The sequence below is a fragment of the Ostrinia nubilalis genome, chromosome 9, assembly GCF_963855985.1.
Source record: "Ostrinia nubilalis chromosome 9, ilOstNubi1.1, whole genome shotgun sequence".
NCBI classification, from domain to species: domain Eukaryota; kingdom Metazoa; phylum Arthropoda; class Insecta; order Lepidoptera; family Crambidae; genus Ostrinia; species Ostrinia nubilalis.
Window position 1 is genome coordinate 16,790,844 of NC_087096.1, and position 62,652 is coordinate 16,853,495.

General features: G+C 37.7%; 2 protein-coding genes and 1 long non-coding RNA gene across 3 annotated transcripts; 2 read left to right on the top strand and 1 right to left on the bottom strand.

Moving 5' to 3' along the window:
* The first annotated feature begins 48,395 nt into the window (after positions 1-48,395).
* On the top strand, positions 48,396-49,409 carry LOC135075060 (15-hydroxyprostaglandin dehydrogenase [NAD(+)]-like). The gene has a single exon (XM_063969425.1). It carries the CDS (start codon positions 48,599-48,601, stop codon positions 49,352-49,354), a length of 756 nt encoding a protein of 251 aa, XP_063825495.1. The 5' UTR covers positions 48,396-48,598; the 3' UTR covers positions 49,355-49,409.
* A 2,734-nt stretch (positions 49,410-52,143) lies between these two features.
* On the bottom strand, positions 52,144-52,528 carry LOC135075061 (uncharacterized). Its single transcript, XR_010257958.1, has 2 exons — positions 52,438-52,528; positions 52,144-52,283 (listed from the first exon to the last, which is right to left on the bottom strand). It is a non-coding gene; the product is annotated as an uncharacterized LOC135075061 (long non-coding RNA).
* Positions 52,529-58,764: 6,236 nt separating this feature from the next.
* LOC135075062 (15-hydroxyprostaglandin dehydrogenase [NAD(+)]-like) lies at positions 58,765-59,724 on the top strand. Its single transcript, XM_063969426.1, has one exon. The coding sequence runs from the start codon at positions 58,778-58,780 to the stop codon at positions 59,576-59,578; it is 801 nt and encodes a 266-aa protein (XP_063825496.1). The 5' UTR covers positions 58,765-58,777; the 3' UTR covers positions 59,579-59,724.
* The last annotated feature ends 2,928 nt before the right edge of the window (positions 59,725-62,652 follow it).

The window sequence follows — 62,652 nt, forward strand, 5'->3', positions numbered from 1 at the left end:
TCAGCTTATCTATCTCTCTCACACGCGTGAATTACTATCACGAGCGAGAGTGACATACAGACAGAAATTACGAGTACATAGGCCCACGGAGCAATGCGTATATTATGTACTTACATTACAGTCAGCAGCAAATCGTGCTACACATTTCTGTAGAAAAATCGCACCTATTAGTAGGTACTTAAGATGCTACAGCGTTACGCTTGATGTGTTCTCGTTTGTACTTCGCTTGTAACCATTAAGGTCAGTATGCGCGCTTATCGGGCAATAAAAAAGACACACAGCCGTTATCATCAAGTAGCCCTACATTTACGAGTTTGTATACCTACTAAAATAGGGATATGAATTGAGAGTATCACATATTATGGCCACCCAACCCGTCTGTCCAGCAGCGTGGGGGGACCCGTAGGCCAAATCCTTCGTTTGCCTTTGGTGTATTATATATAATACATGCTCATGGCATGCCCCGATTAATGCTGAGCGGGCCCCTATTTGACAGCAGGGCACAATGTTTATCTTCTTTATGTAATTTATGTAAATGTGATGTCGCTCTGTTTCGTCAAATAAAACATTTTTTACTTTACTACTTTACTTTACTATTACGTCCGTATTCACAAACATTCTATGAGGTTTCACAGTGTGCGTCCAACAGGGTCACACACGAACCAATCACAGAGCTCTATTCAACGCTGTGCGTTCGGTTTGCTGCTTCACTAAAGCAAGCATCGTGTGTAATTACGGCGTTAGAAGGTCGTGCTCCTACAGGTGACCAAATGATGATGATGATGATGATGTAGCGTAGGTATAATAATGACGTCGTTTTTAACTAATATTGATGTAATTTAGGCTTAAATACTCTTGTCAACTTCTGAATACCTACCATAATTCGCTCGTTCGTTCGTTTCAGTCGAAAGACGTCCACTGCTGGACAAAGGCCTCCCTCAAGGATTTCCACAAAGACCGGTCCTGCGCCGCTCGCATCCAGGCACCTCCCGCGACCTTCACCAGATCGTCGGTAATAGAATACCATACGAATACCATAATTAACATTTATTTATTATTATTTAGTGTCGTCGTGTATTTATAATCTTTATGCAAAATAAGCCTTAAGGTATGTGTACATCATCTTTGTATATAGTTCAAATCAATCAGTCAACCGTTCAGAACTTAATCATATTTGAGTTACAAACTCACTAAATATCCAAAGTCAAACATTTGTATAGGATTTCTGATCTCATCAATAGTTACGTTAAAGTTAAGTGAATTGCTTAAATTGCTTATCTAAATACCTAACGACCTCTATTATTTTTCAAAATATTTTTTAATGTTTTGTAGACGCCGAAACTGAAAAAATGTGCTTATAATGAAGGTTGCAAGGTTCAAATTATTAATAGGTAGCAATTACGAAATAAATATCTTTTATGGTTGTACATATTGTAGGTATGTGGAAAATCCTTAGATTTTGCTTAATAGAAAAATATTGTATGCCACACCAAATGAGTATTCTAGGATCTTGAATGAATTTTTTCCTGAATCTGTATTTCCATTTTAAATTCGAAAGTGACTAAGTATTGGCTGTGGTATTGGTTTAAACATCGTGTGTTAACACAATAGAAGAAGAAGATAGATAATATTTAATATTAGTAAAATTAATTGATAAAATCATTTATTTTCAGACAAAGCAGTCCATATTTTGGTTAGTAACAATTTGATCTTAGAGACTATGTTAGTTGATTGAAATTGATCGATAGTGTGATCACATCTCTAAGACTGCGTCACTATAATGACTAGAGTGATTTGCAAGTGTTAAATGTAGTGAAACGGCACTGCCCCCGTCACGAAGAGACTACGAAAGCGCACGGCACTACCTTTTTACCCGACTGCGCCAGAAGGAGGGTTGTCAAACTCCATACAAAAAACACCGGTTATCGTTATAGTTACGGTCAAAGTTAGGTGGTGCAATTCAGCCTTAATGTTCACAAATGCAGTCGGAGGTATCAAATACATTTCACCATCAAAAGAAATAGTCATTGATGCCTCTAACTGCATTTTTGAACACTAAGGCTGGGTTACACCATCTTTCTTTGACTTTAACAAACGTCAAAAATCTGTCGTACTAAAACACCGATTATCTTTATAGTTACGGTCAAAGTTAGGTGGTGCAAAGCCTAAGGCTGAGTTTATCTTTTAAGTTCATTTTTACGCAATTGAGTTTTTTGTTTTTACAATAACAATCTCGAATCTGTTTTACTGCTATCATTTTGCTATGGCTCGGTCGATGCCGATGTGTTCCGCATTCAGTTCCCGGCTAATTTGCCGGTACGTGACGTGATCTGTGCGAGAACCGACTTATTCATGGACGTGAATTGTGCGTGATAGATTACAGCCTAGTGTGAGTTTACGTCAAGCGCATTCGATTTCGACCGCGTAAAAAATTGACATTAAATGTATGACGGATTGTACAGCGCCCCTAGCGGAAACGTTCAAGAACTAAAATTTTTATAATTTTTTTTAACGCGCTCACTAGTGAGCACTTATGTAAACTCACACTCAGCCCGCAGAACTAGAAGGCTTATCGATGAGTCTATTTTACACTGCATAGTAATGAATACTTTCTATAAATGTTACGTGTAAATTTTAAGGTCAGGATTATCTAGTTAAGATACCATTTTTTTAAATTATTTATGTAGTTGACCTATGGGCCTAGGATGCGCGCCGCAATAAACGGTTATCACGCCATTTTATCGATTTTGTCCAATACATTTTGGCGTTGATAAAGTACTTATATCACGACGCGCATCCTAGCCCGCCTGATTTCTATTTGGTGCGCACGCAACAAGCAATGTGGTTATCAGTCAGTTGGAAAATATTAATATTCTACCTAGGTATTGTACCTATAAAAGACTGAATAAAAAAGGCAACAACACAGAAAACGTGCATTTTAGACTGCATTTAATGCACTGGACGAGCGGGTAAATGGATTCACAACACGTCCCCGCCTCCTTAGCTCCAAACGTAGTTTAGCTCGGTTTCTACTTTCTTTATTTTCTAAACATGATTCGGCGAACTTGAGATACTTCTCAAATAAACAGGCTGAATTGCTGAGTGCTTGTTTCAAAAGTAACACTTGAAAAATACTGAAAGAAATATTGCGGTCGGGATATTAACCTTATAATATATATTTATTTATGAAATAAAATGCTTTATATTTTACTATGGTTTAGAACATTGTTTAATATTATTAATATTATTTTTTTATTTTTCTCACACATATAACATCGATTACATTTTAAAGTGTACAATATTATGTTTTTAATTATGCTACCCTGTGTGTGAGCGACTGGAGCCTGAGATAGGTTTCCGTAGAAACCCGTACTTATTACAGTTAAAATTAAAATTGAGAAGTATGAATTTTATTACATTTACCTTATTCCAGGCCAACAGTACCTAAAATGAATTCCGAGAAGTGACGTTATAAGGCAAATTGTAAAAGGAAAGGAACCGTGTATAAAATAAGATCTAAAGAAATATTTCTGCATACCTACATAATTATTAACATTTATTAATCGTTACACAGGTATTTGGCACTATTTGGGGCCGGTGATAAGCATCAGTCGGAGTAGAGTCCGAAGGTAATTATACAGTAAATATTTTATGAATCTATATTAAACTAATAATATAAATGCGACAGTAACTCTGTCTGTCTGTCTCTCTTTCACGCCTAAACCACTGAACCGATTTTGATGAAATTTGGCATTTGAGTGCCGGGAAAGGACATATTATAGTTTTTATCCCGGTTCTTAAAACAGGGACGCGCGCGATAAAGTTTTTCTGTGACAGACAAAATTCCACGCGGGCGAAGCCGCGGGCGGAAAGCTAGTTTTAATATAAGTAAGTATTAATCCAGCTATCGCTAAGATAGTTTGCTAAGAATATAATGCCTGTTTCACCATCAATCCCTAATTTTTAAGTGACCGCTATGGAAACAAATAACAGGAATTTTGTTTACATAGGGGTCACTTAAAAATTAGGGATTGATGGCGAAAACGTACATTGTGTATCATTTGCAAAGTTTTTATTGAATAGACTCCTAAATTTTAATTCGTCTCCTAATCAGTCCCTATTCAAGTTAGTAGTTCCATATATGTTTTACGTGTTCTTTGGAAGCAAACGGTCAAGTTTAAGTAAATTTCCGTGTTACATAGGTTGGGCGATATAGTAAGTGATGGGTGGGCGGCCGGACATTAGACTGATCACCGCCCAGATGAGTTGGGCAGTTACAACTTTAGGGACTAGTTATAGTAATTTTATGTTACAGAGTTTTGGTGCTAAATGAAAGTAAATGTTTGTTTGTTTTAGTTGATTTTGCGAGATATTTGCAATGAGTATGTTTCTTTTAATGATGATTATGAAACTAATTTTGATTGTAAAAACAAGTACCTTTTGGATCTTAAAGTATTTTCAAACAGTTCAAATCCTGTGTACTAAATCGTAATAGGCACCTACATAAACATCACAGCCTTACTTTATAAATACAAGCATATTATGTAAAATTTGGTTGAACAGAGCTGAAATCTGAGATATTGTATAATTTCAACAACCGTTGCTTTTCATGTAGCATTGTAAGAATCGTCTTGCATTATCATCGCGCAAGCAAGCTGAGAAAATTCGCCATTGTCCCCTGAACATCACAAAAGAAATCTTTGCCCGCATTGTCAGATGTCCATTACCGAGTCGGTACAGAATCCCGCATGCACATAATAAACAAACCTATGAATGGACGCCGTGTTTCGCAAGAAATCCGTGATCTCATTCCCAGGCTAAATGTAGTCTTCTTACTTTAGGAATAAGGTGTAAAATCGTGTTAGGGATGTAAGGTAAGCTGGCCCGGGAATTCTGAAGGGGCCTTAGGTAAATATTCGCTCAATACAAGGCACCGGTTTCTTCAGCCTTATTGTTGTGAATGGTCCGAGTCAGGGTGTTCCGCTCACAGTGAGGGTATTCGAGCTTTAGTGTATGAACTGTTACAGATTCACTACAATGCATTCATACACCAACAAGCTGATAGAACCGCTTGAACAGTCTACATTGTTATGAACTAGCTTCTGCCTATGGCTCTGACCTCGTAGATTTCGTTCGGTAATTTGAATTTGCTGAATGTTTTGTGCGTAACCTTTATTGATTCATTTAATAAAATAAAAAGAAGACCATTAATGGATGGTAATAAATAGCCCAAAAATTCTCGTTCAATTACTTTAGTCATTTTGGAGTTAAAGCAAGCAGGCAGAAACTGCATTTAATAAAGATTTGTTATTTTGACATAGGTAACAAATACAAAATATTAGAGACCTACTTCAATGTTTATATCTACTACAATGAATGTTCTTAAGTTTTTTTGCTACATTCTAGCCTAGGTTTTCTTTTGAGTTTCCTTACATTCACGTTACCGTATTATTTCGATTAATGATCATAACATATTTTACAAAGTCAATAATATACTACCACTTTACCAAATACTCACAGTTCACTTTGCAATATTCTGCAAAACTATTCACAAAGTGGTCTCGGCTGTGAATATTCCATTTATTTACGAACATTATGCACGTCTAATCGAAATGTAAATGATATTGCAACGAAAATAGAATTTCCTTCGTTCATACGTTCGTGATATTTTATTTATGCACAGCTCACACGGGCACAGTCGACGTAAAATATTGCACCCACATTATACCGCCTTCGCACGTGCTCTCGATATTACTAATAATTTATTCACATCCGATACTTGTAGGGCGGAGAAAAATCGAGAACACTCGCGTAGAATTTTGTGTTGAAGACTCTACTTTGGGAAACAAATGACTATAAAAGACCGTTTGAATAAGCCACTTCATAAAATGGTGTAAGAGATTGCTAGTTTGTTTACTTAGGGGTGAAATGATCTATAATTGCTTTGATCTATTAAAACTTCGCTCTTTGTTGACGTAACTTAATTAATACTGAGTAACTTTCAAAAACATCTGTAGTTAAAATGAACTTTTGTCGTTATTATACACGTAATTAAGATAGTTATATTTTTGACTCGACAAATATTTTTTCAGTTTCAATAACTTTCTTGTACTGTGAGTAACAGATTTATTGTTTGCTTTATGGACGGTAAAGTTATAAAAAAAATTGGTAGGGTCTACCATCCTCGAATAATAAACAGTCATGCATAACAGACCCCATAGTAATTTAGATATAAAAGGCTGGCTACTGTTGTTAATCACCATACATTTTTACATGTAGCAACCCCTGTAGTTAAATGAACAAGAGAGAAATTACACTTTGTTCGAAGCAAACGTGGCGTGCATAATATTATTGTTCCTTTACATGTAAGAATTGCTAGCAGGATAATAATAACTACCGCAATTTACAATACAAGGGTTAAAAAGCGTTTTTGTACACAATTTTAGAGTTCCCTAATAAAATTAAAAATGTTTTGGCTGAACTAGTCACCAAACCTACAGAGTTTTAGGGTCATGGCTACGCATTGTCGTGTCTCTGTGTTATTGATTTCAAATGTCAGTAATGATCCTCTATCATCATCACCTCTTTATAAAATATATTACTTAACTATAAAAACTTAACTAAACTCTGTTATCCAGTTAATCAAATCTGTTGTCAGACTTTTAAAGCCGACTTAGCTCTAATAGCTGAACCAGACCAGGGATGTTTCCTGGGTCAAAAAGCAAGAGTTTTAATTAGTCCGTCAGTTAACTTATCAAAAAATACTCTACACGTATTTTTCACTTTTTCAAACTAATGAAAATTTAAAGAGATAAAGCGCGCCAAAGTTCGTAAGAAGAGGCCCGTGACGTCAATGCTTGCATAAAAGTGCCGCACGTTGTGACGTCGTGCGGAACTTCAACGCACCATAACTATGTAATTATTTGTTAGATTGACAAATAAAAATATATGTGTCCAATATTTTTTGATATTAAACATGACGGACTAAAAAAATTTTTTTAGGAAACTAGCCTCACTTTTTCTATACGATGAAGCCTAGACTATAAACTGTTTGTATACCTATTACAAATAAAGAAAAGACAATACAATTCAAGCCTGAAATGTAATCTGAGGGCCATTTCCACCGTTTCCAGTATAACAAATGAAATAAAATCTACTCAAAATAATACGGAACACTGATTGCGCAAGTACAAGTTCCACTTGGCCGGGTTTTTGATCCTTTAAAGAGTTTATTGTGCGTATTAACGAGGCGCATTTGGAGCTTGTGTGTGGCTGGCTGAGCTTTATTGCTCGAGCTTTTGCGACTTTGTCCTGATTAAAAATATTGAAACTTTATAGCTTTAAAGTTTGCGTGTTTTGGTTTGACTTGTCACAATCAATAAACTGATGATAAATATTTCACTGGCTTTAAAAGCTCGGTCTAAGCTGCTGGTATTTCGCCAGCATCGTAAAACTTTATTCTCAGTATCAGTGACTCTGTGTTTTTGCAATAAAATTTTGAAACTGACAAATTAACTGAAAAAGTTTGAAAGCTGATTAATTCCGAATTTTCAGCCAGCCACGACAAAAAGTTGTTTTGCCAATATTGAGTTTTAAATGTGGCTCGGAATAATGAAGGCTGTTCTTTTAATATGCTATATTTAAACTCAATTTGGCCAAAATAACAATAAGCGACTTTCGGAAGACAATTTGTTCTTTTATTTTTTGTGATAACTTTTAAAATGAATAAAATAACGATCCACTTAAGTCAAAGACGTACTGAAACCCAAAAAATCTCAAATAGAAGCCGTAAATACATAAAGAATTCCGTATAAGATTGAGCTTTCAAGCTCGCATTAAGATTCAAGCTTACATAAAGCACGCGGCATAACAACACGACCTGAATCTGGACGGAAGCGTTTTTAATAAAAGCCCTCAGACGTTTTACTGCCTTCCTCTGGCGTAATGTTTGCACCCTTTTCAGAGGGTTGTTGTTCGCTACTTGGGACACTGTTTTTGTATAATTTGCAACATTTGCATATCTATTTTGAATAAGCGTGTATGTTTATGTGAGATTCCTCGTAAATTTGACCTTTTTTCCACGGACTGTAAGCGCGGACTAAGATTATGTTAATCTTACTGTCGCCAAACCAAGCTTGGTGGGTCAACTACAATTTCCACAGTTGCAAGTTCAAATACTACCAATGGTTAAGGTTAGTGTGATGAGCGCGTATACGAACATAGGCGTTTATGTAAACGGTAATTACCTTTACTTGAGATATTCCACTGTTTTAGTCAAGAAAACACCATTGATTACTCTACTCACGCCTCTTTTAAATGACTCCGTTATAACAATCCAAACATATGTATAACTCGTATGTACGTAGCTTATACGAATTTAGCAATTATGAGATTTTCAAAATCCGACTCTTTGTGCCAACGATTTTATTTATCAGCCTTACAATTTAATTAAAGTTACAATGGATTTTCTCAATAAAAACTGCAGCCTTTTTACGATAGCAAATAACAACACTGATTTCATGGAACAGGCATTCTTCAAAAGCAATAAACGGAAATCTCTTCAGTGAACAATGCGCGCAATTTACTCTAGGAGTAGCGAGTCACGACTCGCGAGTGACTCGCCGAGTAAATAAAAGACAGCGTTTCAGCAAAGCGCTGATCAATGCTGACACAGGCAATTCAGTGGAACTCGGTCCACAGCAGTCGTTAAACATAACGTCTGCCCGCTGCTGACAAAGAGCGTGTAATGTTAGAGCTTAGACCCAGCGGGAGCGGGAAGAGATGTGGTAGCGGAAAGTTCTTGAACGGAAAACGAAACCTATAAAATGTTATAAAAAATACGAGTTCCTATCGCCCGTATTCACAAACATTACGATGAGGTATCACAGTGCGCGTGGATGCACAGGGTGACGCATGAACCAATCACAGAGTTCTATTCAACGCTTTGCGTTCGATTTGGTGCTTCACTAAGCAAACATATCGTTTGTGGATACGGGCGTTAGTGTAGAGCCATTATCTGTAACAGCACACAAACAATAAAATATACATCTATCATGTACTCTTACGTACTGTAATATTTTGTAAATTTTAAGACATTTCAGCACCCAATCAAGTAAGAAAGCAAATGTTACTGAGCTCTTCGTGTCTTTGAATGAATAGGTTGACACCTTTTATAACTTGATAAGGTAAACCCATACAAGTTTACAGGTTGTTCTGCCCGCTTTTCGCTTATGACCTCACCCAGCCCAGGGCCAAGGGCACATAAGGTCTGACCCTTGTTTGCGGCACTCAAAACTTACTGGCCCCCCGTAATCATATTTCCTACCTAAAGTAACATAACAGTGAACAAACACACTTTTGGGTACGTTTCACGGATTTTTCGAACCGGAATTGAATGCGGTTGGTGGGAATGAATTATTTGGGTATGGTTTCATGAAAGGCCTTACCTATGAATATGGTTTAATAAAACCTACGTTTTGTTTTCTTATTTCCTGCGTGTATGCGAAAAAGTTTGTATTGTATTTTTTTATCATCATCATAGGCAAGAATTACTGGGGAACAAAGGTTTTTTACTTACCCCAAGCAATCGCATATGACCGCGTATCGAAGATTCGCGTGGCTTGAATTGCTACAAGATTTCATCAACTAGATATCTAATTTTAAATTATTAATCAAAGCTTTAACAGTTCGACTAACACATCCGACTATGTATTATTTTGTCACAAAATCGTACGATAAATCCGTCCTTTTATTAATGCGTAGGTATTTACACGAAAAGTCTATCAATTAAGTAACAACAATTAATTCCATTTAATCTAATCCTATAAACGGTTGTGTGTTCTATTTATCTCTTTTAAGAGATAAATAGAACGCTCGTGACAGCACCCCGGAATGTTTACATTCCGGGGTGCTGTCACGAGCGTGAGCGACAGACCGAAAATACGGAAATTGCCCGGCTTATGTCAAACTTTATGAGCCGGCTGACATGGCTCATTTGCCTAACAGCCGGAGGAAATAACGCCCGCTGGCTTACTGTGCCCTCTGGAGCAAGGTGTGGCTCAAGCTTTTGGTTAGCTCTATCTGTCCAGGTGTCTCAAAATTTCTGTAATCTGGTGCTATTTTATAGACCAATACTCTTAAAAATGTTGACCACCAAGCGAAGTAAATAGTTTTACTTTAATTGGTTTTAATATCATACTTTTTAAGGCTTTTCTTATCATATGTCTCTGACCGTTGGCTTCAATTGGATCCACTTCTAATAATTTTGTGTATTGTGTTTAAAATTGTCGAAATAGATTAAAATTTTAGAACAAACTTAAATAAATACCTAATCGCTAGCTCGCTTTAGCTTCTAATTGCACTGCTATTTAAATGAATTGGGTTCATTCATCTTTATTTATTTATTCGTATTGAATCGCAAATGGCGCAGTCAGCCAATGGCGTGGCAAGCCATTGCTTCTACAGTCAGTTAATAGCAGTTTAATCTTCGCAACGTCCAAAATTAACACATCAATTGCACCAAGAAGCCATAAGGCGAAGAGCACACTGTGTGTTAAAAAAAACACAAAATCTATTACATTTTTGTCACTGTAACTAGTTAAATTAATATTTATTCACCTAATGCCTAGGTAAATTTTATATGTAAGTATGTTAACAGCGACTCGACATGCTTCTAGACTTTTTGTAAAAAAACATTGCCTTATTGGTCTTGATGTAGGACTGTTAACTAAATCTATACTAATATTATAAATGCGAAAGTAACTCTGTCTGTCTGGCTTGCTTTCACGTCTAAATCACTGAACCGATTTTGATGAAATTTGGCATAGAGATAGGTTGAGTCCCGGGAAAGGATAAAGGATAGTTTTTATCCCGGTTTTTGAAACAAGAACGCGCACGATAAAGTTTTTCCGTGGCAGACAAAATTCCACATGGGCGAAGCTGTGGGCGGAAAGCTAGTTTAATATAATTCACGTAGGCACTCCGTCAGCTAAGCCGGTTACCAACGACCACTGTAGCCATTGAGTGCTAGGTAAAATATCTAAGTGAGCTTGACCACCGGGCTAGAGTGCTTGTGGAAATCCTATTCAGGCCTACACACTGGAATTCTTCTAGTTCTAGCTAGTGAATACTCAGCTCTACCTACTAGTCTAATATCTTTTTTGTAATCTAAAAAATGTTGAGATAGCCATCAGTCCCATATTTCATTTCGATTAAAAGGGCAAAGTATTGCTACGAAATAATAAACGTGTTTTGATACATTAGCATACGAAGCATTAATATTAAGCATATTCACAGTCTACGTTCACATCTTGGATGCTAACGACATTTATTTGAAATTTCTTCCATTTTCGGTTCAATATGAAAGTAATTTGAATATCTCGTCTAATTTAACTCAGCACGTCTTGGAAATTATGATATCTAGGTTTCCTTTATATCAAAATGGCGGCGATGGCGCTACTTTGAAATGGGTTAGGTTTTTTGCCCTTTATAAGATGCCTTATCACGAAAACATCTTATACAGTCAATTTTAAAACAAGTTCCATGCTAGCTGAAGATCTTTTTCTCCATGCATTAACCAGTTCACCACCTTCAATATAGTCGAACCTTAAAGACTAGCAACAAAAGGCATCCAGGTTACCCTGGACATCTGCCAGAGCGTCTATAAAGCAGACGTTATCTAGAATAATGTGGGGATCTGCAACGTTTCAGACATAAAAGCTATTGTGGCGTGGGTTCCAGCTCGGAATGGTTTAAGCTGCCGTTTTAGAACATTACCTACGGTCTAATTTGACATTTGATACGAGAAATGTGCAGTCTATTTCGCATGCTATTTTAGTTGACCTTAGCGAAATATTTTGTGATGAACTTCGGAAAACTTACGTGTAGAGGTTTTATATTTGAGTGAAGTTTAACCTATACCTATGCAGTTATAATAGAGTTTAAAATATGAAAGCAATAATTTACCACTAGTGCAGGTAAAGGGTTAAAAGCTCGCGGTTTGGGACGCTAATATGACGTTTGATACGAAATTAGAGACAGAATATTACCTACGTGCTTTTTAGTGTGGTGGTATGTAATATTATTAAGAAATACTGGCAATGTTACGAACACTTACATAATAGACCCACTATTCTAAAAGTTAAAAGTTAATTTTGTATCGTTTTTTCTTTAAATTACTTAACAGTTTGACTAACTTTAAGGTACCCATGTTGAATAATAGTGCCTATAAGTCTGAAATGAAACGAAGAAAAATAGTTTTACTTTAATTGGTTTAACATTGGATGGAGCCGACGAAGTTGTCACGATAGAATACCTTGTATAAAAATAAATTCTAAGGCTGGGTTGGACCATCTTACTTTACCTTTGACAAACGTCAAAAATCTGTCAAACTCCATACAAAATACACCGGTTATCGTTAGAGTTGCGGTCAAAGTTAGGTGGTGCAACTCAGCCTATTTCAAATTAAAAACTGTGACCTATTTTAATTTGCTTTGGGTCATGGCCGCTGACGTAAGAGAATAACGTCAAGTTATAGAGCTGCAATTGTTCCATGAGAATGAAATGAAAGAGCGACAAACGCCAAGACACCGTCCACCCCATTCGGGGTAGATAGCTCGTTGGAGTGGGGCCAAGCGACTCTATTAATCTGAGATGACCACGACTTAATGTATAAGTCAAGTGGTCGTCTCTATTTATACAGGGTGTGTCATATAACAAAAGAAAAAATCGAGTCTTAAGTTGTTGGTAGGATAAAGATATAACAGTGATAAAGATATAATAGTATTCCTCTCAAAGGCAAAACAACTGAATTGTTAAAATAAGGGTTATGATTTTTGCTAAATCCTGTAAAATTGCGCTTCTTATCAATGAATGATAATTACATGGTTAACTTTAATAACCCAGTCTTTAATTACATTTTTACTCCTTACTCTCTATAAGACCATAATCAAAGCACATAAAAACAATATTTATAAAATAAGTTCCAAAGAAAACAGACATGACCCGCGTATACAAATTCCAAGCCCAACATCCCTGGAATTGATTAATACACTCAAACAAGTATTGTTGTCAAACATCCACTCATTCTTTTATCCCTCCATGCCCCCGGGGCGGGTCTAAGCGGGTCACCCTGTATAAAGGTCTGAAGACAGCACGAGAGCTCTCCATATAAACAAGATTACCAAATGAGGGCACTTTTATGAGACTTAAGAAAAACAACACAATTAAGAACATTATTTGCGACTTAGAACTCGCTAAAGAAAAATCCTTATTTTTTCCTTCAGGAGGAACTAACGAGATGTGACGTAGTCAGATAAGGCTGAATGTGTTTACTTGATAAGTCGATAATTTATTAAGATAAGGTTAAGCGTTCTTCACATAAAGTCCTATTTATATACATAGTGAATCCAGAAAGAACTTAAAGAAGGTTACAATAAATCTTGAAGTTTCAAATTGAAGTTTTAATTTAATTCCTTAATAAGTTTAGTATTCAACCGTTCGATAAACTAGCACAAGTTTTCTTGAATGTTATTTTTTAATATTTAAAATACATAGTTACTTGAAAACGATAAAAAAGCCTCTGGTACTCATCACGCACCAAGGATAGGTACCTCAAACTAAACGCCTTGTTTTGAATCATATTCATTTTCATAAGGTAAATTATGCGACAAATAGTAAATAATTTGATGAGCTGGCGACTGAAAATTTTTCATGTTAGGAACATAATTTGCGGAGTCCCGGGCTACAGTAATTAATATTTAAAAAATGCCATTAAAATCTAAACTACCGTTTCATATCCATGAACCTGACAGAAATTACTACAGATAAGGCTCTGCATAGCTTCATCCCTCTCCAAAAACGTCAGATAGCGTCCGTTTTATTTAGTGCAGATAGCGACTGCTGGAGAGTCGCCAACAGACTCTATTAATCTAAGATAACCGGTGACCAAGACATGTGTAGAGTAGGAACCCATTTAGAGATACTCTAGATACGGAGTATTCTGTTAGATGCTGTGACGTAAGATGGAACAAAATGCAGTGTAGGAAAATACGTGGTTTCCAAACAACTGAAATATTATGCAGAATTAGCTCCAGGACTTGCTGAAAAACAACATTGTATTTGCGATACTGTACCACCTAAAATAAAAAAGATACATATAGTCAAACATATAACCTCCTTCTTTTTTGAAGTCGGTTAAAATACTTTATTTTGCTTCATGTATATTAGGCATAGTTTAATAATAATATGTGCCTAGCTAGAAAATTTCTGATGTCATCAAGTGGTTCCTATTTTATTTATTTACTCTTATAACAGGTAGGTATATACAAATTAAATATTATATTTATCATTGCAGGACGCAGCCCTCGACACAGCTGAGCAGCAGTTTTGCGGTATACGTGGGCAGAAGTGAAAGTTTGGTGCACTCAGGTGAGTCAAACTTTATCATAAATTCGAGTTTGATGTTAACCAATTGAATGTGCCGGCCATAATACATGAACCTTCAGAATTGAGTTGAAGGATCGAATGGACATTTAACGGATAAATAACCAATAAAGTATTTAAGATTTAGACCAAGCTCACGCTCACGCTCGATCTGCCTCTGAATCTGATAAAACTTTAAAAGAGTATTAAATTTTAATTCGTATTGTCTTATTATATTTTTTTTACTATAACTGCTTTTCTACATTTGAGAATAAAAGTACATAAGCCGCTCTACCAAAGTTACTAAAATACATAGTTAATCAACGAAATAAGTAGGTACCTAATGGCCGATAAAGGCACTAGTTTCAGCCATTTACATAATGGTTTCAGCCATTTTAAAGGTCAATCCGTCTATTCTCTCTTAACTTGAAATCTAAGCGACATACGTAGGAAGATATTTTGTTATTACTAGCAGCCATTGCATCAATACCTGAGTTTCGAGTTATTTGTGGGTAAACAACCGCCTTACAGCTTATCAGATTAGTGCTATATCACGTACCATCTAAGCCAATATTAAAGGAGCGTCGGTTTCCGAGTAGTTTCTGTTTAGTATACGTGAGGTTCACACCAATTTTCTAAGGTTTGATTTGTGAAGTATTGTGTTACAAATACATTCAAAGTTTAAAGAATATTTGCGAATGAACATCTTGTTTATCTGCAAACGATAGTACATACAATTTTAAGTTGTTACATCATTTCACTTTGTGAAAACTTGACGCGTCTAAAGAACATCTGCATAACTTTATAAGTAACAAAAATCTCAACAACTTACCACAAAACATGCTCAGCAACAGTAGAACTACCATTTTCACAACTATTCCAAATTTCCCATTCGAAAATCACATTATAATCACACACTGGAGTGTCACAACATCACAAATCTTCAGGGAAAACTTTAAGCTCGCGAATTCGCGGATTCGGCGAGCGCGCGCGTGCACTCGCTGTGACGTCGCGGTCGGCACTGGGTAGAGCCGGCGTGATAAGATTGCCGGGAGTGTTGCCAATGGGGTCCAAATTACCCTTATCTTTAGATATGGTGCAGAGAAAAATAGGATGTTAACATACGAGTTCTAATGGTGGTGCGATTTATGTTTTATTTGATTTTTTTGTTGAAAGTTTGAAACGCATTGAAATTATTTAATTTTATACTGTTTAAGCAAGAGATGCAAAAAAAGTTCATCGAATTAATGTCACACTCTAGAAGTTTTCCTACTATAATAAATTCTTGTTTAATTTTATATAGGTACCTAATGCAACTATTTTTATTCAACAGTCATTTTAAAATCTATGGCTTGAAACAAGACATACATTTTCTGAAGTTTACCTGTCTATCACTGTTTACTAAAAATATAGGGTAACATTGTAATACTTCCCTGAATATGGGTAAATTGTTTGCCCCTGGCAAATATGTTTTTAGTAATTTATGAGAGCGAAAACACAGCGCATGCGTGTGGACCCAGTGACATTTTATCATACAAATATTCACATTGAAAACTAGAATTTTAATCTAATGAAAGCATATTGAAAGATAATATTGCATCCATAGAATCTGATCAGTAAAACCTTTTGCAAAGTAGAGGAAACTTTTGCTAATAACATTTTATTTTACATAGTGGAACCGGTGAAGAGTTCCAAGTTTTCTCATTACAATGTCTCTGTAGTTTAGCAATAAGTAGTTTTGTAAAACGAAAAGTTTTTAGGACAATTGTTTTAGGAGAGTATACAAATATTTTACTACTTATTTTAATAACTAGCGATAGAGTGATCAAGTTACCACTTCATGATACTTTTAGGCTGTTCCACCACCTAACTTTAAGCGTTACTTTAACGATAACCGGTATTTTTGTATGGAGTTCTACAGATTTTTGACGTTTGTGAAAGTTATAGCAAGATGGTGCAACCCATCCTTATTATTTTGTTTTTAGGGCAGTGTTTTTTTAAATGATTTCTATGAACTTGTGTTCTCAGCAATAAAATGAACTAGATAAAGACTTGTTTTAACTAAATAATTACAAGATCAATCGACTGAAGAAGTTTGATGCAATTTGGCGTCTCCATGTTGATTTGGAATTTTGTATCGTATATTTTATTGCCTTTAGAGTGAATGAAATGTATATTCCAGGAAATAAAACGAAGAAATATTTCATATTACCCAATAATTCTCGCATAAACCTTATTGCTATCATTTTGTAAAAGCTCCGCCATCATCGTCGCGCGCCGTAGCTTTCCATACTACGAGCTGCTACGAGTATTTTCGTAGCACATTATCGCGCAGCATTCCGCACTTGACACGAATGGCTGCGTTTTCATATTCAAGACATGTTTGAACTTCACTGCACCCGTATAAGCTATTTCGCTTGTGTTTTTATTTAGTCACCCTTTAGATGGTTTAAAATAAGTGACAATAATATCTTAACACTGTCAGATGAAATAATAATTTTAAATAAAAAATAGCACTACATATTCAATTATTTCAAATAATGTTTGGCAATGTACTGTATGTATACTTGAGTAAAAAGTTCAGTGTAGGGTGCCCTACAGCAAAGCTGCTGTTTAGAAGTTTCTTAAAAAATTGGAATAGTTTTCAATGAGCTTTGACAATATAGGAATGTAGCATGCACCCATTTGTATACGAGTACATTTCGATACAACAAAGTTGCTTACACCTAATTGTTTTGAATGCAAAGAATATGGCAAAGTTATCAAGATATTGAATCTTGGTGATTTTCATTTTAAAACGCCTATTTTCAAGCACTATTAATAGCAAGAAACGAACATAATATCATCTTAAAGGGAACTAAATAACTAATTCAATACACAAACAACCTTTCATCGCCAACAGACAGCAGCAATCACATTGATAGTTTTCATACATTCGAAGTATTTCGAAGACGGCCCAAAATGGCCGAGATTGAATCGGAAGTAAATCGAACACTCCCGATAATGGCCGTCATAAAGTGAATGTGTTTACTGTTTCCTTATTTCGATGAAAAGCTCATGTTCTGAAAACGGGTAGATTTATTTTCTTAATAAACTGCGGGTTAAAGAAACTAAAGCGACGTTTTAAATTATCATACATCATAAAACTCATTTATTTATGCAAGTAGGCTTTTAAAGAGCACTTTTATACGTCCCAGTATTAACCCTTCCACTGCTTCAGGACAATAAATGGGCCAGTGAGAAGAAGCAGCGCAAGAAACTCAGTCACTATTGTCAGCCTCTTTTTAGGGTTCCGTAGCCAAATGGCAAAAAACGGAACCCTTATAGATTCGTCATGTCTGTCTGTCCATCCGTCTGTCCGTCCGTATGTCACAGCCATTTTTACAGACTTTAAAATAATACATTACTTTTAAAAATATTTATGCTAGCTAGGAATCGTCTTCCAAGGCTAACTTTAACTGATTACATTTAAGAATTGATTACTATATTTTTTGAAGTTTTCTTCAGAGATATTTAAACCTGTAATTTTAGCCGGTTACGGTTGAGACTGCCTTAGATATAAGTCTGTTTTACCCGACTGCGCCAAAAGGAGGGTTATTTATATAGTTTATTCATGTGCAAAATATTTTTATCGCGAGTTGAAATCACATTCCAAGTAGGTATGTCTACTTGTAGCAATCGGCTGCTAGTTTTCAGCAAACTTTGCAGAGCGTTTATTCGAGTAAAAAACGCATTTCTAGTAGAGTGGTAAAGTAATGGAAGAAAAGGAAACGTTGTTTGATAACATCAGACAAATTAAAGCGAGTAAAAGGCATTTAATGTTTAGAGAGTATAAAGCTAACATTAAATACACAACATCTAGCTTCTGAGAAACCCACTTGTAGAAATATTTCTCATATTCTCAGAAAGACACTTCCCTTGCCTCTCAAAAGATGTTGTATGTGACTGATACTTACAGTGTAATAATTTCAGTGATGGATATCAGAAAGTTCAATATCGAAATAGGCAGTGTATTATTCCAAATTCACGCTAGTTTTGCATGCATTCATATTCTCCAGCGATGTGCCTCAAAACTAACTCAGTCAAAGTTAAATATAAAACGGCCGGGTATTGATAAAGTTGTAAGCCTGAGTTACACTAAACATTTAAAATGCAAATGAAATATTATATGCAACGTTCAAAGTTCAGAATTAATTTATTCTGGCGCGCTTCTGCTCGTGGAACTGGGGAATGAAAATGCGTTTTGTAATCAACACTTGTGCTCGAATTTAACCAGCATTGTTATGGGAATTTAACACGTGTTCCAGTTTTTAATTTTCCTACTAATGTTGTTAGACAAATTGTTCTAAATAATTTGTTTTGTTATAAATGCATTGTTTGAGGTTTGTAAGGGGAAAGGGATACGAAAGAAGAGAAAGGTGAGAGACTTCGCCTTTAGTACCCGGTTCAATGATTATGCGTAAAAGTTTTCCAAAAAAGATTGAAAGATACACTAACGTTTTGTACATCGTAAAGTCTATATTTATTCAATCAAATCATCATCAGATCAGATAATCTGTATTTGAATCATTATCCGCTGCTCTTTGAAACTTAGCTCTTAAATTCAAAGACGGATATAGAAGTGCAGCTGGTCCATTAACAATGTTTTACAATCTTTCAATTTCCTCTATAACCACGCCGTTGGGTCCAGCCACAGTGGAGGACAGTGCAGTAGAGGCAATTATAACATGAGTACGAGTATTTACTGTTTCAGTAAGCTCTACCTTAGATCTTATCAAACACAGGCTTACTTCCCGCAACCTTTATGGATGGAAGAACCGACATCTTATGGATGGAATAGAGCGGTTTGATAATAAAAAAATATAGTCTGATGTGTTATCAACTGGACCTACTGGACCTATCTCCACTGCGATCCAACTGAAGATAAGTTGAGTAATTTCCTTGAGCGGAAAGTTTTCAACTTTTGATATATGGCATATTAGAATTTATTGACGAGAAGCAAGTGCGTGGTGAGAACTGCTGGAAGTTTAGAGCACTGCTGCTGGTTAGTTTACTTAAGGGAGTTACGATTTGCCCTGGTTAATTTTGTGGATTGAGGTTTGGTTTTAAGTTCATAATTATAATTCATACTCGTATGTTTCCAACAATTTTATGTGAGCGATCTGGATTAATTGTTTGTATTTGTCTTTTTAAAATTAGGGGTATAGCAACATTGAAAAATATTTTTGTGACAATTACCGATTTCTTGCCGTTTATTAGGGCATGCCAGCGATTGGTTTAATTTAAATTTTCAGACCAATTGCCAACTTTGGCAGTAAATTCATGATTTGATGTTATCAAACTATGTTCACGTCCTAGTAAAAAAAAAACTATCAAAACTTAATCAGTCAATCGTAATAATAATTGTACTTCCACAATGCGACAGACAGCGACAACCGACCCCCATTCACCCGGCATCGGCTGGAACAAAAAGGCCAATCCGTGCAATTCCTCGTTGCTTAGAGCCTAAGCTGCCCCAGATTCGGCTCCGTCAGCTTACAGCCTGTTTATTTGAGGCCGGCTCGACTCGTATTTACAGGCCAAGATAATGTAGGGTGACCATGACGATGACTATGAATTTATATCACCCAAAATATAGACAACGCAAGAGCAATTTATGTAATTTTAGGTAGAGTGGATTGTTCAGCATTAGCTGGACTTGTGTAAAAATGAAAAGATTATTTCAGAAAGTAGACAGCTATAAGATTTTTATGAAAGGCACTTTTATTACAATACCTGGACTTGTAAGAGAAACTATATTTAAATCACAAAATGCTGACTACAAGTATTTTATTATGACACTTAGTAAATGGAAACCATAATGCAATTTCCTCAATGAAGTTAGCGGCACCTAATGTTAATGTATATGACCACATTTATGTGCTGTTAGATGTAGACATTCTGGTATCTAGGCGGTAACTCAATGATGTTGATATACTCTAACTTTTCCCCGCACCTTGAAGATGTTGTCCATCCAACCTCTAATATTGTTGGTGGCCCTACTCAGAAGAACTGTTGGCTGCGAAAAAATGTTTGAACGGTATCTTTTTATACTTTTCCTTTCAAGCGCTTGTGGCGTATTCTCAAAGAAATTCCCCTGATTATTCCGGGTAAAGTGAAGTGTAAAAATTACGTTTTACTTTTTCACATGATTAAATTTTTCATGAATATTTATAGGGAGATAGGACTCAATCCGTGTTATGCGTGTAGCGTATTTGATCCTAATTTCGTTACACATAAGTTCTAATAAAACTCTAGAAAGTATGATTTTATACAATAGTGGCAGTTTAATAAGTGGAATAAGAAATGTATTCTACCTAGTCACTATTAACACAATACAACTGCAGCGTAAACTAACAATTTTGTTGCGCCAATAAATGTAACCGGTAAGAATGGTTGACAAAGTTGCAGCAGTATGCTATTATTAGTAGGTAGTACCGTTTAGCTGAAATGTTTCTTTAATTAAGTAATTGAGCAAAATAACATTTCAGATGCGAATCACTTTGAAACCAAATTTACTTTAAATTCCAGCTGCATTTACAGTCCCAATCATAAAATATCTGACATATAATATTTTAGATAAAATGACACGCGGCGTTAAAGCGTTAATGTCATCGTCTATATACCTAATATGCATGCTGATGAGTTGCAAAGTTGAGTCCACAAGATATTATTACGTCGAGTTGAATGATACCTAAGGACATTTTAACAATACAGACGCCTTTAAACACATTTCGACTGTAAATAACTTTATACAAACTACTCCGAACACAATAGAATAACTACTTGATCTACCGCGACAGCATACTAAACAACCGAGACGGCAACACCAGTCCATCGGGTTGGAGCGAGACAAAAACTGTTTTAGCATAAATGCCAGTCTATCTATATGCAGATTGGCTCAGCAATTATGCACCGGGGGCTTACTACTATCAGGGGAATTAGACTGGAGATAAATTGAAATCTCTTTATACAAACAGAACGGGCAGGCCTCCTACTAGGTGGACCGACGATCTGGTAAAGGTCGCGGGAAGAGCCTGGATGCGGGCAGCGCAGGACCGTTCATTGTGGAAAACCTTGGGGGAGGCCTTTGTCCAGCAGTGGACGTCATTTGGCTGAAACAACAAACAGAACGTACCACCTTAATGTGCGTCTTAATTCAGTTATGATGTTATTCATTCGACCAGGGGGCACACTATAATTAAACTATAGCTTTAAAATAATAATTTATTACGCGCCAATGCCGAAATAAATGCATGAAACGTGACGTAAACGTAGGTAACATACTGCTACTTTTAAAATCAAATCTAAACCTTTACCACACGTTTACTCCAAACAAACGTGTTTACTTATCCCTTTATGTAACTTAAGCATAAAGTCTGCCGCAACAACAAGCGTTTGAAGTTTCCAGGCATATTGCATTTCGCGTCGCTCCCAAGACAAGTGTCATAAGTGCATGTGCACTATCACGTAAGGCTTGTGAATACGTTATGCAGCTGCTTTAAAAATGCACACATCTCTTAACTTCGAATTTCCTGTAAGCCAGCACTGGAAATTGAAAATCTGCAAGGAAAATCAAACTGTCCTCAGCCGGTCGATTTGTGGAAATAAGCATGTTCGCTTTAAGTAAATAAATGAATAACATCTGGAAATTCAATGTTTGCAAAATCGTAGTGAAATTGCCAATGCTCAAAGTGTTGGTAATCTAAATAGAGAGGTGCTTTTCGATATTTCCTATTTTTGTTTACAAAACTCTTTTAATTTTTAAACGTTTCCTACTTAGAAAGAGATTGAATCGTAATTCGTTTTTTAAACATGAAGAGCTTTGATGATTTCATTTCAATAGTACGATATTATGGAATTCCTTTTGATTTCCTACTTTCATTTTTATTTCATTTCATTTCGTCGTCGTCGTCGTCGTTTCAGCCAAATGACGTCCACTGCTGGACAAAGGCCTCCCCCAAGGTTTTCCACAAAGAACGGTCCTGCGCTGCCCGCATCCAGGCTCTTCCCGCGACCTTTACCAGATCGTCGGTCCACCTAGTAGGAGGCCTGCCCACGCTACGTCTTCCAGCCCGTGGTCGCCACTCGAGAACTTTCCTGCCCCAACGGCCATCGTCTCTGCGAGCTATGTGCCCCGCCCACTGCCGTGACGTGGTCGCTTACTATGGGCCTCATAAGAAGGCTCAAGGTCACCCAAAGGGCGATGGAGCGGGCTATGCTCGGAGTTTCCCTGCGTGATCGAATCAGAAATGAGGAGATCCGCAGGAGAACCAAAGTAACCGACATAGCTCGCAGAATTGCTTCATTTCATTTACGAAGGCTTAAATATCTACTCTAGCCATTCCAAAGAATATAAAGACTGACATGTGCAGTTTCCATACACAAAGTAAAATGTGAAATTGCAGATGCTGTACTGCACCCAGACAGTCGATGCATCGCGTAATTCCCGCGACGCGACGATTTTATACTGCGACATCTTCGAGCGAGGCTAAACATGAATATATTCACGTCGTATCAAATTTGCACTTACTTTTGTCTTTTACATACATTTCAGTGTTGTATTTTACCTACGGAAGCTGAATACTTGAAGGCTTCTGATGTATTAGTACTGCCAGCAGTGCACGTGATGAGGTCAATATTACTTTATGTGTTTCCGATTTTTCAAGGGGAGAGTCCAAAAATGTTCTATCACAAAATTTACCTCAAAATTACGCACATAAAGAAATATCAACGATCAATTACTTCTTGGTCTCAACATGTTGATAATCTGTTCTGTCAAACATTTCAATAATATTGATTTGTATTGTTCAGCCGAAGGATTTAATTTTGTTCACATTGTTGGGTACCTGCATTTCACATAAAATAGAATGAAACAGTATTGCTATGATAGCACTACATTAACTAATTTATTTATTAACACAAAAGTAAACAGTAACTGAATTTTAGTTTCAGACCTAAAACAGAATGCCCAGGCAAAGGAATTAAACTAAGTCAATTAATATCGTTTTGTATTCACGGCGTTATCTGGGCATACATTGCGCCCTCAGAACTAATAACAGTGGTTGTTTTAAAACAATAACTAACTTTCGGTATTGCTTGCCTCGGTATAGCGACTAGGACTGTAATCCATTACAAAAGATATGTTATTCAGACGAGAAAAACAACTTTTCAATAACTGAGGATTTATTTACTTTCTACAATATTCGAGTAAAGTTAAAATTGATGTAAAAAGCACATCATTTAAGAATAAATAACCACAAAAGTGATTCCACCCCATATGGTATTAGAACTACAATTAATATGTAGAAAAACAAAATCAAAAATATTTTATTCAATTTTGACTTGTGAACTTATGAACGCGACTTGGATTTTGAACTTATGAGCGACTTAAAAGATTTCAGCTTTCTATCTAATATGTAAAACTATTTAAAAAAAATCCGATTCAAGACAGACTATGAGTATATCCCTGATAGTTAAATATCTAAAGCGATAGATAAAGTACTTATTACATAGGTCTACGAGTATAAACGTAGCTCTTACTGGACGGTATCCCCAATAGGATTATCTCCGCCAATTATCATATAGTGCAGTTAAGTTTAATGAGAAAGTTGTGCCGGTGCAGGCTACGAAAAGGCCAACTAATTGGCTGAAGATGCTCCGATAGCTAAACTTGCCTCTCCAGAAGTTAGCGTCGAACTTCTGATTGCTTGCATTGAGCTGACTTTTGAGTTGGCTCTTTGGAAATGTTTGTAAGAAAGTACTTAAAGCTTAAAAATTGAATTATTTCATCAGCAAAGACTTCAATTTCTTTGCGTCTTTCGTTGATCGATCGTAAAGGCATGGAATTATTCCTTTTTATATTGAGTTAATATTGAGATTACACCTTACTATTTGGAATATCAGATATTTATTATCTTCATTTATTTTGGGTCAATGATCAAAACTTGAAGAACGTTAAAAATAAACTGTTGTGTTTGATATCACCTTGAACTTTTTTGGCAAAATGTGAAGTTGAGTTTAGGATTACCTAAAGTACTTAGTAGCAGTAGATACAGCAAGTTTATAATAACTATCGGTTGGCCGATAGTTAGATAACTATCAGTTAATAAAGACCCGTATCAGGTACACATAACCCATACCTTTGAAGCTTATGTATTTCCTATATGCAGTAATATGAAGCACTTTAAATCACTAACACACGAACTTCGGCGAATTGTTGCGAACAAGTGCGGAGTAACCGCATACTTCCAGTTCAAACCTGTTTCAGCCAGTCTCAAGTGCTTCAAAGTTTTTTTTTTTTTTTTTTTTTTTTTTTTTTTGAAGGGACGCGCGCTGGTAGCTTGAGGAGCTTTTCCAGCTTCACCGGGCAGAGTGGCGAGTACAGAAGGTACTCTAGCCGTTTGGCGATCGTCGGTGCGCGTGCCGACGAGGCCGAGTGTGGGCTTCGCGTAGCGAAGCCCAGGCTCGTCCGCGTCGGTCGCAGACCGACGTTCGCGATCGGGCCGTATCGAGCGCATAAGGCGCCCGATCAGTGGCGAACCCAACTAGAGGGTTGCCCACCGCGGTGTTGGACCCAAGTCCAGCCTACGGCGGGCTCACTCTAGTGGGCCCGATCGAGGGGACTACGGACGCGGCCTGAGGGCGCCACGGTAGGCTCGGACCTCGGCTCAGGCCGTGTCCGGGGGACGGATAGGGGAGAACCGGCCCGGTACATGTCTGTACCATCCGAAATGGAAAGGGCCTCGTACTCGCCGGCGAGTACGGTGTAACGAGCTACTGTGTTGTGGAGTAGTTGGCGTGCTTAAGGCAGTGATGTCTGTGTTAAGAAATTCGGTAATAGGATCGTCCGGGTCGTCTAGGACATGCCTAGGTCGTCGGTATTGGGCAGCGACATCTTTCTGGGGTGTATACGTGGCGGCGCTAACGATAAGAGGGTTCTTGTGGTTGATCGCTTTATCAAAGTAGCGGCGAGAGGCTTCTTTCATAAAGTGATCAATCGATGGGATCTCGAAATCTCTATGGAGATTCGTGTTACGCACGAACCACGGGGCATCCGCGGCTCGGCGTAAGAATTTGTTTTGGAGGGTCTGGAATTTCTTAAGGTCTGTGCAGGAAGTGTGAGCAAACACCGGACTGGCGTAAGTCAACACTGGACGGATGCAGGTTTTGTAAATTGTCAACTTATTTCTAAGTGACAATTTACTTTTCCTTCCAACTAGGTGGTACAGTCGGTGGATGTAGTGGTTCGCACGGCTCAAGACGCGCCTGAGGTGCGGAGCGAACGATAATCTCTGGTCGAGGGTGACACCTAAGTACTTGGCCTCACTTTTCCAAGGAATAGTTTGGTCAAATAAGGTGAGATGGGTGGGGACATTAGGACGAGTGCGAACCGGAGGACGTTTCGCAGACAAAGCCCTAGAAAAGTACACTGCTGCACTTTTTTCGGGATTTACCTCGATACGCCACTTCCTGAACCATTCGCCTAATTGCGTGACTGCGCGTTGGAGCGCCAAGATGACGTAATTCCGATTACGTCCGGACTTGTAGAGTGCGGTGTCGTCCGCAAAGAGGGCTAAATCCGTATTCGGATATTTGGGGATGTCATTGACGTACAATGAAAAGAGGATGGGCGAGAGCACGGAGCCCTGGGGGACTCCGGCTCTTATGGGGCGGGGGGAGGAGAGGGAGCCATCTACTCGGTAACGAAAGGTGCGATTCGATAAAAAGTCACGTAAGATGTGCACGAGACTGTCCGGCACACCGAGTTCGTAAAGCTTGTAAATCAAGCCATTGTGCCAGACTTTATCGAATGCCTTCGCTACGTCGAAGAATAGCACTCCTGTCCCTACGGGTGGCTTAGCAGTGAGGCCGCTAAGTATGTGCTCCGTTAAGCGGTGCACCTGTTGTACGCAGGAATGTGAGGCGCGGAAGCCAAACTGTTCGTTTATTAAGAGATTATTAGAAAAAACATAATCTCTTAATCGAGAGACAATTATACGTTCGTATAACTTACCCATGGTCTTTAAGAGACTGATGGGTCTGTAGCTTGTGGGGTCAGCCAGTTTCTTACCGGGCTTCGGGATGCCAATGACTTCTGCCTCTTTCCACGCGTCGGGAAAGATGCAGTGAGACATGGCCGCGTTGAAAATAGCAACCAAGAGGTATACTAGGGGGGCGGGCAGGGCGCGTAAGACTCTATTAGAGATACGGTCCGGGCCGGGGGCTTTGTTGGGACGGAAACCTTTGATTATCGTTCGCACCTCGTCGACGTTGGTCGGGTCTAGGGTTGTGGTCGGAGGGAGGGCGGCTCTACGTTCGACTTCACTGTCCACCATGCGGAGGTGGGCAGAGTCTACTGGGAGGGTACTGGGGGAGCACTGTGCTTCTAGACTGTCGGCTAGACATTCGGCTTTGGCGTCGTCGTCAAACGCAAGCGTTTGATCGGGACGTAAAAGCGGTGGCGTGGACGCTACGGTGTCGGACTTAAAGGCTCTCGTCAACTTCCAATAGGCTTGGTGAGATGGCGAGATTTCTTTAAGTAGATCATCCCACTGATTGTTACGGAGTTCCGCGATACGAGCCTTGACAGCGCGCTGTAAGGAACGTAGGCGGACTCTGTTTTCCTCGGTTGGATAAGCGTCATAATCGCGAGTGGCTGCGTTCTTTGCCCTCAATAGTTCTCGCGCATCGTCCGGCAACCTGAGACGGTGGTTAGCCATCGCAGGCACTTGCCTAGACGAGTCGCCGATGGCGACCGAGATGTGACTAGTGAGCGCATCGATCGCGTGAATAGTTTCGTGAGGCGAAACTATATCGTCGGGGATTGAGGACAGTTGTGGGCTCTGACAGTTCCCAAGTTTTACCTTGAGTTTGTCCCAGTCCACAATTGTCTTCATAGTGGGTGTAGACTCAGGAGAGCCTAGTTGTAGTACGACCGGGCGATGGTCAGAAGTGAGCGCGTGCATGGTTTCTATAGAGTGTAGGCGGAGGCCTATATTCTTTAGAATTGCCATGTCCAGAATGTCGGGCCGATGCTCGACATTGTAAGGATAGTGAGTGGGCGTCATAGGGACTAAGATGTCAAAGATGAGTTCCTCAGAGAGTTCGCTTAACATGTTGCCATTGGCAGTGGATGTTACGCAACCCCAATGAGTGTGTTTGCTATTAAAGTCGCCGCCAAGAATGACTGCACTATTCATAGCAAAGAGGGCCTGAAAGTCGCTCCTTAAGGGAGTCTTGTTCGGGGAGAGGTAAACCGAGCCGATGAGGATGGGCTCGTGTCCAGTCATGGCTAGCCGACAGAGTGAGACTTCTAGGTTAGAGAGAGAAGGGGGATCGACTAAAGCACAGTGCAGAGAACGCTTATAATAAATAAGCGTGCCGCCGCCACGTGTGGGCCTATCGTGTCTAATGATATTGTAGTTCGCTATCCTAGGATTGCGAATAGAGGGTGTTAGGAGGGTCTCTTGAACCAGAAAGATGTCGACCTGGTGGTCGGTAAGGAACTGAGTAACCTCGTCCTTCTGCTGTCTAAGACCGTTAGCGTTGAAAAATGCTAAGGTGATTGACCGGGGTTTGATCCTTGCGGTGGGATTAGCCATTACGGAGCGTGGAAAGAGGAGATAGCGTAGCAAAAGTCTACGTGTTCGGCGAGGATAGATAACCTATCCATGATGTTGCCTTTGCCATTAGTCGCGCGCAGTTTTGCGGCGATCACAAACATCTCGCCGACATTAATTTGGCCAAAGAAGTCTCTGACCAACTTAATGTCAGCCGCAGGTGAATGTGAAGGCTGGGGCATGGCCTGAGGGGCCGGGACTTTGTGGGCTGGTGCCTTAGGGGCAGGGGGACTTGGGTTAGGCGCCTGTTGGGTAGGTGCCTTTGGCGTAGCCTTAGGGGCTGGGTGGGGTTGAGGAGCCTGCTGGAGCGCGGGTGGGGCCACAGCTGTTTGGGCGGGTGTGGGAGTAAGGCTGGCAGCCTGGGTGTAGGCCAGAGGCCTAGCCCAAGCATTGGGCCTGTTGGGGCGGAGGCTAGGAGCCTCACTTGCTACCGCAAAGTTGCGAGTAGCATTGATCTGCCTGGGGGCAGAGGGGATGGGGGCACGCGGCTGAGTGCGTGGAGCCCGGGGACAACCGCGATAATTCGCAGGATGACCCTGGCTACCACACAGTATGCAGCTCGGTGGTTCGGTGGCTGTGGCCTTGTCACGGACACAGTCGGCTGTGCCGTGATCGCCTAGGCACTTGACGCACCTAGGACGGGCGTGACAATTACGGGCAGCGTGCCCGTAATGTTGACAGCGGTGGCACTGGCCGGGAGCGCCGCGCTTTCGGGGTGGCTCAACTTTGAGCCCGGAGATGAAGCACACCGTTTTCAAATTGAAAATCGATTTCGCTTCGTTGGAATAGTCCAAGACTACTTGGACAAGGTCAAATGGTTCACGTGTACGAGTCCTGTACAGACGGTGAACCTGTTTGACGGGAAAGTTTTGTGCCTTGAGGTCGGCCAAGATGGAGGCGGAGTCTAGCTCCTTGGGAAGGCCACGGATAACAACCCGCAGCTCCCTTTCCTCCTCGCGAGGGAAGGTATGATAACCGATACGGTTTTCATCTAGGAACCGTGTTAGGGATCGGTGCTCGTCCGAGGTGGACAAAGACACCTTAATGCCTACGTTGCACGACTTAGCGTGCGAGAAATTGATGTGGCGCTCCTTGAGCGCGCCGGAAATCTTGTTCCAGGACGCCTTGTCCTGGACAAAGACTGGGGGGACTCTGGCAGTCCGCCCGGTGCTCGACTGCGTGCCGGAGGGCTGGGAAGATTGCGAGGGCTGAGAGAGGCCCGAGTTGGCCTTCAGCGCCTTCGCAGGGGGGGAAGGAGGGGGAGAGGCCGCGGATTTGCGGGTCCTCTTCGGACGACTGACGGTAGTGAAGCCACCGTCATCTGCGTCTGAGACAGAGTCACATTCCATGTCCCTACTGGGGGCATGGGATTGGTGCTCTATGACAATAGAGTGGTCGTTCGTGAGCGGGATTGGTAGCGGGGCCGAGTTAGGATCGCACATGGCGTCCTCGGGACATGACGGGGAAGCAGGCTCCTCATATACGGAGCTTGCGAGGGATTTTGCCCGTATGTGGGCTTTAAACCCGGAGAGGACCTCCGGGTGAGTGGCCCGGAGGAACTTTAGGAGTTCCTCCGTGTCCATGGCATGGAGTTAAGATTCGCGACGCGTGAATCTACACCGGTTCGCAAGTCGCAACCACCGAGAAGAGCCGGCAAGAAACTCGGTGGTTATAGCGGTGTGTAAGTCCCGCACAGTCGGTGTAAACCGAGCGGGGTGTGTCGGAAAAGTGTGCCCTAGCCAATGTAACTACGCCGCAACGTAGCAACGCCGCGACGTAGGGTGAGTACCTACTCCTAGCAGTCCTTCGGGAGGGCCCCGGTCGTAAAAACAACCAGGGATACGCTCCTTCAGGGATGGAAAGTAGGGAGGGGTAGGGGGGGTCACGCCCGGCAGTGAAAAGACTGTGAAACCGAGTGTCTCAAGGGCGAGGAGGAACGCCTCACCCTCTCAAACGTGCCTTCCAGGAGGCCAAGGTTCACAGCCTAATATACCGGCGGCGGCAGGAAATTTCAGCGCCTTGAAAAAGGCACTGTCGGTCGCTCCCAATCGAACCGAACCGCCTTTAGAAAGGCGTTTAACTACGCTTGTTCGTTATCACCGTTAGGTATCCCAAGCGCAGCCGCGGGCAAGCCACGTAATTGTGACAAAACACCACAGAAACAAGACTCGCAGAGCGAGGGCGATAAGCTCGAGGAACTCGGAGCGCAGCGCATGCGAGCGGGCGGGCGAGGCGGAGCGCACGTCCGTACCGTGCGAGCGATGCGAAGCGAATCGTGCTTCAAAGTGTTTAGTCCGTTTAGTATAAGTTTGGAGATTTCTTGGTAAGATAGTGATTGGTAGATCTAATTTTAGCCCGCAACCTTGCTAATTTTGTGAAATAATTAAACATCATCATCATTTCAGCCATAGGACGTCCACTGCTGAACATAGGCCTCCCCCAATGACTTCTACATCGCACGATTGGTAGCGGCCTGCTTAATAATTAAACAAAGAAACATTATTACAAGTATTTCTCTAACTTTATCATCTACAGTGATTCACTTAAATATATTTCTGGTGTTCACAGGAACTCAAACGCGACTTTTACTATACATTTATATGTACTTACAGCTTGACATTTCGGCTGTGTTGCTACATCCGTGGTTACAAGGAGACTGAATAATAAATGAAGCGTTTGGGTCTCGTTGCTCTGTGTTTTACAATAATGGAACGCGAAAACTCAATTCCTAAAACTGCCACAAAACCACCAATAACATAGCTGTTTGCGAAAAATGTGCCTAAAAATTTATTTTTCGTAGGTAATTTATGTGTAAAAACTTGATGACAAATATTATGAGCCACCTTAATAATGCTTAAATTATTCATGATTTGTAAGTACCTAAGTACCTACGTGTCACACCTGAAATATTAGTAAGCTTTAAAAGTTTTGGTATATACCTGAACGAAGCCACTTAATTCAAAAAGTTATTCTTAACTGTGTAAATCTGTGTGAATATAGCAACTCAATATTTAGCAAAAGTTTTAAATAACTAAATTGCCGCGAAGTTGAAATCGGTACGGACGGCGTCGATGCAATTATTCAAATTGAGATCCAGATGTTATATTTAAATATTCCGCTTGAAGCAGCACGGGGTCCCGAATTCCATTTCTGTTCAGTACGGGAACATTGCGAAAACAAACTTTTTGCTTAGAATACATCGCCCTAAAATGTTTTGGGCCTTTTCTTCTGTAAATCTTCGTTGGTATTTCACTGCTTCCTTTTGAATCACGGAATCATTTTATTTTACAGTCAATTAGGTCGATCAAGCTTGCCATGAATGCTCCTGTATAAACAATAACATTTTTGTCTCCTATGGTCACACTTATAACCTAATGCATATTGGGTTCATTTACTACTAGACCACAACCTACCACAGAAGCATTTTTTTAAATATAGTCATAGTAACTTTATCATTTATCTACTCGAATTTGATTTCTTTTGTAAATATAGAATTTGATTCCAAGGGTTGATCGGATCATAAATAAAACCAAAAATCATTTCTCATACAAAACATCATCAAAGCCAGGGCTTAGACAGATAACCGCCACATCCATAACGGCCCGAATCGATCCAGCCAATCACGTTTAGCTGCCCCGCGGGACGCTCGGCGCGGGAATCGAACCTATCACCCGAAATGAGCGTTCGCAATGCACGGCCATGGATGGGCGGAATTTGAAGCTGAATTGTTTACGAACCTGTTTTGGTTGGTAACGCCATTAGCATATTTTAGATACGGTTGATTGGGCGGTGCCATATTTATGGGAGAGAGGGCGCTAATAAATACAAATGATTCTTTTACGTTAAAGAATTGACTGTAACTAAACTGAAGGTATTTGCTGTGCATTAGAAAAATCAAGGGTGGTTTTAAAACAACGCTACGATCAACGTCAGGTTGACAGATCAATGTATGTGGGTTTGTAAAAAAAATCAGGGTGACTGGTGAGATCACTGATCATGTATGTTTTCTTGGTCTATGTAGGTTTGCTTTCACGGCACAAGTTTCAGGATTTAAGTAACTTGACGAAGAGTCTAGTCTTTTCATGACTAATTTGGCAGAAAGATTAGCTTTACTCGTTGGCAACATAAAACTATGAAAGTCTAAAATTACCCAAAATTTAGTTCGTCTTTAGTATTCTTGTTTAGACAAGTTTGAATCTTCTTTCTTTTTTATTCTTTCACAAAATTCTAAATTATGTACCTAGTTAACTTCACAAATAATATTATTCTAACTAAAGAATAAGCAAAGTAGAACAAACAATGTAACGTAATGTTACTAAAAATATGTTACAAAGGACCTTTGAAGACAGGCTTACAGCCTAGGGCATCATAACTAGCAACCACTGAACATCTAAAACAAATAACAGTACATGTTCAGTATAAAGCTTTTATTCTATCTACATAAACTTATTTTATAAATAATTTATTTTTCGGCACAAATAACTGTTTTTGCGTATCGTGTGGGTGTTTCAGGATAAATTGATGTTTTATTGGGTCCGCTTATAACAAATACGCGTATTAGAGAGAGTGAAACATTTTGGATTGATAAAATATGAAATTAAAGACTTCATTGACGCTAGGTACTTAGAAAATTATTCCATCAAAGGATGTATGACACTAAGCAACTGGATTTATAGCCCGTGGGTCAGTTTAAATAAACAACTCTACCTCAGGTTTTAAGTTTATTGACAAGGATGATAATTAGCGGCTACATGTAAAAATATTTTTGGTGCGGCTGACTTAGCTCTTTGTTAAACAAAACAGTTATGTCTTTTCACTCTATCCTAAAAAATAAATTCAGAATAGAGTGAAAAGACCTCTTAACTAATTGAAGAAGGTGTCTCATTGATGTCAACATTAGTTCAGTTTACATTAAAGATTGATTTGGTGTTAACTGATATGATTTGATTCAAGAGAGTAAGCTCAATTGATTGTAAGACTGTTAAATTCTGGCGCTTAATTTTTCCTCACTTATCGCTTTTAAGGCACTCTCCAGAGATAAGTTAACTTCTACCTCAGGGTTCTAATTTTAACGGGAATAATTAGCGGAATTAGCGGCGATAGAGAAGCGCCGCGGGGATAAGGAGCCTAATTGAGTTCGATCGGACGATGCCGAGGCTATTTACATTCATTTACTGACTCTACCATGTCCATACTGATAAGTATCTGCACTAATAATGTTTTTGGTAAGTTACAGTGAACTAGGCAATGCTATCAATCGGTTTTAAATAATTTTTCCAATTGACTTTATAAAATTACTAGCGGCCTCCCGCGACTTCGTACCGGTGGATGCCGTTTAACCCCCTTAAGGGTGGAGTTTCGTAAAATCCTTTCTTAGCGGATGGCTACGTCATATTGACTGACAATAGTGACTGAGTTTCTTGCGCTTCTTCTTCTCAGCACTGGCCCATTTATTGTCCTGAAGCAGTGGTAGGGTTAATACAGGGACGTGTAAAAGTGCTTTTTTAAGCCTATTTACAGAAATAAATGAGTTTTATGAGTTTTTATAACATCTACCTATACCTACGTATGCCTTTCAGCCCGATCCCTCCAGTGGTTTGAGCTGTGCGTTGATCACTATGACAGTCAGTCAGTCAGTCACTATTTAGAAGATAGATTAGATAGATAATGATTATGATGAAAATACATAATAAAGATTTCAAATCAAATTAAAAAAAAAATAGTTCACTGGTAGAGTCGTGCATGCGTGTGTAAATTAAAATTTATTAGGCTTTATATTGTAGGAAATAGGTGCTGCAATTTGCGATAGCAGAAATGTTTTTATTGTTGTTGAATTGAAATTCACATCCACAGATTCGGTCTGTCACATCAAATATTCTACATCGTGACCTATCGACGGAAATCCACGCAGGCAGATACTAGTAAAATAACAATGCTCTGGTAGGGAAAGGGAATTTCGTCATTTTACTGATGGAATAGACTGCAATCTTTCAGCAAAATTAATGTCACACAATCACAACTTTGTGACAGTCCACCATCAGCACAAATCACGTAGTTCTTGCGAACCATCAGTACTCCGCCATCCAATCGGCAGTTTTCCGATGCGTTAAGCCCTCGCACATAATATGTAAAGCGGGTTACACACGGCGAGCGCTGCGGGACGACATTTCCCAATAAGCGTATGAAAGTAATACGTTTTGGACAGGAACAATGCTCGGGATGACCCCCGCGCGACGAGTTAGCACACTGCCTAATGTTCACAGGCTGAAGCGGTTAAATTTTAGATCATTCTGTTAAGAGATTCATATTTTGTAGCCTCACTTAAAAATAAACATGCTGTATTCCTAAAAACTCATTTTTAAAAGCCTTTTAATCTAGATGTTTCAATACCTATTCAAAATTGAAAAAAACTATAAGAGTTCCTTGTCAGGACTACGGAACCCTAAAAAGTAAAGGTTTTTTTGCATAATATCAAGCATTGAGCTTCATAATTTAATAAATGATTATTCAAAGGCATAACCAAAAAACATTACCCTCCTTACAGCACGCGGACAAAAAGGTCCGTAATTAGCTATTACCGCCCAAACCCGCAACTTGCTCCAGCCCATATCCGGTCGAGAGCCCTTCTGGGCTGCCATAAAATAAATAAACTCTATCGCAGCCTAGATTGGACATAAATCACCCCGAAATGTTTTATTAGCGGGAACAATGTGTCTTATCACCCCTATTTGGTATTACAATAGCTGTGTCGCGTAGTTTGTTTACAACATGTATGGGTAGATCAAACAATTTCAACGATTTTTTTATGATTTGATTCAAAATCATACAAAAGATATATTTTATTAACATAAATTAGCACAGGATTGGTTTTTTGAAAATGCAATGCTCCTCATTTCTCTATTCAGAGTCAAAAGTTCAAAAATCGAAGCTCATAATGAATTGTACATTAATTTAAGTATATTCTGCACACAACAATATAAAAATAACAAACGTCCAATATTGGTAACGTGCAGCAAAAACAGTTTCACAACAGAATACCGAATGTACCGCTCGGTTATTATTGTGTTTTTTTCAGAAACGTGCTTTGAAAAAACATTGTCTATCCAATACCTATAGAGAAAGATCTAGAGTACCTACCACTTTCTCTACAGCTAAAAAGCTGTACATAGCTAACAAAACCTTTTTTTATTAATATTTTACCTTGTTTAAAAAGAGTTTTCTTAAATAACAATATTCATAAAAATACAAACAAATAGGATAGGAAGTTTCACGCTTGTGTAAGTTTTTCAATATATGACATCACATTAGCTCCCCATGATGACTTCAAAATGAATAGCTATTTAATTTATTATTGCCATTGAATTCAAATGGGAGTAGACCTATGAGAAATAAATAATAGCGAAAGCTACGTTAGAATCTCGAGGCTGCGTTTGACAAGAACTAAATCTATAGAGCCTTTTCAACACGAGTGTCTCCAAAGCGCCTGATGTTTCTTTCCGGCTTGCATTAACCGTTAGAGCTTTGAGCCGCGCAGGCTGACTTTGTGCCGTTTGTGCCACGGCTTTACAACTACACGTTTGGTACAGCGTTTGACTTGATTTGATATTTTGTACAGACGCCGGCAAAATGGTTTCAAGTTTGTGCATAAAGTGCTAGTTTGAGATATAAGGTTTTAAACTTTCGCGTTCCTATTAAGACCCGTGTCTTACTATGCTAGTTTGAGAGTTTATAAGTAATTGATAGTGGAATGGGTTGCACCATCTTACTTTAAACCTTTACCTGGTAGTGGCAGAATTGTTGCCACCATATTTTGAATCTTATTGAGAAATCATAAGGTACAAAACTAATGAAAAATATTTTTCTCTATACCAGTTAAAGGGTTAACTTTGACAAACGTCATAAATCTATTAAACTCCATACAAAAAGCACCGGTTATCGTCATAGTTACCGTCAAAGTTAGGTGGTGCAACTCAGCCTAAGCATTTATGTGTTTGTGGTAAAAAAAACGCTTCAAACATTCTTCGATGCATCATTTTCATTATGCTGTTACATCTTTGATACTCTAACATGGGTAGATTTTTAAACAAATTGCTCAGCACCTTAAAACTAAGGCCTGATACGTCACAGATTTTTTTTTACATTTTGAAACATTTATTTATTTATTCAGTAACTCAATAGCTGTTTTATAATATTCATGTTAGTTTGATGAGCATTAAATCTAAGCCAATTAAAGAGTTTCCTAGCTGCTAAAATGTTATACATGCTAAATAAGTTTGTACATTATTACATTTATCAGGTAATGAGTAATGAGTACCAAGCGCTGCATGCTCAACCATGCCTATTTTGTTTTGTATCTTTGACTATCATTAAATAACCACATGTGCGCACGTCTGTACCGCTTTACTCCGAATCGAACGGCAGCTATTCAGCACCCAGTGCACTTTATGACGTACAATAAATATGCTGCTTCTGGAATATGCAATGAAGTCGTGTATGTCACTGTACAGATACCTACACGTGTATAAAGTGTACGTGTGACGTATTGTACATTGCAATAAATTCAGTGATACCTGTTCATTATGAAACCCGTTTCTTCAAGTTCGTAGATTCTTAGATACTATTCAGAATAATTAATGTAAATGCTCCATATCTATGCTAATTGCTAATAGTTGCTTAAGTAGTCAACTGATAATGGTAATAATATCTAAATTGTATCGGACTTTTTTATAAGATTTTAAACATTCACGTTATTAATACTTCATAATAATTGCAAGTTCTTACCTGAAAAACCTGAAAAGATAACAATTACAACTCTGGAACTGTAATAATATTACGCGCAGCATGTGGCCGGATTAGTTAGCATTTTGCATTATCCATGATCATAAATTCCTTTGGGAATCCACAGAATTACCTGGAACTGTTTTTACTTTGAAATATTGTAAAAATTTGTTTAAACATCTCACAAAAATATCCTGATGTATGGTTTTTTGTCATGTAGTCATTTAAAGTCAAAGGATATTAGTGAAAAATACTGGCATATTAATGATGTCAATCTCACGTTTATTAAAAGAAAAGACTAAGATAATTTCGCCTACGGAACCCTGGGGGCGTATAAAAGCGTCCTTCAAGACAAAACTGTCTCCGATCCGTCAGGGCGGACATCAATCTTGGATATTCCGCCCACGGAAATATGCCGCGCGACACCGATCCGATCGAGATACGTCTCCGTCGAACGAGCAGCGCCTTAAATCACTCGGAGGGGAGCTTTTTAAATTGTATCACCTTGGATTTTGGTTTACTGCCTGAACTAATTCTATTTTTATTAATATCGTAAATAGATTTTTAGTTTTTACGATTGCAATTTTAAAAAATGATTGCCTTATTTATTAAAACAGCGCGGCGCTGTTGTTCAGGTTGCGTTTTCAAGCACAAATAGCCCATTAAATAGTGCCTATGTTCAATAGTCACCATCATCATCATTGACGGGTGTATCATTTATATTCCTAAAGGCTCTACAGTTGGACAATTGGATAGTGGATTAGTGTACCACTTGCTTATTTATTAAGTAAGTAATAAATTAAAAAACTAAGTTCTCTTGCTCTTAGTACTAACCTTATTCCGTATTCCTGGAGAATAAATTACCCAAGTTAATGGATTGTGTTATGGACTGTTCCAGCTATCAATATTCGTTAGGTTTCGTCCCCCAAAAATAAGGTCTCAATATTGAGCGTACGTCACTCATTATTCATTTAGCCCCGTCATTGTGGCCGAAGTTCGCGGCATTTTCTTTTCAGTTTAATAAAAAGCTCCAACACAAAAGTCAGACTGTTTTAGGAGAAAATTTTCGAGCGACGTGCGGTGGGAATGATATATTGCCGCAGATTCCAGAGTGCCGGTGGAATGTGAATGGCTGCGAGATTGGGAGTCTCGTCTGGAGGTCTGGATACTGGTGGTCACCTTCGAATGACACGTATTAAAGGGGCAAAGACAGCAGGCTCATTAAGCTCATTTTGTTAACAAAGTGATTATAAAAATAAAAGACCATTAGCACTCTCGTACTGCCATGTTTAATATTATGAAACTTAATTCACAATGGAGCTTGATTAACTAGCTTTTTTTCTGTTACGAAACTACTAACTTACGAAGACATTAATAGACAACTACTTATGTAAAGCAAGCACGGGGCCATATTTGCATCTGCTTCGCGAAACCTGAACTTCCCCAATATCATAGAATAATGTAAATTAAATTATTGTCATCAAACTGTGTAGGTACATTTAAAAACAAGTGGAAGCTTGAGTCATTTATATTCCAAGCTTGTTTCCTTTTTATTAAGATACAATTTATAGCCGTCCGAGCAATCTGCCCCAAGTTTTTGTATGCTAAACTGTGCTTAGTGATATATTGGATGATCTAATTAAGAAATGATTTCCTTGCAGCTCTTGATCCTTAACTCTTAACACATAAATAACAACATTTCGACCTGAAAAATAAACACAGAGAAGAAATATTCAAACTACTTCACTTAATAATTATTTCTGTGTTTAATAACGACTCTCAAATCTATTTGAACTTCAGAGCCACGATCGACTCAGAGGTATAAGAAACACGTCAAAGGTGAAATACGCAGCTCAAAGGCAACAGATAAATCAACTTTACCTTGTTTTAGTTTTTCAATACGTTAAAAGCATCTTATCATTTGAGTCTATCAAAACAAAAAGCTTTACAAACAAGCTTTAAAAAGTTCTCTGAATTGTATTTATTGTTTACTGCATTTGTTCTAGGCAGTAATGCCTATTAACTAGTCAACGCTTAAGTAGTCTTTCAAAACATGTTTAAAGAGATTGATATATTGGCATAATACTTAGGCTGTGTTGCACCATCTTTACCTTTGACAAATAGTAAAAAATCTGTCAAAATCCATACAAAAATGACCGGTTATTGTTATTGTTACGGTTAAAATAAAGTGGTGCAACTCAGCCTTAGTAGGTATGAATAAATTAATAAACTGTTACTATCTACACATACTGTTCTCTCTTGGGCTTGTCTAAGTGCACTACGTGAACTCCAGCAACTCACTCGGCAAGGTACGAACTTCACTCTGAAGCAATTTAACTTTAAATTTTTCCAGGGAGGGTCTTAGCGAGCTAACTCCAGTTTTAAAGCCAATATTTTGACCGAGTAAGCTGATATCAAGAAGTTGTGCGAAAGCTCGTCAAACGGTGAATTAACAAGCTATTAACTATAGTTTTTGGCTCACAGTCGCCTTTGGCGTGTCGTAGCGTAGTGTAAACTTGTCATGACATTTTCTGATTTGACAGTCATTAAAATTTATGCGAGAATACTGTGTTGCATCGCAAGATGAAAGGCTTCAGATTCAGATATTTTCAGATACGATTACCCTATTAATTAAGTTTCAAAGTAGTAGACCTGCTCAAAATGTATTAAAACATGCTGTGGAGCGTCACGCATGTTTTTAGCTCGTATTAGATTATTTAATAGCGGCCGCCCGCGACTTCGTACGTGTGGATCCCGTTTTACCCCCTTCATCTATCTTACGCGGTTTAGATTTTTTCATACAAATGTTTTTCCCGTTAACTCCCGTTCCCGTGGGAATTTTGCAATATCCTGTTGTAACTAAGCTTTAAGTTTACTAAGATACCTGCATGCCAAATTTCAAGCGTCTAACTTAAGCGGTTTAGATTTTTCATACAAAAGGATTTTCCCGCTAATTCCCGTTCCCGTGGGAATTCCTAAGTATACCATAACCTGCCCATGCCCAGGAGTACGTAGAATCAATTGTACCAAGTTTCGTTAAAATCCGTACAGTAGTTTTTGTTTCTATAAGGAACATACAGACAGACAGAGAGACAAACATTTTACTGATTGCATTTTTGGCATCAGTATCGATCACTAATCACCCCCTGATAGTTATTTCGAAAGTATATTTCATAGCCCAGTCATTATAGTAAGTTCACCTCGGAATTCGAGATACCCAGCTGTAAGTCTGTAAATACTTGTATATTGACACCCTAAAAGTTGTCTCAAAACCTACATACCTAATGGTAGGGTGTAAGCAACTATTAAATTTCAAGGTCAACGGTCATAAAAATCGGTTTTTTGCGCTTTTTTTTAGAAATATCTCATTTCCTATGGGTTTTTTGCTATTTGTATTTATTATCAATATTGTAGAATACAAAATTCTCTACAAATTTTGTTAAAATTTTTTTTTTATACGGTGAACCGTTTTCGGGATAGAGGGCGGAGAGCGCGCGGTCACTGCATTACTTCAGGTCAACTTAAGCGGTTTAGATTTTTCATACAAAAGGATTTTCCCGCTAATTCCCGTTCCGGTGGGAATTTTGGGAATTCCTTGTTGTAACTAAGCTTTAATTTTACTAAGGTACCTACATGCCAAATTTCAAGCGTCTAACTTAAGCGGTTTAGATTTTTCATACAAAAGGATTTTCCCGCTAATTCCTGTTACAGTGGGAATTCCTAAGTATACTATAACCTGCCCAGGAGTATGAAGAATAATTGTACCAAGTTTCGTTAAAATCCGTAGAGTAGTTTTTGTTTCTATAAGGAACATACAGACGGACAGACAAACAGACAAAAATTTTACTGATTGCATTTTTGGCATCAGTATCGATCACTAATCACCCCCTGATAGTTAATTTGAAAATATATTTCATGTACAGAATTGACCTCTCTACAGATTTATTATAAGTACTAGCGGCCGCCCTCTATCTCGAAAACGGTTCACCGTATAAAAATTTTTTTAAACAAAATTTGTAGAGAATTTTGTATTCTACAATATTGATAATAAATACAAAAATAGCAAAAACCCATAGGAAATGAGATATTTCCAAAAAAAGCGCAAAAAAACGATTTTTGTGACCTTTGACCTTAAAATTTAATAGTTGCTTACACCCTACCATATGTAGGTTTTGAGACAACTTTTAGGGTGTCAATATACAACTATTTACAGACTTACAGCTGGGTATCTCGAATTCCGAGATTCTTACAACCTAATTTAAGCTTAAATGACTGGACTATCATGTACAGAATTGACCTCTCTACAGATTTATTATAAGTATAGATTTTTATCATTTAAGTCACTGTCATTTAGTCTTCACTCAGTCTAGAATTTATGTGTTAGGTAGTACCCTAATAATCTTCATCATGTATAATTTTGACTACTGCTAAATTGCTATGTTCATCGTGATTTCTATTTTCTCAGTGATATAATTTCATCTCGCAACATTCTCACATCCAGTTCGTGCTCAAATGAAGCGGATCGTTCGCATGATTAGCCCTACGGCAGCCTTACATAGAGCCAGTTGGTCTGGATAAGCCGCAAATTAAAATAGAAATACACCAAGTTACGAGTATATTAAGGTCTTACTTAATACTTTGTATCGAGACTGAGACTATCAAGGATTTTTTTATTTATCAGTCTATAAGTTAATTCACATTCAAAAAGACCTCTACATTTAGCTTAGCTCGCTTGGATACTACGTCATGTTCTATTGCAATAAAGTGTACCGTAACACGAGGTAAAGTTTTGACCAGTTGTAATACTTAAAAGAATGATAAAATGCATTAATGATGTTTTGCATTTTTTTTAATTCTCCTAACATAATTTGCCTAGATTAATCAGTTACGAAGGCAAAGTCTTATGCTTGAGAAATATTGCTAAAAATAAATTACGAGTAACATCAACGATAGCTGAATGTAGGTACTTATGAACATTATCTGATTCAGTAGCAATATATCTTTGTCTTTCGGTCTGACTAGCATTATTACGATTCCCGTCGTGTAATAAAATCGTCAATATTCAAACGGGATTGTACTGCAATATATTCTTTTGTTCGGCTGCTTGATTTTTATGTTGTCAATTCCTTCGAACGAAGACAGACATGTATCTTGATATCGTTTGACACAAATCACATTTTGTTTGCAGTATCTTAGTTTTAGTAACATTAGAGCTAGCAATCTGACTGTAGAAGTTAAGGTACTATACTATGCTATGCTCTACCTATTAGAGAATGCTTGCTTAAAAAACCGCCTCTTCAAAAACCTCAAGGTATTTTCTTAAAGCGCGACCTTATTAAAACATTTTATATTCATATTGTCATCTTAACCTAGTTACGGGTAGTCGGTCGCTTTTGAACATTCAACTACATCACAAAAGACATTTCTATGGCTTTTCGGTAACTAACTTTGATTGAACCTGACGCATCACTCAATCTTTGGATTTGTTAACCAATCACAGGTTTATATTTGTGTCGCTCTTCAAAGCTCTTTCAAGTACACAATCTTCACCCAAGGTGACTTCGTCTGTGTCTCGTGCACGACCGAAGTGAACAAGTTGTTTCGTAAAAACTGTTATAATTATTTTTCCTCACCTTTTGACTGCCATTCCAATTCTTCTCCCGATAAATTGCGGCCAAGTCTTTCATCCCCCGGGACTGAGTCCAATCTCGAGAATTGGGCCGTCGCGTCTCCTGTCCCCGAAATCATTATTTCCCCGTTAAGATTTGGGAGCGATCCGGGAATTACCGGAGGAATATTCGGAGCTTAGATTAATGTGTTTAAAAAAGATTCATCGAAACGGAACGTTCTCGACGTTTGTCGTTTTCGTTTACGATTGATTGCGCTAGAGTGCATTTTATTATGTGTGTGGGCTTGTTTTATAATACGTGTACTTATTTTTTCTTATTTTTTTATTGTGTACTAGCGGCCGCCCGCGACTTCGTACGCGTGGACTTCGTTTTACTCCATTAGGGGTGGAGATTCGTAAAATCCGCTCTTAGCATCTATAGCGCATACATTTTAAATTTCAACTCTCTTACTTTAAACACATAGGACTTTCATAATATAAACTTCCAACCCTCCTTTTATCTCCTTAGCCCCCGTAGTTGATTTCTAATGATACATTTTTAGTATATGTACCACCACCACCACCATTTCAGCCATAGGACGTCCACTGCTGAACATAGGCCTCCCCCAATGCTTTCCATGTGGATCGATTGGAAGCGGCCTGCGTCCAGCGCTTCCCTGCTACCTTTACGATGACGTCGGTCCACCTTGTAGGTGGAAGTCCCACGCTACGTTTTCCGGTACGCGGCCTCCATTCCAGAACCATTCTGCCCCATCGGCCATCAGTTCTGCGTACTATGTGCCCTGCCCACTGCCACTTCAGCTTGCTAATCCGTCGGGCTATGTCAGCGACTTTGGTTCGTTTACGGATCTCCTCATTTCTGATTCGATCTCGCAAAGAAACACCAAGCATAGCCCTCTTCATAGCACGCTGTGCAACTGAGCTTCTGTATAAGGCCTATAGTGAGAGGCCACGTTTCCGAGCCATAAGTTATCACTGGTAACACACATTGGTTATACACTCTAGTCTTCAGGCATTGAGGTATTTTGGACGAAAAGATGTTGCGTAGTTTCCCGAACGCTGCCCAGCCGAGTTGGATTCGACGATTGACCTCCTTCTCGAAATTGGACCTACCTAGCTGGATCGTTTGTCCGAGGTAGACATACCTATTACCTACTTGTCGACAATCTCGAGAATTGAGCTCCCAATTGAAACTGGGTAGGGCGCAACATGGACATTCGACATAAGCTTCGTTTTGTCCATGTTCATCCTCAGGCCTACCTGTTGGGAAAATCGAATAAGGTCTTCGAGCATTGTGCCAAGATCTTCCAACGATTCCACCGATGACCACAATATCGTCGGCAAACTGATGTGTACACAGTACCACAGTGTACCGAACAGTATATTATTATGTACACCTCCACAATATCTAGAGATCATAGTGAGCATACATTTTAAGTCTCAAGTCTCTTACTTTAAAAACCGAGGACTGCAATACAAACTTCTAACCCCCTTTTTAACTCCCATAAGGGTTGAATTTTGCAAAATTTCGTCTTAGTGACTACCTACGTTCTAAAAGGAGGTGGACTTACAGCGACAATTTAGTGTCCTTTGCTCTTAGAGTCCTTGGCTCCTTAAGAGCAAAATGACGATTTGTAAGAACTATTTATTAGTCCAAACAAATAAAGAAATTTTGACTTTGACTTTGACTTTGACTTTGAATATATTCTGTGCCTTTGATCACCCACGGATACGATGTCCTGGGTGGGCCAAGTGGACTCTAGTTAAATTATTATTTTAGTGTCCTTTGATCATCTACAAACAAATCACACCTCCTCTGAATAGTCACGTCATGTCCAATTGTTGTACTACATATTTTGTTTTGTAACATTTTTGATATTTTCTAAAAACCGCAATAAACAAATTGGACATGTATGTGACAATTCAGAGGTATGATTTATTTATAGGTGATTAAAGAACACTAAAAAAAAAATTAACTTGAGTCAACTTTGATCATCTTGGTGATCAAAGCCAGTGGAATAGACCATTAACCCCTATGAGAACTCTTTTGAGACTTCTAGTTTCTGAGACTTCGTGATGAGTGAGTGAGTCACTTATCAATGACCTTTCTTTCTACTAAAATTATACGCACCTATAGTAATTATCATTAAAATCAAATAAGTAAGTACCTACCAACCTAAGTAATTAAAATAAAGACCCTACCAAAAAATTAACAAATTACATACAGAAAACAAAAACGAAGTAATTCTTATCCTATTTAACTACAATCGCCCACGCGCCCATCCCATTTGTCCGCCGCTGAACCGTACCCTAATATTCATCTCGGTAGATGGCGGCACTTAATAAGAATTTGCAAGGAAGTTTGTAAAAAGTCACTAATTAACACTTTGATTTGCTCGTTTAAACACAGTGAATGATTCAAATAGGTACATACAGTGAATGGTTCAATTACATAAAATATCTTTATTTATTAAATTTTCAATATTATTTACGAACAGCGTTAGTCATAGTACATGTAATATTTAGTTACTAATTTACTAATGATGTCGATAGATGGCGTTTGACAGCTTTGCCTTCATGAATATTTACGTACCTCAAAAATTTTTGTCAGGCGCAAGAAGATTTTAACCAATGACGATAGATGGCGCTATTCCACGTCTTATGAAAATCCCAAATATTTTACGGGACCCTACTTTTTTCCAAAATAAAATTTAGCCTATGTTACTCGTGAGTTATGTAGCTTTCGAATGGTGAAAGAATTTTTAAAATCGGTCCAGTAGTTTTTGAGCCTATCCATTACAACTAAACAAACAAACAAAGTTTTCCTCTTTATAATATTAGTGTAGATTTAGGTCGCGGGAAGAGCCTGGATACGGACAGCGTAGGACCGTACGTACATGGTGGAAAACCTTGGAGGAGGCCTTTGTCCAGCAGTGGACGTCATTTGGCTGAAACGAACGAACGAACTTATTTTTAGAACAGATATTAATGCCCAAAACACTCTTTCCAATTTTCCTTCCTCTGATTCAAAGCATGTCATAAGACTAGATTGACATACGATACCGCTCTTATTCTTGCTTACTATACAAGATAAATTGACACAGGATGCAGTAGTTAATCAATCAAAGGGGTTCCGAGGTCGACATCATTATCTTGAGTTGTCAACAATTTGCTTCCGAGCAACGCCTACTCGAGGTTTGGGTTGGCGTAGAGTCTCGCTTACAGCGACAAAAATCTACTATGAACATTTTTGTAGGCGTTATTCAATACGGATTAAACAACACCATCAGTTAAACTGCATGAGCAGCGAAATGTCGTAAAGGCTTGATTTTACAGTAACATACACCAATTAAATCATGCAAGATACACTGTAAATGATTCTATGACATGTCATGGAATTTATATCGTCATAACATAATAGGTATTATGGCTATAAATAGCCAGTTCCTTCGTGGTTGAGGATTCCGGGTGAAGCTCGCTTCCACCTTCGGCCTGATCGTCACTTACCATCAGGTGAGATACAGGCCAAAAGCTTCCTCGTTGTGGATAAAAAAAAATCTTATTCTAATAAATGTTATACCAAAGGTAAAATTCACCCTGACCCTTCACGATCCTAAAGATAAGTCTTATTATGTAGTGTACTAGAGAACCACTTACCGCTCCCACAAGGGCTCCACCCGCTCTCTAGTGGTTGGTACCTATTAAATGCTCGAAACTTGCAACTTGTCGGGTTTGCTGGTGTCTTTGCGAACTTTACCACCCTTATTTAAGTTCAAATTGAAGCTCAAGTATCAGGTTTTGTTGCGACGGCTCCGTCTTTGAGGTTTTGGTTTGTGGCACTGGTAAATAGCGGCGGTTCTTGTTACTTGGAGTCCCGTAGATTTTGTCCGTGTAGTTCTGCATTATGAGATCAAAGTTTACACCAATACTCAAATTGCGAAAGTATTTTTATCAGTCCATATTATCTGAATGTTTATTATAAATGAATTTGGTTTTATGAATAATTAGTTTAGGTTGAAGAGAGATTCATTTTGCTACAAAAAATTAGTAGTAAAAGAAAAGTGAAGTATAAGTGCGTTTGTTCATTTGGATGTAGGCGAGAAATAAAAATCTTTTAGGTACCTATCTAAAATATACCTATATTTTACGACAGTGTTTTTGATTTCAGTCCGACAAATAATTTAAGTCAAGATAGGTAATCATATTTTTATTTATGAAACTAAGTTAGTTATCGTTATTCTTTTATTGTTGCCGGTTTTCCCAAAAAAAATGTGTACGAAGTAAAATATTATAATTATCATATCAGTTGATAAATCAATCAATTTTTTCAAAGTGAAGATTATAATCATCATCAATCAAGTAGGTATCTGATCGTTATGATAAGTTGAAAGGAGTTGCTAGCCAAAAAAATAAGATTCGTTTTCGATTCGAAAAGTTCTCCTTATTTGTTATACTTTTAAAATTGTTCCAATTCAGAGTTCCATTACTGTCAGTGTTTATTATTTACTACTTCACTACATTTTTGTGCAATATCTCGCACGGTCGCGCTTTTCATCTGATATATTTCTCGATGAGCCGTTTATTTTTTTTTCATGTGGTGACGAGATCAAGTGATTAAACACCAATTTATTTTATACTAATCATAATAATTGTAGAAATATACCTCCCAGATTTTGTATTGTGCAGATAAGTTGGATGTAGGTATGTTTTGCCGCTTATGCCCGCGGTTTCGCTCTCATGAAATTCAGTTTGTTGATTTTAAGATGTATGTAGTGCATATTTTTCAATATACCTAGCTATTAGCACAAACAGTTGTAGAACTGCTTATTCATAGATGTATTAGAAGTACCTACATCTAGAAAGGGCTATTATTTATTTATTTTTCAATGCCATACAATTATTACACATGGCAAACTTAAAACTTACTTTAAATTAGTATCAATTTCCAGAAATCTCATAATTTATAATAATAGCTTATTTTTAGTATTGTAACAATGCTTAAATCTTATCACTCAACGATAAAATTACGCGTGAACGAGTATACTTAATGGGTACTATATAAGATAATGCACACAAAATGGTTTAGTGTTGCATTGAATCTATATCTTTCTACGTCGCATATAATAAAATATTTTTAATAATGGAAAAGGAAATAAAAAATAAAGTGGCTATTGTAACTGGAGGCAGTAGAGGAATAGGATCTGCGATAGTTGAAGAATTTTTATGCCATGGTGCCAAAGCAGTTGTGATAGTTGATACAGAAGAAAGTCAAGGCATCAAACTGATGGAAAAACTTAATATACAATATGGTGATGGGAAAGCTATATTTTTCAAAGCGGACGTCACTAGAGACCTAGACGAAATTTACAAAAAAGTCGTGGAAAAATACCAAACTATAGATATCCTTGTGAATAATGCTGGAATAGTAGACGAAACCTCAATCAGAAGAACATTAGATGTGAACACTATTGCGACGGTTGAATGGTCTATGAAGTTTTTAAATCTTATGAGAAAAGATAAAGGAGGAAATGGTGGAACTATTTTGAACATAGCTTCCATTTATGGCTATACTGTTGATCCGGTGGTGCCCTTTTACAAAACTTCAAAATTTGCAGTTATGGGTTTCACGAGGACATTGGGACATGTCAAAAACTACGAAATAACAAAAGTAAGAGTATTTGCACTTTGCCCAGGATTGACTAGGACGTCTTTAAACGCAGCCGGAAAATTATATACGTTGGACTTTCTGGAAGAAGTAACCAGAAATGTAATATCAACAGTGTCATATCAAGAGAAAGAAGACGTCGCAAAAGCCGCAATCGAGGCATTCAAAACTGCCCAAAGTGGTTCGGCGTGGAGTATCATTAATGGTGAACCAATACAAGAGATAGTGTAAATTTTTGAGTTGACAACAATGTTAAACCGTTCACAGTATCAAAAAATTGACAAACTTATCATAATAATAAAAGATAATACTTAACGATAACAATGTTTACCACTATACATACTTATATCAACTAGTGATAAGTAAATCGCGAATGTTAAAATAAAATAAATGATAAATCAGTACATTATTACTATAACATACTAATAGACGTACCTACTTACAATGAGTGCTGACATAAAGAATAAGATTGCAGTCGTAACTGGAGGTGCTACAGGAATTGGCTATGCAATAGCTGAAGAGTTTCTCAACCAAGGAGCTAAAACTGTTTTCATTGTTGATCTCAATGAGAATCAAGGTACTGAAACGGCAAAAACACTTAACACAAAATACGGGGATGCAAGAGTTGTGTTCATTAAATGTGATGTCACCAAAGATTTGGACAAAGTCTACGACGGTATTATTAGCAAATGTCCTAGTATTGATATTCTTGTAAACAATGCAGGCATTTTAAATGAAAACTCTATAAGGAAAACTATTGAAACTAATACTGTGGCAACAGTGGAGTGGTCCATGAAATTTTTAGAAAATATGAGAAAGGACAAAGGTGGAAAGGGGGGTGTTATTTTGAACTTGGCATCAATTTATGGGTATATGGTTGATGAGCATGCGCCTTTTTACAAAGCTTCAAAACACGCCGTTATGGGTTTTTCAAGGACGCTAGGACACGCCACAAACTATAATGTTACTGGCGTGAAAGTTCTTGTTATTTGTCCAGGGATAACAAATACAGATATACTTATGGACATAAGATCTAATGAAGCACTTGCCTTTAATGAACAAGGATTCCAGGAAGCAGCAAGTACTATGCCAAGTCAAGAGAAGGAAGATGTGGCCAAAGCAGCAGTGAAAATTTTGGAAAACGGCCGAAGTGGCTCTGCTTGGAGTATAATCGGCGGAGAACTACAATTAGTAGAATAGTAAAATGTATTTCACCTATTTTCATAACTTAATAAAGGATAATACTAAGGACAAATGATATCGTTTCAATTAACTCTTTAATTTATGTAATTTTATAATATTGAATCCTTACTTTTTTCGCTACAGATAATTGTAATAACATACAATTATTATTAACTTTAAAAACCTACTTTTAAATTGTAATTTGTTGTTTTAGTTGTCCTAATTTTAACTTTCTTAGCTACCTACTCAGTTTCCACCTATGTAGTTTCATCAGGCCTCCGTCACTCGCCTATGGCGGCCGAGATAATTACCTACAGCGCGCGACAACTTCAAGTTGCAAATCAGTCAGGGCCGCCACGCACCTGTGAACACACGCGTATTTCTATACACGCTCGGTCAATCATCGTCGCAATCAAGTTTTATTGTTCCAACAGCACTGTTATTCTTCTTTAATGAAAAATCGAAATATTTAGGAAAAATAATTTGTTAGGGATACATTAAGTCCGCTACAGAGCAATAAACACAGTGGTTGGTAGTAACATAATAAATATATTGGTATCAAAGCACACGTAGAATATTTACAATAGAGAGTTCGGCACAGCCATTACACAGCTAAAGACAACATCACATTTGAATATAAATGTCAGTTCTATCATAGCGGTTCCAGCTAGCCAGCTCTACGTTATACAGCATGAAGGTGCTCATCAACACACCCCCTCAACTCATGCTTTATACAAGGCACTAGAGTACGCGCAACCCTAACCCTTTACTCAGCAAGTGATGCCTTATACGAGGCAAAGGTTTGGTGAAAATATCTGCCAGCATATTTTCAGTTGCCAAATGTTCTAAAGTTATCGACTTATTGTCACGCAGCACATCCCTTATAAAGAAATGCCTAATGTCGATGTGCTTACTTTTCGCGTGATAAACACCGTGATCTTCAGCTAGACAGATAGCAGCCAAGTTATCAGCATGCATGCTTACCTTAGACCAATGGTGAAGACCAAGTTCCTTCAGTAAGCCATTCAAATACACTGCTTCTTTCATAGCTTCCGCTAAACTTACAAATTCAGCCTCACAAGTCGACGTCGCAACGATGCGTTGCTTTTGTGATGCCCATGAGATACCTGCTCCGCCTAAAATGAAAACATAGCCGGTAAAAGATCGTCTATCTGTTTCACAGTTACCCCAATCTGCATCCGCATAACCTTGAATGCACTTACCCATCGGTTTAAATGTTAAACCCTGAGTAATCGTACCTTTTAGGTACCTAAGGATCCGCTTTGCAGCTCTCCAATGAGTTTCCTGAGGATTCTCTGAAAATTGTGCGAGTTTTGCCGTCGCGTTCGCAATATCTGGTCTAGTCGCTACGCTCAAGAACATAAGTGCCCCTATGAGTTCTCGGAACGGAAAAGACTTTCCTCCTTCATCCTTCTCTTTGCCACTCATAGCTATCTTTCCCATCTCCATTGGAGTTTGTACAGGACTACAGTCCTCCATGTTAAATCTCTTCAAAATGGTCTTTACATATCTCTCCTGTGACATGTGATATTCATTACCATTTTTCTTTATGTCGATCCCTAGACAAAAGGTTGCTTGGCCAAAGTCCTTTAGTTCAAACCTCTTTGCCAGTTCCTGCTTGAATTTATTTATGGTTTCTCTCTTGCGTGAAGCAATTAATATATCATCAACATAGATAACGACAAATAGGTCTGCTCCATTATTGTCACATTTATGATACATACAAGGTTCACTCACTGTTGGTCTCAAACCCATTTCTCTAAGTTTCATGTCCAGCTTCATATTCCACTGTCTTCCAGCTTGCTTGAGACCATATAACGACTTCTTCAAAAGACAGGTGTCACCCCCTGCTTTCATATTCTCAAGCATATTCACAGCTCTTTTGCCTATTTCGCTTTTTCTGCCATCCAAGCTTATCAGCTTTTCTAAACTTTCTTTCAGCAGTTCTGGAATTCTCATATAAATATTCTCATCAAGATCTCCATTTAAATAAGCAGTATTTATATCTATCTGATCTATGTCCATGCCCATTTCAGCTGCTAAAGCAATCAATAGACGAACCGTTGCTATCCTAGCAACTGGGGCGAATGTCTTGAAGTAATCCAGACCATGTTGTTGACTATATCCTTTCGCGACAAGCCTGGCCTTCTTCTTTTCTGTTAAATCAACATTTACCTTCGTTGTTAACACATATCGACATCCAATGACATTTCGATCAGGTGGTTTCTTTACTATTTTCCATGTATCATTCTTCACTAAACTTCTTAACTCTGATAAAATTGCTTCTTCCCATTTGACTTTTTCATCACTTCCCAAAGCTTCCTTCAAAGTTGTCTCAATAGCTCCAGCAAAATCATCACAGTCACCATATTCTTCTTCCTGTGACTCACTGTCACTATTCTCTGTTTCTCTAACTTCAACCATATTAAAGATTTTTCGGGGGCGCCCAACGTGTCCTCTCTCAATCCTAGGTCTTCCAGGGCCTCTTCTCAAAGTGATATTCCAGTCAAATGTCTCATTTCTATCAGTAGTACTAGTAACTTCCGTATCTTCTGTGTTTAGTTCGTTTCTGAACGGTACATCTTGAGATCGATCTATTGGAACTTGAATATTCGAAGGTTGATCACTAAAGTGTGAACTACATTGTCTGTTGGACAATTCAAACTCGATAGTCTTCCTTTTATCAACACTATCTTGTTCACATTGCAGCTCAATAGATGGTTCTTTCAAAACTTCACTTTCAGTTTTCTTATCTTCCTGAAACTTGACGTCTCTTGACACCACTATTTTTCTTTTCTCGGATATCCACACCCTATAGCCACCAGATTCAGCCGGGTAGCCCACAAAAATGCCGGGAGAACTTCGTGCTGCGAACTTATCCTTTCCTGGCTCCTTTTCCAAAACATGAACTTTCGCACCGAATGTTCTGAAATAACCAATATTTACAGGTTTATTAAAAAAATTTTCATATGGAATTTCTCCATTCAAGCTGCTAGTCGGACATCTGTTACGCAAATAACACGCGGTTGCAATAGCTTCCGCCCAAAAACTTGCTGGTAGACCAGAGGATAATAACATACATCTTGCCTTCTCCAGTAAGGTGCGATTCATCCGTTCTGCAATTCCATTACTCTGCGGTGAATACGGCGTAGTCAACCTCCTTTTTATTCCGGTCATTCTCACGATTAAGCGTTCTCAGCCTAATTACCATATCATTTTTGAAATTTGGCTTAATTGACTTAAACGCATTTAAATATAAAATACATGAAAAGTACGAATTTAACAATCGTAAAGGCGTCAAATTATTCCAAGCGGTTTTCGCGTAAATGAGACCCAAAAATTTTATGGTCACGGTAATTATATAAGGCTAATACTTAATCTAACGGTAATTAGAAAAGATATGTAAACTAGCAAGAAAACAACATATTGCATTGATAAATTTGTATATAAATATTAGCGTCATAAAAAACGCTGTAGATACACTTAATAACACTTTGCAAAAAGAAAAACACTAATTTCTATTATTTATCGTATCAAGATATTTTAGTATCTATACTGCAAGAATCGAGGCTATAACAGGAACACTTAGTTTCAGCAAGAAGGGGCTACGTGTCACATTTGAAATGAGAGCATTTAGCTGAATCAGAATTTTTCATCATTTATTTGATTTAAATGTGGTACAAACGATTTAACGTACCGATAATGGATCAGGAGGTCTCACAAATTTGACTTTTCGAATATGCGTATATCGAAATTAATTAATGATATAAGTTATTTTTCGTCTTTTTAATCTATCTGCGATCAGCCATCACCCATTATCAGATTAAATTGAATTTGTAATAATGACAGTTCCAGCTCAGCATATTTCATGATTTGTCACCTCGATTCTTTTACAATAAGTTTTCAGATTGATGCTATTCGCTTTCTCCTGAGCTTAAATGCAGAATTCTCAGAATTTAGAATGGATGCAGCAAATAGATTTCATGAAGGTCTAGTCTTTGGTTGTAAGCTTTACAGGAATATTCTACACCCTCTTTGACGTTTGGTATCACTTCAGTGGACTTTGTAAACCAAGGTGCACAGCTCAAGATTTTTAATACTTTATTTTGAAAACGTTTAAGTATTTCTAAATTTGCGAGGCTAAGTCGATGCCTTATGTCTACATGGGTCTTAGGATGCATTTGTATATAGTTTGTTCTCCAAGCTTCTTCTGTCCAGTATCCATGCATATCACGAAGTTTTTTCTATGCATAACAAAGAAGGTAGGATGCAGTTTAGGATGGTACCTACAAAGTGCCTATACACTCTTGTCTTGAATAGTCGCATAATCATTGTCTGTTGATTAATTTGTTCCCTTTTGTTCTTAATGTGATCACGCCAGGTAAATGTTACTATTGGACAATCTCATCTTCTTAGGGCAAAGGTAATATGGACATATTTTAATGGTATTATATTAGAATTAATTAATGATTTGACATGTTAATATCAATTATATTAATAGTAAAAATAAATTTTTGGTACGAGACATATTTTACGCAGGGGTGACGTCTCCTGGCCATCAGGAAGCCCCGATTTCACTCCAGCTAACTTATTTTTGTGGGGTCACCTTAGGGGTTAAAATATACTTTTAATTCCAACAACCATGCAGCAACTGAAGCTGAACATTCGTCATGAAATCGAATCTATTTCGAGGTTACTTTAACGAAAGCTTTTCAAAATGTTGATGTTAGATTGGAAGAAAAGTTCGTAAAGTTGTTATGCGAAAGTCTAGGTATATTTCATATTTTATCGTCGTACTTATTCAATCGTGAGTGCAATTTGTAGGTAATAATGTCATGCAACGGTGATTATAAATATATGGTAATTAGTACATGGAAATTATAAAACGATAGTTTTTCTTCAAAATTTCCAAAATCTTCAGCGTATGCAAATACTGTCTTACTACAACGCATGAAGGCCAAAGTAATGAATTTATTTAAATTAACAACGTGGATCTACCTTCAAAAATCGAGTATAATAATAAGGACATGGTAAATAGAAAAATTGAAAACCAAAGATATGGTAATTATACTCTTACGCAATTCATCGACGGTACGCCAACGCAATAGACGTCTACTTGCTAACAGGTCTTAGAACTAACTAAGGGCTCGCGCCGCGCGCGTAAATGATGTGTCAAATATTATTATTTAGGCTTGTGTGCCCAAAAACAGAATACGTCACGGGAATTAGGACTTTCGCTCGGACAGGCAGTTTTTTAATTGTAATTATTTACAGAATGGTTCTATTGAATAGATATTTTGCTATGCATAAGACAATCTTTTGTACTCTTTAAAATGTAGAATGGAGTGAACCAAATCTATACGACATAAAAGTTACAACCAACTTTTAACATTAAGTCGGTGTGCGGACGCGTAACGGTAATTAGAGAACAGAGGTTCATGAAATTAATTAAGTCACAAATACTTAAAATAGAAGCCTATAATTTAATGCACAACTGGATAGGGTTGTTAAGTAACATATAAAAATACTTGCATGTCTCTAATTTGTCATTTTTAACGATTTAACAGCCCGGACACGCAAAAACTAGCTCATCTGAGAATGGCCGATTCCATTTTCTTGTAAAAATTTCGAAAAATCACTATTCACAAATTCCTTGCCATTATCGGAATGGAAATATTTTATTTGTTTACCTGTCAAATTTTCGATCTGACATTTAAATATTTTAAACTTTGACAAGACGTCACTTTTATTTTTCAACATAAAAACTTCACACCAACGAGTACAATCATCAATAAATGTAACAAAATATTTGTTTCCCGCATTTGATTGAACTCTCATTGGGCCTACCACATCAGAATAAATTATTTTTAACTTTTCGTCACATGGCTGACTGGACTTCACAAAAGGCAACGCAACCATCTTTCCCTTAGCACACACATCACAATCGCGCAATTCAGTATCAGACTTGGTGGCGTCTATACCCGATTTCTTCAGTACTTTCATAAGATCCCTAGCATTCAAATGTCCCATACGCTCATGCCATCTACACAAATCCACATCCTTATCTGATACTACAGATGCCGAAGCATCCTGCTCTCTCAGGTAATACAAATTACCTCTACGATCAGCAGTCAACTTAACTTCACCATCCTTAGTTGCATATGCTACATCACGTTTAAAAGTGACTATACAACCTCGATCAGTAAGTTTAGAAATCGAAATTAAGTTACTACGTAGATCAGGAACTAACAACGTATCTTCAAATTGGATTTTTCGCGTAATATCATCGTTACATGCTAATATCTTGACAGTACCCTTACCTTGCACGGTTGTCAAAGAATCAGTGGCTAATTTCAATTGTTGGTTACTTGGCAATATTTTATCAAACCTGCTTGCGTTGTTACACATGTGCGAGCTGCAACCGCTATCAAACAACCATTCCTGATGAAGACGCTTGGAATCAATAGCTAAACAGTTATCTGAAACATGATACACAGTTAAAGCTTCATGTTCTACAGTCGAACACGACTCAACGCAACTAGATTCTGAAGGTTTCTGTTCTGAAGCCTGAGAAGACTTCTTTTTCTTGCAATCGGATGCCTTATGTCCAAAGTTATGACATTTGAAACATTTATACTTAAATTTTGTTTCAGGTCCAGTCCCATTCTTCTTCTGATGTTTATTTATATACATAGCTCCTTCTATCCTCTCAACTTGGGTATTGCCTCTCGAACTGTATTCTTCGATAATTTTCACCCTAAGTTGTTCAGGCTTTGGCAGCTCGTCTCTACTTTCAATGGCGCATCTGAAGTTCTCATAGCTTGCTGGTAAACTATACAGCAACATAATCGCTAAAAGATCATCATGGATCACGATGTCCATTTCTTCTAACTTGTCGACAGCTTCAAAAAATTAATCAAGATGTTCGCATACGTTCTGATCCTCACTCATCTTGTGTAGCATGAGCCTTTTCATCAGGGTCGCTTTTTTCGCAGGTCCACGTGATACGAACAGACTCTCTAATTTCAGCCAAACCTCTCGTGCAGTCTTCAATCTTTTCACATGATGAACAACACTCGGATCCAATGACAAAATCAACTCCGATCTTGCCTTTCTGTCAGCAAAATCCCATGCTGTTGATAATGTCTCATCCGTGGGTTTTGACTTTTCTCCACTTACATATTCCCAAAAATCATTTCTGATCAATAGGGCTTCTACTTGCACTTTCCAACTATCATAGTTGTCTTTTCTCAATAACTCAATACGTACATTCGACATTCTGTTCACGTCACTTTATACGAAATTATTTTCACGACAAACTATTTTAAAATGTTACTTTGCTCTGGGGCTCTGGGCCCATAACCCTTGTTAGGGATACATTAAGTCCGCTACAGAGCAATAAACACAGTGGTTGGTAGTAACATAATAAATATATTGGTATCAAAGCACACGTAGAATATTTACAATAGAGAGTTCGGCACAGCCATTACACAGCTAAAGACAACATCACATTTGAATATAAATGTCAGTTCTATCATAGCGGTTCCAGCTAGCCAGCTCTACGTTATACAGCATGAAGGTGCTCATCAACATAATTAACTGTAGCAATTTAAATAATTAAAAAAATCTACACTTTTTAAATAATTTTAAAATATTTATGACAAAAAACTGTAGCAAAAAAAAATATTTTAGCTAATAAAAACATTAACTTTACTTCACCGTGTGTATTTTCCGACACTACACCTTTTAAAACAGTTTGTCCAATTTCGAATTATCGCAACACTGAAGTTTATTAATAGGACTTTAGAGATGGTACGATTATACAAACACCACTAGATTAAAGTTTACCAATCGTAAATACAATAGGTAAATGTTTATTAAAATTAAGTTTTTATTTATTTTACTTTGCTTATACAACCCTGACGCTTGAGCTGTGAGGTAGATCAATTCTGAATACAAAAAAATTGCGCTCTTGTGAGCGTAGTAGTAAGGTGCGATTTCGAATGCACCATGTGCGTTGGATATTATGCATTATTATTATTACCGTTAAAATGTCGGCATCTGATCCTACACAAAGGAGTGCAATTTCTGTTGCTACTATTATGTATTCTGTGTGGTTACATGCCAACTTACCTATTAGTCCAGTCAATGAATGCCTTAACGACGGTGTAGAGAGAAATCCGTGGAACACAATTTCTGACCTCGGGACTTTATTTAGCCTAGTTAGTTGGTGAACATAGCAAAAGTCCCCGCCCTTAACCCTTGAGCCGACAGGGAGAGGGGGGTTTAAAGGTACCACTTTTCGGTTTTTCGCTTAATCCTCGGAAACTATGCGTCCTAGTGACATGACTACTATGAACCAAAAAAAGCATATTCAATTTGCTACAGGTGAAATAGTCAACTTTTTTGATAAATTGTATAGTTTTCGCGGCATCTGCTCTAGAAGGTCTGTAAAATTGGAAATTTAATTTTTGTCTCACATGTTCCTATCAGGAGAAAATCGACTAAATCAACATTGAACAAACACTATAGACATGCGGGAGCATGTTAAGCCTAGTTCCAGGGAGGGGACTGCACCGTGCGTATATTTATACGAACCAATTGGAGCCACTTTTGACTCCTCATCATTCCAAAACTACTGTGCATTAACTCTTCAAATTTGGCTCATGTATTGAGACTTGCAAGATATACATCAGCTTTAAATTTCATAAATATACCTCAAACGGTTATTTAGGTATTGACGTTCAAAAATCGACATTTAGAACACTAAAATCTATCTATCACCTGTGAAATGTTAAAATTTACTGGTTTTTTATTTGTTCCTTTGTATTTACATAACTACCTTTCTGGATGCCAAATTTGAACCTTCGAGGTCATCTGGAAGTGGTTAGAATTTGGTATATAAGTCAGACATGTAGATTTTTGGACGTCAATACCTAAAGAACCGTTTGAGGCATATTTATGAAATTTGAAGCTGATGTATATAGTAAATAATTTATATATTTTATACTAGCGACCCGCCCCTGCTTTACACAAGTACAATTTATACATAAAAACCTTCCTCTTAAATCACTCTATCTAATAAAAAACCGCATCAAAATCCGTTATGTAGTTTAAAGATCTAAGCACACATAGGGACAGAGGAAAGCGACTTTGTTTTTTAATAATGTAGTAATGAAATTAGTTTACGAAACAAGTCACGAGAAGTAGTATTCTTAAGGAAACAATAATGCTTAACGTTATCAACATAATGTTATATTTATAGACAATTGCATTTATGTATCTTAATAAATTTATGCGCCAACAATGCCAACATAAGATAAAAAATATAATAACGATAAAAAATTCTCCCACTAATTACTCACATCGTTTTATCGCCTGATAAGATAAGTGTAATTTGCCAATGTTAAAATAAAATAAATGAAACTAAAATCACCATTTCATAATAATAGACGTGTCGTACCAATGGGTGCCGAAATAAAGAATAAGATTGCAGTCGTAACTGGAGGTGCTAAAGGTATTGGCTATGCAATAGCTGAAGAGTTTCTCAACCAAGGAGCTAAAATTGTTTTCATTGTTGATCTCAATGAGAATCAAGGTACTGAAACAGCGAAAACACTTAACTCAAAATACGGGGACGCAAGAGCTGTGTTCATTAAATGTGATGTCACCAAAGATTTGGACAAAGCCTACGATGACATTGCTAGCAAATGTCCTAGTATTGATATTCTAGTGAACAATGCAGGCGTTTTGAATGAACATTCTTTGAGGAAAACTATCGAAACTAATACTGTGGCAACTGTGGAATGGTCCATGAAGTTTTTAGAAAACATGAGAAAGGACAAAGGTGGTAAGGGGGGTGTCATTTTGAATGTGTCGTCAATTTATGGGTATATGGTCGATGAGCTTTCGCCTTTCTACAAAGCTTCAAAATACGCCGTTATGGGTTTTTCAAGGACACTAGGACACACCAAAAACTATAATGTAACTGGCGTTAAAGTTCTTGTTATTTGTCCTGGGATAACAAATACAGATTTCATTCTAGACATGACAATTAATGAAGCACTGGACTTTCAAAAAGAAGGAATGCATGAATTAGTAACTATCTGGCCAAATCAAGAGAAAGAAGATGTGGCCAACGCAGCAGTGAAAATCTTGGAAAATGGCCCAAGTGGCTCTGCTTGGAGTATAATCGGTGGAGAACTACAATTACTAGATTAGTGAAATGCATTTACATCGTTTTATATGTATTTCAATTGCCTAAGTACCTTATCAAACTGCGAATAAATATTTTTTTCAATTCATTAGGTACTGAATTGTACACTTTTTTCACTACACATTTTTTTAAATATTATTAACTTTTAATAAGTACTTTTGTTTTATTTGTATTGTGTATTAGAAAGAAAGAAAAGTAAGAAAAATATTTTTATTTAGTCCAAACCAAATCCATAAACTACTTACAACAACATAATTACTTACTTATGTAGTTAAATTTGAACTAAAATGGCAGCCACTCAGCATGTGCTTAAACATTTTCTTACCACCTAGTCTACTTTGTTGCAACACCTTATCAGGTTTATGAGTACCTAATAAACACTTTATGTTGAATTTAAAATAAAAACAATTCGATGTGTAGGTACAAGATAAGTCTAATTTAAATTGCTAATTATTATTTTCTTCCAAAAAACTGTTAATTTGAAAATGAAGTTCACTACTACACATGCCTATTCTTTTATAACGAATTACTTTACGGTTTAAGACATTTATTTCTCAAAAAATTAAAAGAATTATAATCTCCGATTTCGTGAATAATAAGCAATACGAGATTAAAACATAATTTAGTACCTATTGAATACCTTTAAATTCTCAAGTCGACATTTAGGCTCAAAATAATTAAAAGAAATAAGGATTATCTACTAATGTTTGGCCAAAAAACGTTTCCCAAATTATCACATCGCAAACAACGTTTCGCAAATTTTCATTTGGCAAATTCTCATTTGGCAAAACAACTTATTGCAAACTTTTAATTCGCAAATGTCGTTTTTGGCAAATTATTTTTAAGCAAATTATTGTTTGGCAAAGTATGTTTTGCCGAATGTTTCATTTGGCAAAAATATTTCACGATAAACTATTTACAAAACAATTTGATTGGTGCATAGAATGGAATACAAATTAGCTTGTAGTTATTATTTTGTTTAGTGGGTAGTTAATATAAAATTTGTCATCAATTCATTTTCTTATTTCATTCTTTTTATCGAAATTTTCAAATGATTCATTAACAATAGAGGTGATCCTAGCGCTCGGCGGCCGCTGCCGCGGCACGCTTCGCTCGCCTTCGCGCATTAAAGGTCACTGTTCTAACCTAACCTAACATACTATTTTCTACAATACCTACTTTTTGCAACCTATTTTCTGCGATCTCTTTGTTTTACATAAAATTCTTGTGAAAACCATGATTATGTGCCTTATGCTTTGATTCGTAGTTAACGGTGGGTACTCGTAAGTATGTGAAGTGTCAATTTGACCAAACAAATTATTTGGGTTATAATATTTGGCAAAATAAAACATTTGCCATATAAACATTTGCCAAGTCAAATTTTACCAAATGATAATTTGACCAAATGAATTAGTTGCGAAAAGTACAGTTGCTAAAAGTTCATTTGGGAAATGAAACTTTGGCGATAAGTTGTTTGCGAAGTGAAATTTATCGAAAAGTAATTTGGCCAAACTGTGGTGATCCGGCTCGAAGGACCAGGAAAATGTGGTGGACTGCAGTGGACTGTATGCGTTTGTGTGTGTTCGAGAGCGCTGACCGGACGATGATGACTGCCGTTGAGAGCTTGCCCTTACTATGTCAGGCGTAGTAGGTGCTACTTGCAGGAATAAAACCACTATTTCACTTGCTGAGACTTCTCGCGTTTATTATTCGCTTCCTTTTCTCAGTTCTTGCTTCTTCAGATCACTTGTTGCTTACAATTGAACTTTATCTTAAACTTTAAATAAACTTGTCTCCCGGAGCGCCTCGCTCCGTATTTATAGGGCCCCGGGCTATATCCATCCCTTTCTCTCCCGATATTCCTGTCTCTGTCTCTCATGTTCTGGAACCATAGTTCTGGAATGTTCGAAGCGAGAGGTCCGATGTTGCCGTCCTGTTCCTTTTTCTCTCGAATATTCCAGAAGTGTGTAGAAGAGTAATTGATGTGCAAGCGAGATGACAGATAATGTGAGAAAGAGATGGAATGTTATTTATCTCTAGAACACGAAAATTACAGACCTATAGCATTATTACCTAACTTTTCTAAATTATTCGAGAAGATAATAGCAAAAAGGTTAACAGCATATTTAAATAAAAATAATATCTTAAGTACTAACCAATTTGGATTCCAAAAAGGAAAAAATACAACAATAGCTATATATAACATTTTACAGAAAATATGGACAGATATTGACAATAAAAAAACCTGCATTGGATTGTTCCTAGACTTGTCTAAAGCCTTTGACTGTGTGGTACATGACATATTATTAAAACAACTCAATCATATAGGTATTAGGGTGGAGCGAAAATTTTTTTTTCAGATATCTGTAATGTAATAGTCAAAATTTTGTGCCTTTAGGGCTTAAATGAAGTCATGCAAAATATTAATCAATTCGGTTTAGAGTAACTGCCTCCGCATCGACACTGAATTTATAAAAAAAGTTGGTTTTAGACCTCACTTAGGCGCCACATATCTGTGCAATATTTCAATAAAATACTATTTTTTTATCACAAATCGTTTACTGATATGCTATATTTTCAATGTAAAATACACAAAAAAGCCAGGCTTTGGGTTTATAATTTTAATAAGGGCGTGAGAGAGCGCGAGAAGAGAATTTTTCTGGCCCTTTTCGCGACTCGCGTCTTTGTCAGATAGTCTACTGGAAAAGCTCCGGAAACATGTGAGAAACTGCCTATCTATAAATTTGAACAAATTGAAGGACAAATGGGATCAGAAATGGCCAATTATCTGAGTACTGATCAGCAGAACTCGCATAAAATTGCTTCGGCGGTAATTAGGCGTATTCTCACAAAATCTCGCAATAATTTCTCCTGGTGAATTGTAACATGCCCGTTAGATCACACGAGCGTACCGAATACTACATTTGTATTGTAGAAACTTAAAATCCAATAGAAATTTTGATACCTCTGGCTACTATTGTGGTTAAAGTCTGTGCTTCTTCCTGGTTTTTGATTAAGACAAAACCATCATGCAAAGATGGCACCCGTCATCTGTTTAAAATTATTATGGCCTCGAGAG

Bases quoted from the DNA above. Each gene is read 5' to 3' on its own strand.
- LOC135075062 (XM_063969426.1), top strand. From the start codon at position 58,778: ATGAAACTAAAATCACCATTTCATAATAATAGACGTGTCGTACCAATG.
- LOC135075060 (XM_063969425.1), top strand. From the start codon at position 48,599: ATGAGTGCTGACATAAAGAATAAGATTGCAGTCGTAACTGGAGGTGCT.